This window comes from Podarcis cretensis (assembly GCF_951804945.1).
Source record: "Podarcis cretensis genome assembly, chromosome: 5".
Classification (NCBI taxonomy): Eukaryota; Metazoa; Chordata; class Lepidosauria; order Squamata; family Lacertidae; genus Podarcis; species Podarcis cretensis.
In genome coordinates, this window is record NC_137174.1 from 57,552,576 (window position 1) to 57,619,484 (window position 66,909).

The following is a 66,909-nucleotide window of genomic DNA, read 5'->3' on the forward strand; positions in this document are numbered from 1 at the left end:
CAAATTAAGGCTGTGTCCACCCTGTACCTTTACAGCACACTGAAAAACACATTATTTCCCTAAAAGATTCTCACAATTTCCAGCAACCCTTAACAGTGCTTATAATTATTTGATAACTACAATAAATGTACTATAATTCTTTGCGGGAAAGAATATGCTTTGAATGTGCTATAACGGTATAGTGTGTACACAACCTAAAGTTTAATGTCCAGTTCTTAAACTTAACAACTAAGCAAGGTACTACCTACGTGCACATTAGTACTGGGTGTAGAACTTGCAGCTTTATCAGTGCACAAGTCTCTCATTTGGCATTGTTGCTACTTGACTGTGTACAAATTAGCTCAGTTTCAGAGGCACTTGTGCAAGCTTTTGGGGAGGGGGTTTTATATAATGGTTTTCTGCCTCAGGTACCAAGAAGTACCTGCCAGCCTTTATTTTAAATGCAAATGTTTCCAACACCTGCCCCCGCTTTGTCTACTAGTTCTTAGGATGTATCTGCTATCAGATATTTTTGATTAGCCCCATCTACATAACATAAATGTGAGTAATTATGTAAACATCTGCATTTTTATTAAGAAAGCAGTCAGTATGCTTAAGGCTTAAGCATTCTGCTTTGAGATACAGTATAGTTAACAATTATATAATTTAATACTTTTGACTACTTGCTATTTTATTCAAAAAGCTCTACATACTAACCATAAACTTTTATACTACTGTGTTCTCCTGTAACATTGGCATAACGTATTTTCCATGCCAGGATAATGTCGTTTTTTTCCATGATGATGTACACTTAGACATTGCCAACTGAGAAATTATCAGAATTGGGCAAATCACATTTTTCACATCTAAAGAGTTTCAATACTTCTGAGTTGTAAAGTCTGAAGTGACACAAAAGCACAGAACTAGATTAAAAGCAGACATTGGCTAGGATCCAAAGGGAGCACCCACACATGATGATCATAGTTCCTGAGAATCTGCCAACTGATAGTAAAGAAGCCTACGAGAACCACAATAGCAGCTCCTGCTTGAGTATAAGAAGCTGCAGGTACAACCCTTTGCAACTGCATAATTATTCACTCCACAGTAGATTGGTCTTCTGTGCACAAAAATTTATGGACCTCTATTCCGCATACAGTATTGCTTGCTTTAGCCTGTGGGGTATTGTCCAGATGCTGTTGGACTCCAACTCCCATCAGCCCTAGTCAGTTAGAGAATTGCCAGTGACAAAGGGAGTTGTAGTCTAACATCTTCTGGAGGGCACCAACCCTGCCATCCCCCATGTTAATCCCATCAGTAATTTAACAGACACTTTGATGGGCAGAGGAATAAGACTCTGATGCTTAAGTGCTAAGGAGTTTAGTGGAGGCACTGATGGTCTGTTTTAAAAAGCATGGACTGGAGCTGCTAACCATAATACAAAGGACATGTCCATCTGGCTGGTTCTCTGATGAAAAATGTTGAACTAGAAGAGTTAATTACCATTCTGCTCTTGGTAGCGCATGATATAGGGGTGGCACTGCAATATTAGGGGTAGGGAGGTGCTTAATCATTCCCAAGTTGTTTACCTTTAAAATAGTTCCCCTCCTCACCATGTTTCGCAGCTGCGTGTGCACACGGACACACCAACGGATAACAGATAATAGTCTTCCTATATTTTTTCTCCACAGGGTGAAAAATAAGTTTGAAGGATGACACAGAAATATTGACCATGAAGAAAGGTTAAATACTCTCTTCTTCCTGTCCAGATTGCAAGCACCAGCAGCTGCTTTTCATTAAAAACTAACTCAGTTTGTCACTAGAAGCACAGCAATTTATAAAAGCCTTGTGGATTATTTTTTTTAAGGCACATTCTTTTCAAATGCAAGCCACCTTTGCAGCAGAAGCGAAACAGGGATTATTGCAACATGAAAGGGCCTTGACAATAGAGGAAGTGGGCAGTGATTGATCCCCTTTAGCAACGGCATTAGGAAGCTGGAATATTTACAAGTAGAGCAAGATACGACATGAGAGTTGGCAGCAGTGTCAATGCCCTTTGTCAAAAATCATCCAGCATTTCATTTTTACATCATACTATGTACTTTTTTTGCTGGTTTTCTGAACAGAACTTGCTTGAGCTAATGGCAAAGACTGTAACCTTAGCTCTATTTACCTGGAAGTAAGCACCTGTGAATTCTGAGTAGACATGGTTAGAATTACAGCCAAAGTTTCAACACGTGAATGCAGCAGTTGCTATGTTTGCTTTTCTATAGCACTCCCACACAAAAACCTCCATTATTACTTGGACTATTATATTACAGATCACAGAAAGAAATACACTTTTGCTCTGAGAGTTACACATCAAGGCACATTTTCCCAACCGTGGAATTAACATAGCATATTAAATTCCACATTATGGATTTCTACCTCCTTCCACAGTCTACGCTAAGATTCAGATGGCTTGAACAGCAGCCTTCCTTTCTCTCTCTCCCCCCCCCCCCCTTCATTTTTTAAAGCAACCAGCTTGGTAAAGAATTCAGAACACAAAAGCTTTGCACATTATTTTGTGACATTTTAGTTGGCCTAATCAAGGTGTTGCCCTAAAATGTATTTTGGAATTTGGATGGATCCCCTAATCCCTGAACGGTTGCATCTCTGTGACAAGGTCCTGGATCCCTATTTACTGGTTCTGCAAACCATCCCATGGTGACTGGACAAAGGCAGGAAAGGGCAGATATCATCTTCAGCTGCTACCTCAGCTAGTGCTATTCCCCTTCCTGACAAAGTAGGACCTTGTCACCATAGTTACCAACAGGTTAGACTACTGCAGTGTGCTCTCTATGGAGGCTTACAGCCCTTGAAAAGCATCTGAACAATTCAAATTGTTATGTATTGAAGTTCTCACCCTGGCCACCAGGGGGGAATTGTTTATATAGTTTTCACACAGGTCCAGTAAGTTAATTTAGGCGGAAAACCCAGGGCTGTTGTTGTTACAATGTTGCCAGCCGGCTGCCTATAAAAGCAGGCCAGCTGAGCTGTTTGCTGTTCAGTTCAGCTCCAGCTTACTTATAAAGAACTACAGTGGTACCTCAGGTTACATACGCTTCAGGTTACATACTCCGCTAACCCAGAAATATTACCTTGGGTTAAGAACTTTGCTTCAGGATGAGAACAGAAATCGCACGGCGGCGGCACAGCAGCAGCCGGGAGGCTCCATTAGCTAAAGTGGTGCTTCAGGTTAAGAACAGGTTCAGGTTAAGAATGGACATCCGGAGCGAATTAAGTACTGTATGTAATCAGAAGTACCACTGTACTTGGAGAAATCTCTGTGTCGTCTGCTATGTCCACCCACTACTTAATAGAAATGGTGCAAAGATGCTGCCGCCAAATTGCTGGCTGAGGTCAGTTGTTTAGGACATAATACATCCAACTTGCACTGGTTACCTGTTAGTTTCTAGGCTCAAGATAAGGCACTAATTCAAACCTTTAAGGATGTAAACAGTGGTAACTGGTTACCTTAGGGTCTGCTGTTTTCCATATGTACCTTTCTGTATGCTTCATTTAACATCTTGAGGGCTTGCTCCTGGTACTACTCTTAAATGAGATGGGAGGCAGCCAGGAGAAACAAGGCCTTTTCAGCTGCAGCACCCAAGAGAGGTTTGTCAGGCCCTGGCACTATTCTCTTAGGTATTTGGATCAAAACCTGGTTGGTCCAGAGGTTTTTTAAAAAATATTTAGTTATTGTTCTTTTGACTTTGATCTTTTAGTGCTATTATTTCTATGATATATGTTGTTTTGCTGGTTTTTAATTTTGTTGCCATTTTACATATTGAACGTATGCTGTTTTATTATGTGAGCTGCCCTGAATTCACATAATGAAAAAGCAGGATATAACTTATTAAATAAACATAAATTATTCTTCCTCTTTATCTTACCAGTTTGGATACTTCCAGTCAACAAATAAGTGATTTTTTTTCCTACTAAGGCTATACTAGCACCAACTCTATTCAGTGCCAGCAATTAAGCACCATTTAGCTGCTGTGCAATGGACAGCTGCCTTTTGCTACTGCTCTGGGAATTTCAAACTTTCAGCACCTTTGTTTAAAAGTTCCAATAAGGGAGAAGTTCTATCTTGTTTCCCACCCTCTTACAGTTGTGGTGATTTTTCTTTAAATTTCTAACATATTCGTAGTGTCAGATTGTCAAGTGTGGATAGGCAAATCAGTATAAAGGTTCTCATGGCTTCTGTGCCTTTAAATAGAAGCCTTCTGTGTCTCTTCTGCTACTAACGGTTTCCTGTTGAGTAGAGTAGCAGCATTGGTGAGTCGTAGTTCTTCTTAGTTGCCCCTTTATGTTAGTCCCTGGGTTTTTTTTGGGGGGGGTATGGTATGTGTTTTAATTATAATTTAATTTATCGTATACAGTAATATTGTGATTGTTGTTGTTTAGTCGTTTAGTCGTGTCCGACTCTTTGTGACCCCATGGACCAGAGCACGCCAAGCACTCCTGTCTTCCACTGCCTCCCGCAGTTTGGTCAGACTCATGTTGGTAGCTTCGAGAATATTGTGATAGAAAAGCATAAAAGAGCTCAATGGGGAATTCAAAGTTGGGTGCAGGCACTTTCCTATGTCTCTAAGTGTTTTGCCAGGCTCCATTAATTTACCGGTACTCTTTAACAACCAGCTAAATACTTTTTACTTAGAAAGTGCTTCTAGGAGGCCCAAATTCAGCCTTATTTTTAAATGTGCCTTTTAATACTGGTTCTTGTTTATGAGCTTTATTTAAATAGATAAATCACCTTATATGTGGTTTTTTGGGCATTTTATAAAGAAACAATTAACATTATTTATAAATAAAATGAAGTTAAGTTTGTACAGTTATCAAGAACTGTTGCCACTCAGTGCTCTTCTTTAAGGGAGAGTATAATTACAGAATGCGGTTGCTAAGTAGCCTTATACTACTCTCTAGTGGCCAAACTAGGAGGTTACAGATGTGTAAGCAAAGAGCAACCTTATGAAGAGTATGTACAGTATTTAAATAATTCTTACCAGCCTCTCAAGGCTCACTACCCTCATGTGACTGCTTCCAAAACATGTTGACCCATAAAACCTCTCAACTACCAAGTTCCATTAACTTTAAATTTCTGGCACAATTCTTTTAGTCATTTTGGCTAAAACACCACTGTTTTTTATTGTTATTTTTGGCTTCATTATTTATATGCTGTTATCTCTGTGATATATTATTATTATTATTGTTATTATTTATTATCAATTTTTTATACCCCATCCATCTGGCTGGATTTCCCTAGCCACTCTGGGCAGCTCCCAACAGATTAAAAACAGAATAAAACATCAAACATTAAAAACGTCCTTAAACAGGGCTGCCTTCAGATGTCTTCTAAAAGTCAGATAGTTGTTTATTTCCTTGACATCTGAAGGGTGGGCATTCTGCAGGGTGGGTGCCACCACTGAGAAGGCCCTCTGCCTGGTTCCCTGTAATCTCACATCTTACAGTGAGGGAACTGCCAGAGGGCTCTCAGAGCTGGACCTCAGTGTCTGGGCTGAACAATGGGGTGGAGATGCTCCTTCAGGTATAATGGGCCGAGGTTGTTTAGGGCTTTAAAGGTCAGCACCAACACTTTGAATTGTGCTTGGAAATGTACTGGGAGCCAATGTAGGCTTTCAGGACTGGTGTTATATGGTCTTGGCGGCCACCCCCAGTCACCAGTCTAGCTGCTGCATTCTGGATTAGTTGTAGTTTCTGGATTACCTTAAAGGTAGTTCCATGTAGAGTGCATTACAGTAGTCCAAGTAGTCTGTATATGTTGTTTGGTTGGTAATATTTGGTTTAATTTTTTATATTGAATGCAATTTTATTTTATGTTGATGTTTTATAATGTGAGCAGCTGCTCTGAATTTACGTCAGACAGACAGTCAGGTGGTGTAGCCACAGGAGTCAGGTGGTGTAGCCACAGCAGTTACAAGAGTGGGAATGACTGCTGGGAGAAACACAGAGAGAAGATATACCATAGTGCACCTGTAGCACTGGATGCCTTCATCTGCCCTGCCTGCAATAAAACATTTCTCTTCTGTATTGGTCTCTATAGTCACAGCAGGTGCTGTAACTCTCCGAAGAGGCACACTTCCATTTTCTCCCAAGACACTGATGCCAACAGCAATTGCTGGTGCTTGCACAGAGCCCTTGTGGCACTTTGAAGTGGGGCTTCAAAATGCCATGCAGTGTGCTTGTGCCCAAATGAGTTAATTTCACTGTGCAGGCGAAAACAGATTACCCCACACCACACTGACACAGTGTTCAAAACTCCCATTGTTCTAGGTGCATTTTGTGACAAGGAATTTCATTAGCATGAGCTGTTTTTGAGCTCAGCGCAGTATTGCACCTAAGATTTCAGATTAAAACTGCAGAATGGAAGGAAAGGAGGACCTTTTTCTGCCTCCCCACTTCCAGCTATTTTCTAAAGACTGGAGAAGAGACCCACTTAAGAATATTAGGGGGTGGGCAGGGGAAGGGCTAGACCATGTGAAAAATGAACAGTTCATTTTCAGCTTTGTATTCATGTTATAAAACGTGTGCCTAAGCATTCCATTGTTGTGCCCATAACCCAGGTTTAAGGTGCCATTTAGCTCCTAACTTTCATATGTTTCTAACATTGCACTGACATCAGATGATTTTCATATGGGTAGCCTTGTCTGCCTGTCAAACTTGGCCTTCAGGGGATGGGGAAGAGAAGGATTCAGCCCACAGGCCAGAACCTGTTCAACAGCACTGGTGTAAGGTTTTATGTGTTAACATAAGCACCCTGAATTTGGCATCATAGCATGTTGACAGTCAGTGCAACGCCTTTGGAACTGGCGTAATATGTTTACTTTTTTGGCTGCACAGGCCAGATCCTCATCTGGGTTGGCCAGTTTGACAGGTAGGCAGGACCACTCAACTTTCAGTTGACTGACATGACAAAGATGCCAGGTGATTTGGTAGTCTAGTTGGGACTTCAAAGCACCTCACAGGCAGCAGGGTACAGTACTGTTAAAATGGAAGAAAAAGACTGAGCAGGGGTTTCAATGCAACCCCCTTCCTGATAAGGAGCAGGTTTGTAATGAATCCTGCTCATCAGCTGATGATTTGGTATGTTTATATCTTAAGTAGCTTTTATTATATTGAATTGTTATGCACCACATTAGTAGTAATATTTATTCAGCTTATATCCCACCCTTCCTTTCAAAAGAGCACAGAGCGGCAAAGGTATAAAAACCTCTGAATCTGAATCGACATTCATTTTAAGTAATTACTTTAAGCAGAAAGTGAGAGTGCGGTGAGATGGATGCTGTGTGACCTACTCCTGCAGCTCCTTCCTTAGGTCAGTCAGCTGCCTGCCTGCTTGGGCAAGTGGAGGACGGAGATTCATTTGCTCTTCTTGAGAGAAACAGCTAAGAGGATTGGGCTCAGAGTGAGGGGGCAGCAGCTGCTGTTCTTTATTTCCACTTTCCCCGTTCACTGTCGCCTCACGGCTCTTGGGCAGTTGAGCATGGAGTGGAACCTGGCCAGAACTCCACACAAAAGAAAACATGGCAATCCTGCGTGTCTGATTTGAGTTGATGGACTACACAAGCGCAGAGCCCGGCGTTCAGACCGTATCGTTTTACTCGTCTTAGTCTTATTACACCAGAAACTGGCTGCCCGCCCCGCGTTGCTTCCACCCGCGCGCAACAGCATCCTCTCCTCAACTGAGCTTCGGGGTTCATGCCGACGGAACGCGAGAACAAGCGGTCCGCGCGCGCGCCCTCTCGCTGGCCTATCACAGGCGCCGCGCGCCGGAGGCGCCAACGGCAACGCTCCCCCCCCCCATTCCCGCGGGAAGGAGCCAGAAGCAAATTGCATAATGGGATGGGGAAAGCAGTGGCTCGTTTTTGAACGCCGTCCGTCCCGGCAGCCAACCCGAGGTAGCTCCTGGCTTTCCATCCCGCCCAGTTCTGCCACGGCAGCTTGGCAGCCTATGGAGGGGAGGGCCCTTCCCTGAGCTCCGCCAATCCCAGCGCCGCCTCGAGAATTCCCCGCCCGGCCTTGCCTCCTGACCGGTAGTGCCGTGCTATGGAGTACGGAGCGCTCGGAGAGCAACGTCGGTGCCTGACAGAACCCACAAATCGAGGCGGGCTGCGGCGCCCGGCGGGGACATGACCCAGAACCTCAGTAGCGGCTCCCCCGCGGGCACCCCCAAGAGCCACAGTAAAGCGGCGGGCCGGGGAGACGGCGCCGGGGGTGGCAGGTACGGCAGGGCGACGGCGGCGGTCACAACAACAACTCCCACCAGGCAGCGTGTCGGACGCGAGGGCGAAGGTCCCTGGGTGCCGCGCAGCGGCCTGTCCCACGCATGTGCCCGACGTGGGTTGGGGGTGGGTAGTTATGAGGCGGGAAAAGGGGCTTCAAAGCTCCCCGGCGGGGGTAGCTGGGGGGGTCTCGCTTGCGAACTCTGCTCTTTGTAAAGAAAATAGCCAGCAAATAAAAATTGCCATTAAGTGGAAGACTGGCTGGGCTAGAACCTTCACACCCTGAGGCGCTAGATTTTTACTTGCAAGGACTTTTCTTTTTGAGGGGCAGCAGGGTGGAGCCATGTTATTTTGGCGAGGGGGCCCTTCACAGTACGTCATTCAGTGGTGGTGGTGGTGGGATGTTGCACTTTCCTGGCCCGGAGAGAACAGAAGCAGGACGGCGCCTTGCTAGAGCTCCTCACTTGCCCTCCTCCTCTTGGGGAAGCGACAGTCAGGATTCCCAATTGTTTTGTGTCGTCTCCTACTTGCTTGGGTTCTTGCTGAGGGGGGCTGCCTTAACTTGATTAATTAATCCTCCCTATCACTCCCCCACCATTCTGCTTTGGGAAGGGCAAGAAAGTGAGCTGAGGCTGCTCTTTGCAGTCACCTCCTCAGGTGCCAGGACAGAAAGCATCATAGTCCAGCCACAGTCGGCTTATTCTGTGTGAGCGATAGAGCGATTAAGATTCCTCTTGGTGTCATAAACTCAGATATATAAGCTAATCGCCAAATGGCACCTTAAACCTAGGTTATGACTGCCACAACAGAATGTCTAGGTGCCAATCTTTTTTAAACAATGAGCCTTATTCATAGCTGTCAACTTTTCCCTTTTCTTGCGAGGAATCCTATTCGGAATAAGGGAATTTCCCTGAAAAAAAAGGGAAACGTTGATAGCTATGGCCTTATTGTTGTAATTATTTTTCATTTCATTTCTATACCACTTGATATATTAAAGAAAAACATCAAAGTGGTTTACAACACATTAAAACATCAATTGAAACAACCCAGAATAAAACAAATTTAAGTTTCAAAGAAAACATTTCAGATCCCTCTCTAAGTGACATTTTGCTTTCCCCAGAATTATTTGCCTACTTAATTTATATAGCTGCCCCATAGTAGAAGTACTCTAGGAAGTCAGTGTACTGTAGTGGTGTCAGACCAGGACCTGGGAGATCAGGGCTCAAATCCCCACTCATTTGTGAAGCTCACTGGATGATCTTGGGCCAGTCACAACCTCTTAACCTACCTCACATGGTCGTTGTAGAGATTAACTGAGATGGGGAGGTGAACCATATACTCCTTGGAGAAAAACGTGGGTTATAAATGCAGTAAATAAGGTCATCTGCTTACCTGCTTAAGAAAGCAGGAGGGGCCAGACAGATGGAGATGTCAGTCACCAACCTGGCAATCTAGAGATCTCCACAGGGTTGCAATTGGACCTGCGCCAGTCATAAAACACACCTGGCTAATTTCGGACACTGTTTCTCATTGCTAGGTTGCCAAAAGAGAGAAGGCAGGTAGGCAAGTGCCTTGCCATTGTCAATTAGCCACATGATTTTCGGGGTGGGGACAGCCACTTCTACTTTGCTGCCTACTCACTCTAGGTTCTGGGTCTGATTCCCACTCCTCTCTGCCCAGAGGGAGAGGGCAGACTAAGGAATGGAGGGAGCTGCTCTTTTGAACTGCTGTTTGTTTACCTGGGCTGGGGAGGAGGAGCAGGTGCTGCTGTCACCACAGGCAAAGCTCCAGGGGACCTTTCTTTCTGGTAGCTGATTGGAGAATGGCGCAGATAGGCCATCCCAAGATGCTGAGGCTTTGGCATCTGCTGTATAGTACTACCCCACTCCCCGTGGGAAAGCATTAAAAACAACATTTCCTATCTGTAATCTGAAGAGGTGCAACTCATCTACCGCCTCAGGATCCCTCTTCCCAGCTCATACTGAATGTGCACACAGATCCACAGCTATCCTTTGGGATCAGAGTCATTCTTAAATTCTACAGCTCCTGTCACTTAAGTCACAGCATTTTTAGGATGAGTACTGTATAGTGACAGATAGAAACAAACCAGGTGGAACTTAGTGAAATATTCTAAGGCAAATTGTATGTTAACAAGGGGCCAGCCAGATATTTTTGTGCACTTGCAAGCATGGCACTATAAGGGTGACTGCTTTACTGTGTGTTCTTAAGCCCTTGTACTCTTTATTAGAAGTGTGTTACTAACTTTTGTTGCTTAGTAGCTGTTGACTGCAATACTTAATAGAATTCCATGCATCTTTTAGAAAGCCATCCAAGATAGGCAGTTCTTAGAGAAAAAGATTTCATAATTATGCATTGTGTAAAGTACACTCTTTCCTGATCTGTTTTAAGATGGACAAATCACCTTCACTGATTCGGTACTGTCCTAATGTGGATTTTGGATTTTTTGTTATGTCTTGCACAGCTACGGTTTGTGCACTTTCACTGTGTGATCCTGAGCGCTATTATATGAGAGAGAGAGTGCACAAACAATTAATCTTCTAACAGTCCACAAGATAATTTCTCTTCAAAACCTATGAAATTGTTTGATAATTATGGAAATCAAGCACATTATTTTGCATGGGCTTTTTTCAAAAAGCTGAAGAATGTTTATAGAATTAAGTATGGTCTGAAGAAAGAGGGATAGAGGGAAGTTTCTCTCACATAATACTGGACTCTCGCATAATACCAATGCAGCTGAATGGACAGATAAAAGAAAGTACATTTCATACAGTACAGGCCGGTCAAGAAGAGGTTACTGGTATATGAGGAGGCCCATAGCCTTCTGAGGGCCCAGATGTTTTAACCTGGGCTGCTAACGTTGCTGTGGTTATTATGTGATAACCACAACAAATATTCTTGGAATACACTGCTTGCCCCCCCTTTTAACAGTTTTTAATCTTGAATTTATTCAAGCATGGACATATGAACTTTGTTTGCTATACCGTGGTACCTCGGGTTACAGACGCTTCAGGTTACAGATTCTACTAACACAAATAGTACCTTGGGTTAAGACCTTTGCTTCAGGATGAGAACAGAAATTGCACGGCGGCGGCGTGGCGGCAGCAGCAGCGGGAGGCCCCATTAGTTAAAGTGGTACCTCAGGTTAAGAACAGTTTCAGGTTAAGAACGGACCTCCGGAATGAATTAAGTTCTTAACCCGAGGTACCACTGTAAATCTAAAATAGGTTTTGACTTCCCCTCTTCCATCTGAAATACCACACCTGGTTTTGTACTGAATGTACTGTAGCATTGCTAGCCTAAGATTAATTAACAATGACATAAATAATTTATACCTTATGTGCCTTTCCAGCTGTGTGACAGGCAGATGTTTGTCTCTTGGTGCTGTGCTGCCCCGCATTGCAGCCACGCCAGGCTGACAGATGGAGATGTTAGGTGTCAAACCTGGTTTCTAGACATCTCTGCTGCCTCACAAACAGCCGTTGCCTGTTGTGAAATGTGACTGGTACCTGACTAATTTTGAACGCTGCTTGAAAGAGGAAAAACAATGTAGACAATGTGATTTTTATTACTGGGAAACTCTAGTTAAGAGTGTAGATTTTGAGTTTCCCAGAGCAGCTGGCTGGCTGCATCAGGAAGGAGGGAGTTCCTTATCAAATGAGGTAAAGGCTATTGAGGAGGAGTGGTCTTCTTTACATAGGCATAACACTCCCTTCCTGGAAAGTGAAACTAATCTTGCACTTAGAGGTTGACTGCTGCAAAGAGTCCCAAAGAAAGCTGAATCTAAAACTATGAATTCTTAACCATCAGATTATCATAGGCAGTCAGAATGAAGTTGGTGAGTTTCTTTTGAGTTTCTTGACACTCATAAGACATGGGAATTCTGCCAGAATTAATATTGGTTAGAATTTTTTTTTTAGAAGTATGATTTAAAGGTTCCATTCTTACTATTGATAAAGCTGGATTAAATTAGCAATATTATTATTATTATGCTGCCTGTTATTATGCTGCCTGTTATTATGTTTTTATTTTTGATGCTCTGTAAAATGTGTTTGTAATGCTGTACACTGCCCTGGGATCTTTTGATAAAGGACGGTATATAAATTTAACAATCAATCAATCAATCAATCAATAACACTTTATACACTTGCAGGATATGGAAGCAAATACAGATTTAGTTCATAGTTTTCACTGTTTGCACTAAATATATGCTAAATTAGATCACTCTCCCAGACATCAGGAAATTTTCTAGTGCAAACTTAAAAATCGCTAATTTTGCTAGGATTCAACCCACATAACTTGCTTTAATCTGAGTGCTGAGCCCCCAAAAAGTGCCACAAGGCAAAAGCAGATTCAAAATTCTAATAATTACTAGCAAGTCATGCTTAGTTCTGAATGCTTAGGGCACTGGAAAGAAAGAAAGAAGGAGCTCGGGTTCTTAGCTGCAATGACAATCTGTAGGTCTTAAGTGAAGATGTGGTGTTCGAAAACAAATGTAACTTCTGGAGCTAAGTAAAAGTACAGTGTGTGTGCAATAACTGATTTGACTTTATCTTGAAAGCGTTGAGACAATTCCCAAAGAGTATGCCAAACAGAATTGCAACTGTACCACAAGAAAAAGTAAAGACAATTAATCGGACTTTGGGCTCAAAGTATCTGCCTATGGATTAGGCTTCCATTTGCCTGATTCACTGTTCAGGCCTTCTTGCTGGGCTGGGTAATTATGCCACATCTCTGTATTGTGTGTGTTTGGCTCAGTCAATTCCTGACATTCAGACAAAGCTGCAGATTACATGGCTCTGGAATGAGGCTGCTAGAAAGTAACCAAGGTCAGAGCATGGAGGAGGCTGACAGGAAGGAACCAAGGCCAGGAGAGTGAACTATGCAAAAACACAGAGCAGCCTCCTATAAATGTAAGCTAATTCTGCATTGATGCACACTCTAGGCTTGCCTCCTACACACACACACACACACACACGCACACACACACAGCATGCAATGTACTTATCTTACTCTTACAAACCTCTTACAAATTATTCTTACTCTTACAAACCTCTTACAAGTTATTACTTGTGCATTGTTTTTCAGGTGTAATAGTAAAGTGTACCTCCATTACTGGAAGTCTGAGAAATACTAGGCTAGACTCTGCAGGTGTGGATGCAGAGGCCCTGTTCTGTATCCACATCACTATGCATTGAAGGTGGGATGCACCTTGTGTGGGGGGGTATCTGATCCCATTGTGGACGTTCAGTTTGTGACATGAGTAGGAGTGGTTCTGTGAATGTGAACAGAAGCTGTGGTTTCAATAGTCTGATTGTGGTTCCACTATCTCATATATTCCACAAGTTATGACACATTTGCCAAAAAGGCTTGCCACTGCATGACACCAGATTGTCAATACAAAATGCTATCTGCCCAAACATATTTAGAATCTATCCTTTTGACTTGACCTCTCATTTGATATACAAGTTAAGCAGTATGTTTGTATAGGTAGTATTTGTGGAGTTTGGAACAGACAGGGTTAAAACTCCGTGGTGCCCTGCATCTGGGAGGGGACGGAAGCAGGGCCGTATGTCACAGGCTTTGTCTGTGAGAGTTACTTTCAGTTCTACTGAGAGATGCTGAGAGACACAGCTAAACAGACAGGCTGTGTCTGTGTGCTTTTGGAAAGCACGGAGGAATGTCTTTGGAGAATGGCGGAGGTCTCCGATGGAGAGACTGATTTATGGCTTGTAAATAAACGCTTCTAGAGATAAGAACCGATCTGTCTTCTGGACTTGATTTATCCCTTTCTCACATGGACTCAGGACCGCTGCATTATTCTGCTAGGCCAGCTCAGAGCTTCCAGGGATACGGAGCTGAACTGGGAAGCTTGCTGGACCCAATATTCCGGACGGGGAATTTATTTCCATTCGCAAAGTATTTTCATGAACTTGTTTTTTCTCTTACAGGAACTGCTCTATTCTTGACTACTTCAAACCATCTCTAAATCAAGGTAAGCAAATCTTTCTGTTTATAAAATGTCTAGTACAGTATTGAGCTGTGGAGCTCATCACACATTACTCTTTACTGTGAAAAGCATGAATTCCTGTATAGGTGAAAATTGCACAGTTCTGATTTATTGCATGTCTGGAAGCAACTGCTCATGCATCACATTCTGCCAGGCTCCCTTTTTACCAGGCAGAGGAAGGGGCAAATTTCATAGCTGGTGACAAGTCTCCCACAGTACTGGGAATGAGATCATGCCATGCATTCTCTTGATTTGGATACCTTGGTTAATCCCTGGCAGTAGTTTCACAGCCTTGTGTTGATGGGCAGCAGGCTTCTAAGCACTGGGCATGTCTATAATCTTGTTCACATCAGGAAGTGTAACCAATGTGAAGCTTACTAAACATGAAAATGAACTACCAGACATTTGAATTGCATTTAAAGTGTCTTTACTTTTCAAAAATCCAACAGATTTTTGGAGTGAATTGATTGTTTAGGTCAAGATTACTATGAGAGCCACTGCAGTATTTGGATGAGGATGATTATGGTGTTACTAATCATGATTGCTATTTATTAATGTTTATTTAACAATTTGTTTTTAATGGTTGGAAACTTGAGTTTTATTTTTAAAAGTTTGACCTAAACCAGTCATCCCCATTGTGGTTTCTTCCAGATGTTTTTGGACCACAGTTCCCTTCATCCTTGATCATTTGCCATGCTGGCTGGGGCTGATGGGAACTGGAGTCTAAAACATTTGGAGGGTTCTAGGGTGGAGAAGTTGATCTATGCTGTCTGGTAGGATCTCTTCAGGTTTATTCTTTGCTTCTCAATGACATAATGTGTGTGGGGGGGTCAAGCTAGCCACAAGCCTTGGTTTGGACATAATGTGAAGCCAGCTCTAGTTTGTTTTCTTCCCAGCGTGGCAACTGGCAACAGCAGGAGCGACTTTGGAACTTTTGAGCAGCATGCAATAGCACTGTGCTCATAGTTTAAAATAAACCATGGTTTAATGCAGGGTTCTTCAAACTCGGCCCTCCAGATGTTTTTTGGCCTACAACTCCCATGATCCCTAGCTAGCAGGACCAGTGGTCAGGGATGATGGGAATTGTAGTCTCAAAAAACATCTGGAGGGCTGAGTTTGAGGAAGCCTGGTTTAATGTGTTGTGTGAAGCAGTTTTGAGATTCTGGTATTTTTTTATTAGAGTCAAACCTTGATTCCTGAACAGCTCCGTTTTGGAACGTTTCGGCTCCTGAACGCCGAAAACCTGGAAGTAAATGCTCCGGTTTTCAAATGTTTTCCAGAAGCCGAACGTCCGACATGCCTTCCGCTTGAGTGTAGGAAGCTTTTGCAGCCAATTGGAAGCCACGCCTCAGTTGTTGAACATTTCGGAAACTGAATGGGCTTCTGAAATAGATTACGTTCAACAACTGAGGTTTGACTGTACTAACTTTCTGCTTTGTTTGTTCAGCATTTGTTGATGAAAAACATTTGTTAATGTTTTTCAGAAAAAAGAAATGGGAAAGCTGGGCTTTCAGTCTCACATACGGAGTATCTTAGAAAAAGCATATTATCTCCAAAACAGAAGAGAAGGAAGAAGTTGCCAATTCCACCACCCAATCGGAGTCCTATAATTGAGGCCTTTCTCAGAGGTGCTAAATCTGAGAAAAAGGACTGTCCAGATAATGGAGTTTTTATGACATCAAAGGTTTTGCATCCCAAAGCTGTTGCTCGGCAACTCTTCACAACAGATGGATCCTCAGACTGTTCTTTCATATTAAAAGATAATATATGCACAAAAAACCTTGAAAAGAATGAAATATCTCCTATTCGAACAAGGACACCATTAGTAGAAAATAGTAGAGAATGTAATATGGATTACATGGAACTAGACACAGCTGGTTCAGGCTTGACTAAATGGGCTTCAACAGCAGAAAATGACAGTTTGAAAAAGGATAATCACACATACTATCAAAAAATGGGTTGTTTGAAGATACCACAGTTTAGCCCAATTAGTTCTTCATCCCAGTTGTTGTCGGAAGTTGTTTGCAGGGAGAGACAAGTGAAGGAGAAAAAGATCCTATCTAAGCAACAACCTTTTGACTCCGTAAAGAAATCCTTGGAAGTTAGCTTTTCTAACCAGGTATGTTAAAGGGGGTAATAAATACCAAAGCAATGAAGTTTTTTTTAATGATGTAGCATTCACAGTATTATCCAGTTATGAAATAGTAAGTATACCTTGCTGCTCTGGTCACTTAATATTTAAGTTACTGTTTGAGGATTTTTAAATAATATGAACTTTGGGGCTCCTTTAAGCTATTTGCAGTCTTAAGATGTGGAAAGTAATAGGCCTTGATGTGGCATTGCCTTTATTTTAACAAGGGTGCTGCCTCTTTTATTTCAGTTTCATGCTAGTTTAAGTATGACCAGCCTCTCTATTTTCAAGGCTACTGTACTCTCCAGAAAGTTGTCAGGAAGTATGTATTGCCACACAAACTGATTTCACACATAGACAGTTAAAGTCTGTTATGGCTATTAACTGTGGACAGACCAGGAATCCCTTTTAAAAAGAATCTTACATGTTTGCTTAGGTATGCCTGAGGCTGTACTTGGTAGTTGCTTTTGGAACTATTCTGGAATGACTTAGCACTTACACAACTGCCAGTCTGGGGTGGGGGGTTGGAGAGACTCTAGCTGCTACCAACTCATTCATCATTTACATCCAAGTGAGTGTCAGTTCTGAGTATCCATAAATAATCAAGAATCTACTGACACAAGCATACTTTACTATATATTGGTGGCTTTCCAACCCAGTACTTGCCTTTTACATTACATCAAGCATAATGTCCAGAATTTAGGAAGGCTTTGTGGATTGGTCAGAAAACTAGACAGGGCAAACAAAACATTAATGATCTACTCAGCAAAACTAACTTCAGATATTATTAAACACGCCCCCCCAAATAAAATTGCATTTCTGCCTACTACTATTTATTTGCCATAGAAATTATGGAGATTAGGAAGCAATAGTGTACAAAGAATCTAGTTACCTTGGCTACCTTACTGTTTGGAAGGTTGTAACTATCTTGGTTCATATCATTTGCATTTGAAAATGTGCATAAGTTTACATTTTTCCTTAAACGCAACATGAGCTGTCAGAAACTTAAGGGTCAATCATCACAGCAAACTTGGCCGGTTATGCTAAAATGACCTGTGGATGCTTCCACATGATAGTTTATTGTAAACACAGTGTTGTTCGTGCTAGGAAGCTTTTTGTGGTGTACACATGATGTCATAAAAAAAAGTTGGATTTTCCCTTTCAGAAAGTCCATGAGTTACGTAAAATGAATGGCCTGCATTTGAAGTCAGTGCTGGTGTGAAAGCACCCTAGCGCTTTTTTTGGGGTGGGCAATTTTTCATGAGTGTGGTGATATCACTCTGCCATTTTGTTTCTGGCAGCCCAAATAAAGCAGTTCACTGATTGCCCCATTCTGAAGGCACATGCATAGTACCTACATCAGCCTCTCTTTAATTTTTAATATGGAAGATTTAAATATGTCTGCTCCTGCACAAAATCTGTGTGTGTGTGTGTGTGCGCGTGCGTGCGCACGTGTGTGCCCCCCAAGAGGACATAAACAGGGTCAAAAGTTGGCAATGGTTGCTAAGCAGTGTGAGGAAGGAGATGGAGTAGGATGACAGGATGTGGCTCGCAGAGACCTTACTGGGCAGCTGAAAGAATGATGGTGGCTGTAGCCAGGTTGGGGTGGTGGCAGCCTGTTTGGGAGGTGCCCTGCAAGGAGGCCCCTTAACCAGCTGGTTTTAGTGTTCAAAATGTTTCTGGGTTGGATGATCTATAGGAAATTAAAAGCAGTAGAATGCATGAAACAGAGTATGGTGGAAATGAATATATTTGTGCTACAGTATCAAGCCCCCTCTTGCGAGCAAAGAACTCCCCCACCAATACTTCCAATTTTGTCTACTGTGACACATGCTGGTACAGTAACATTTGCTCTTGGGTTTTCCCTGGGGGATTTTTAAAAGGGAAAATGTGTGTGTACATGTACACTTTGTATGTCAGTGGCACACACAGGAAAAAATTGATCTAAATACCCTGTTTGTGAGAACACCCTCCCGTGGAAGGACCCTGAATATGCAATTTCCCTTTCCTGTGTCAACATCCAGGTTGAAGTCTGTATCAATGAATCCATTATTAATGATAAGTTAAAATATTTGAGAGAGTTCCTCGTGACTTGGAAAATTCACTTTACACTTCATGTGTGTGCTTTGTTCATAGAAATCTTAGCCAAGCTGGACAAAACAGCTTTTTCTTCTGAGGTTTTAGAGCTAAGATATCTATATAAAAGTTATAAAGAAAACGGTTGTGTTTATATGCAGCCATAATCATGAAGCATTTGCTATATCTCTGCCATTTAAGTGGTTAGCCACATCCTTCCTGCTCTGGGGATGAAGAGATGTATGAACCCCATAGTATTGTCTTGCATTAAACAAGCCAGTTCTATGAGGATCATATGTGTGCCTACATCCTATTTACTGGAATCATATAGGCATATGAGAGAGCCCTGGCCACATGAGAGGGAAACAAAGAGCATGGTGTATGATTACTGCCAGGTAGTTATTTGCAGGGCCACATATCAGCATTCATTTTTAGCACAAAGGCAAAAGAAATCTATTTAAGTTTAGGCTTTTCATTTTAAAAAATGTGGCCATTTTTTCGTATTTGAGTCTTCTGCTGTTCAGCAGTCTTGCACATTTCCTTCAGGTCCATGTGTGGAATCAAGCTCAATACCTTCTCACAACTATCACTAGAAGCATATATCGGGCTTTTTTGATTCCACAATACAAGCAGTAGTTTGAGGAGTATGAAATAATGGAGTGAGCTCTGAAACCGATCCTCAGTTATCAGTGTGCTTGCTTGGGCTGCCTAAAAGTAAGAGCATGCAAAGGCAAGCAATAGTAGTTATAGCTGAAAAGTAAGTACTAGAGATCCATCTATAGCTCCTGCCTTCATCAGATGTGAGGAACCATTGGCCCGCCAGCTGTTGCTAAACTACAGCTCCCATCATCCTTGGCCTTGTAGTTCAGCAATATAAAAGGCCATGTAAGTTTTCAGGTGACCTATGCGTGTCATTTTTGGCTTCATTTACGCGTTCTAAAAGAAAAATATGTGGAATATATTTTAGGGTCCCATGACTGCAAATGAAAATTTTCACTGTCCCAAATAAATAGTCGTGGTGGCTCTTAAGAGTTGAGTTGTTTGCTGTGCCCATAAAGCAGTAATACCGTTTAAGGCATTGTCAAATCTTTTTTGTCTCTGCTTATTTGTAGGATACCAGAGGTCTCTTAACAAAAAGATCAGACTCTACTTTGCGGGAATCCTCCTCAGGTATGAACATAGCAGCTAATGATGTAGAAGAATTGGAACAAGTAGCTTACTGCACTGCAGTATCTCCCCTATTGATGGCTCCAGTTGTAACTAATTTACATACAGTAATCCAGTGCATATTTACATGAAAGTAAGTTCCATTATGTTCAGTGGAGCTTGCTGTTAGGTAAGTGTGCATAGGACTACAGCTTGAAGAGCTCTTTATTTTCTTAAGATGTTCTAAATCAAGGGTAGACAATGTGGGGATGCCCTCCAGATGTTGTTGGACAAGGCCAACAAACAATTCTGGTCAACAGTACTCACCGACATCATGGGCCTAGTTGGCAGTCTAGATTAATACTCATACCTTTGATCCTGAAGGGCCTTGTGAATCTATAAAGTTTTGGTTCCTGAACGCCACAAACCTGGAAGTGAGTGTTCAGTTTGTGAATGTTCTGTGGAACCCGAACGTCCTTTTTGGCGTTTCTGAACGCTTTGGAAGTTGAACGGACTTCCAGAATGGATTCCATTCAACTTCCGAGGTACCACTGTCATCCCTTGGAACATTCTGTTACATTGACATTCTAATCAAACAGAACTTTTTCCATGATGTACCACTATTTTAGAGGCCTTGCATTATATAATAATTTCAGTTCATTTTCATTTCACAGCTGAATCCTCTTCAATGCAAGCTTCAGAAGCAGAATTTCCTTCAGGATGGGACTCTGATGAAATGATTAACATGAGAAAAAGCCAGACCTGCCCATCAGTACACCCTGACTCAATACCTTTGTTGGGAATATCAAAACATAAAGAATATTCCAGAAAACGAAAAAGGAAATCTTTAGAAACAGATTTGAAAAAATCAAAGAAGTCCAATATACATAGGTCTGAAAAACACAATTTTAGTAGTTCACTGGAAAAACATAATTCTGACTGCTCAAAAAACAGAATGTCTCCTCATGTTGACTTGCAGGTAGAGGTTATGACTCCACCTGACAGTAATTTGCCTCTTTCAATAGAATATATTGATACTGAAGAAAATGGATATAACAGTATGGATACAACAAATAAAGATTGCCAAATCCAAATTACAGATGCCAAAGACAGTCAGTTACAGACATTCCCAAAATTTTATTTAGAAAAGGTGCTTCCTTTGTTTAAAAAAATAGACTATAAATCCATTAAATGTCAAGAAAAAATATTTTCCAAACAGTCAACAGAATCTGAACCACACATTCGGCATAATAGTTCAAGTGAAGCACTGAAAATGACAGTTCATCCGCCTCTCACTTCTACTTTACCTTCAGAAAATAATTCTGAGCAACCTGTATTATTGGAAGATAATGTTCTGTCATCAGAAGATTTGGATCTTGGCACCATCTCTAGCTCTTCATCTGATTTAAATGAAGGTTCCAACCCAAGGGCATGTATTTTGAACAGAAAACCAAGTCACTTTTGTGATAGTGATGTTGAGAACTCTGACAGCAATATGGACAGCAGTGATGAAGATATTCTCTTGCCACTTGACCAAATACTGGCCCAGAGTGCCAGACCATCTGCAGAAAACCCAGAACAGAGAAATGATGAAAGTGGTAAAACAGACACCATGAGTCCATCACAGAAGATTCCTGTAAGTGGTTAAAAAGCTCATCTTAGTTTAGGAAATCATTTGAATGGTTCAGATGTAATTATCTGAGGCTAATAAGCCATGCTGTATCATGTGCTTCTGTTCTTACTCCACATTTCTCCTTGTGCACTGGGCTTCAGCACTTTTATTCTTGTTTTTTAAAAAAACAAAAACAAAAAACCCTCAAATTCCTGTTGCTTCCAGCTGGGGAAACTGATCTAAACTCTTATAAACCAGGCTATGAAACCCAAGAGGAGAGGCAAGAAGTGAGCCTGCAGGCACAAGTCTTGTTCTCAGGTTGGAGAACCATCCACCATTCTCTCTTCCATGTCATTGTAGTAGAGATCCTATTGACTGTCCTGACCTTTAAAACCTAGACAGACAGCCTAAATTTGCTGTTTCCTATAGGAGGCATAGTAATCCATGGAGAGCCCGGTGGCCTGGCTACTCCCACAGGAGCGTTATCTGGGCGAAAATAATCAGCTCTCACAGCTTGTTCACACTGTAACCCGACCTTCAGAAGTTCCTGCCTGCTATAAATCTTTCTTGCCCGGCCAAACATACTCAGAACAAGTAAAAATAATGAAAACAAAACACTGAAAACAAAACAAAACGCTGAAAACAAAAGGAGAGCACTGAGCCGCAGCGTCTCTGCGCGCCGCCAGAAAATCTATATTACTTGAGAGAGTTTGTATTGCCCATGTGAAGATGGCACCTATCTGTTTTATTGCACCTATACATTTTGGGAACCTGTGGTGGTTTCCTAGCTAAAAAGAAGCAGTGTGGTCTTTGCAATAGAGGATGTACAACTTACATACTTTTTGTATTTTTCCTAGTTTTCAAAATTTTCCTTAATCTAAATGGTGATTGAGAACATGCAAAGTAGTGGTAGCTAATGGAACAAAAATACTTGTATTTTTAATTTTCACTCTTTGTTTCAGCTTTTCACACCTTCTGTTAAAAATGTCCATTACATGAATCACCTGGAGGATATCTTGAAGGAGAAGGAAGCATTCAGAAGGTATGTATGCCTGTGTGTCTCCTATCCCTAGTAATGCAATTTAGGATCACCCTCTATAAACATTATGTTGAAGAATGATACGACACCCTTGTTGGTCTTGCCTGCAATGAATATACTCACCTTTCACTTAGTAGCAGGCTATTTCCCCCCATATATGGCATGAGAAAAGAGTTGAAGTTAAATAAAATCAGCATTGTTTAGTTTTGCACTATGAAAATCATCTTCTAATCCATCAGATACTAATGGATAAGTATCTTCCTGTCTGCAAGGGTCCCCATTTCTACCTTAAGTTATAGTCTTTTTTTGTAGTTGTCTTCATTTTGAACTTGTTGAATTTAAATATGAGATGGTTTTCAATGCATCAATACATAATTTGATGAAAGCCATGAAAACACTTGTTCTAGAAGCCTGCTTAATGTTACAGGGTTTCTAGTGGTTACTAGGCTTCTTCAAATCTTATCAGCCTTAAAAAGCGGGAATATTTGAAGTTAGTTCCTCACATGCCATCTATTATTTCCATCCACCATTCTCTCTTCCATGTCATTGTAGTAGAGATCCTATTGACTGTCCTGACCTTTAAAACCTAGACAGACAGCCTAAATTTGCTGTTTCCTATAGGAAACACTGGCTTACTGCAGAGTTTGTACAAAGAATACATATGAATCTATTGATTCCTTATGAAATAACATTTTAATAGAAAAAGGACATGTCAATGAATTTTAGCAATCTGCTCTATGTTGCTTTTTCTAACTCCAGTAACAAACAGAAATACCAGGTGCCTGTTTATAAGAGAGGAAACATGCCAATATTTAAACTTGCTTTAAGATGTGCTGTTATAATCAGAGGCCAAGGTTCTTTTTAAACACCCTTCTCTGCATTACAGGATAGATGAACTAGAGAAGCAGTTACAGCAAGTCAAATGGGAAGTTCCAATAAATTGTCAACATGAAGAAGACTCTGATGATGGTGAACTGTCTGCAGAACACAGGTCTTCTAATTAATCCTTTTCTTGTGATTATACTCAATGAAATACTGTTTGTCTCATTGACCACTGTAATCTACCCTTCTACTGGCTTTCCAAAATTTTTCTTTAATTTCTCTCTAGGGTCCACTCTTATTCATCATTTATATCCTCTATACATGATTGCCAGTTGTAGTGTTAGGCCATGGCCTGGTGAAGGAGTGAGGACCAGGGGTCCACCTTGGTCCACTTTGGAGAGCCAGGCTGGAGCCATTTTATAAGCTGAAAGCCATCTTAGAGAGCAAACTAAAAGCTAAAAAGACATTTCTCTCTCTCCCCTGCTTGCCCCTGCTTGCAAAAACAATATTTTTGCAACACAGCGAGTTTGCAAGAGGATGCGGTCAGGGGATTTTGCTAGTAGTTGAGCTGTTTCTGAGAAGCTGTCTGTTTGCCCAGGATGTCTGCCCACCGCAGGATTCGAAATGCAGACCTAGGCCTGAAGTTGTTAAAACCACAGACCCCCTTTCCTGATAAACAGGGGGCCAGAGCATTTCCTGGAAACAGCAATTAGGTCAAATAGTTTTTAAGCTCGCAGCGCCACCTAGTGTATAATGCAGCTTGGAACCGAACGAGGCAAAAACCAATTTTCTAATTGGTAGAGCTTTAATGATTATGCATAAAGGGGAATGTTTAAGGGGTGGGTCAAGGGGCTGAAATTTTGCTTTGCCTAAGGGTATAAAAACTGTCTGCCCCTGGTGTTCGTGGGCATTCTCTCATTTCTTCCTGAATGCACCCCTTTTTGATTTTGTCTGACAAAATTCAAACTGAATAAAAGACTTTTTTAAAGAAATATTGCTGCCTGGATTTTTCCATTCTGGTCTATATTCTGAAGTCCCCAACACTGGTTCAGATGATTTACTGTCATAAATCATGTTTCAGGATGGTTATCAGGAACCATCAGAGCAAATCTCTGGCTCTTGTGCTCCCCCCCTCCTCCTTTGTGTTTGAGATGATGAGTGAAAACTTTCACTTTAGTTCAAACCATAGTTCTGCATTTGATAAAGACTTTAAGAGATAGTGGTTTGTGGAAGAAATTTAAGATTTATTTAAAAAAGCATTGTAATTTGGTTGAATGTTAAGATGGAGGCTAGATCATAAATAATTGACCACCACTAAATTAGATGCAATTAGGATGATAAGTGAGATTGAGGGAAAATCTCAAACCTTTGGGAGAACTATTAGATTATATTCTAAATGAATGGGACATAAGAATGTAAATAAGATGATAAATTGCGGGCAAGAATTGACAAAGATGCAAGTGGGAGCGGAAGACGTGAGGGAGTCCAAAGAAGTTAAGAAATTATATTATGATATATGTTACATTGTTTATTATATTTGCATTTATGTTTAAAAATCTTAATAAAAATTGATTTTTAAAAAATAAGAGATAGTGGTTTGTTTAAAACAAATCAAATCTCATATCATATCCTGGTTTATCTAACTTTGGTTAGAACAAATCCCAGTTCAATGAGTTCAGAAGTAACCTAGAACTGTGGATTGTTCTAAAGTAAAAATGGACTTTGCACTCTCCTGCGCAGTGGAGAAGAGGGGAGTGGGATCATGTCCAGGACTTTCCATGTCCCACCCGCCAATCACTTAACCATGACTTAGGTCAAGGATAGGGGGCCTGTGTATTGCAAATCCCATCATGTCTGACCATTGGCTATGCTGGCTGGCTCTGATGGGAGTTGGAATCTAACAGCATCTTTAGGACATGATGTTGGCTGCTCTTGCTCTATGTGGATAAATGTGTGGGATAACTGTTTATTAAACAGACTTTAAGGATTATACATTACAGATGTAATTTTGTGTTACAGAGAATTTTTAGAAAGATTTGCATTAATCAGTGATGCTATTCCTGACCAGCACCCAGGAGAAAATATATTTCATGTAGAACATACTGGGAAAATCTTCAGTCATCTTAACCTTGATTTGAGGAATTCTGGGTTTCATCCTCAAAATCCCATTGAAAAATATATTCTCGGGTAAGGATGGTTTTTAGCAATGTCCATTTTCTTAAAGTAGCATACTAGCAAAATATCATTTGTATGGATAGCTATGCATGCTAGTTGGTAGTCTGCCAAAATCAAAGAGTCTTCTGTCCCTAATGTATGCTTGCTACCCTTATTAATCTCTGCAAATTAGACAATTTCGGAATTAGAGGTTGTGTTTATTGAAATGTGTCAGTCAACCTTGTAGTGCCTGTTTTAAGTGATCAGTTTGTAATTTACTTAAAAGACCACTGTAAACAGTTAAAATCTTTGGCAGGGATGTAAAGACACTTGTACTGTAATGTGGAATTGTTTTAATGGTAAATATGTTTATATAATAGATAAGAGTAAAGATGCAGTAAATCTAATTTTTAAAATGGAACCTATGGAGGGAGGGAAGGAGGTCTAAGCGTTTGTAAAAACCCTGTATTTTAATGTTTGAAATTGTTATGTTTTATATGTATATATATTTTCTTTCATATATATATATATATGTGTGTGTGTGTGTGTGTGTGTGTGTGTGTTTACCTTTTAGTCATGAAAAATATTGTGTACCACTTTTCAACAAGCCTAGTTATTCTTGCATCTGATTTGGCTTAAGCATCACCTGCATCATATGTCAATCTGTTAGCAAAGGCCATCATATGCTTGTGCAATAATTTCCTATGAGTCTCTCAATTGAGGCTGCAATTCTCCTGTTAAAGCCTCTGTTATTGGGTAGAATTCAACGTTGTCCTCTTGTGGTTCAGTCTGTGCAAGCATTTCAGTTTGCCAGATGGAACAATCCTTTTCTCCCCCAAATGCTGTTGGGGGTGGGTTTCTCCTGACCCCTCTGAACCAATTTGTGGGGAAGGAGGGAGAAGCACCACTGAACAAGCAGAAATCCTTGTGCAGGGCTGCCACTGTAGGGGCTGATTAGGTGAATCCCACCCTCAGTTTCAGGTGTGGTTCTTTAAATCTGAGATTTAATACACAGGTTAACTTTGAAAACATGAAAGTGATTCTTGGTGGTTCTTTCTGCAGATCTGGAATAACACAGCAGCTTTTTGTAATCTCTGAAGGCTTGCTTCTGTCAGCTTACTACAGTTCTCCATGTCCTGTTCCCATTTTAAAATGGATGTTTCGGGTAAGATGCATCTTATTTAATGTTGCATTGGATATCATGAATCCGGAAGCCTTATTAGACTGAACTTCAGTTAGTTTATACCTTACAGTTTAGCTTTCTAGATTACTCATGTTCTGCATGCACACACTCCCTGGTTCCTGGAGCACGAGCTGTTGGTAAATCCTGAGAATTAAAGAGCTGGCATATAAAATAATTTTTCAGTTACAATTCATTCTGTATTCTCCTATCTAATTTAAGAAGTATGAGCACACTTTTAAACTAGCCACTTAATGTCAGAAATGTGAAATGCCTTGCATTTCATGTTGATCACTTGCTTACCTCTTCTCTCTGCACTGCCAGCAACCTCCAGGCTATTATTTCTCTCCATACTGGCACTGTTTCATGAGTTGTCAAACCTAATCTGTTCCGGAAGCCCATTCGGCTTCAGAAATGTTTGACAGCTGAGGTGCGGCTTCCAATTGGTTGGAGGAGCTTCCTGCACTCAAGCAGAAGCTGCGACAGATGTTCAGCTTCCGAGAAACGTTCAAAAACTGGAGCATTTACTTCCGGGTTTTTGGCGTTCGGGAGCCGAAATGTTCCAAAATAGAGGCATTTGGGAGCCAAGGTTTGACTCTGTACACCAAAGCTGTATTCTCCTCAGGAAAGGGGATCAGATTTGAAAGACTATTGTATCTTTACTGACATACCAAAATAATTTACACAAGGGAAGACATGGGATGAAATAGACTATTACAGTGGTACCTCAGGTTACATACGCTTCAGGTTACATACGCTTCAGGTTACAGACTCTGCTAACCCAGAAATAGTACCTCAGGTTAAGAATTTTGCTTCAGGATGAGAACAGAAATCATGCTCCAGCGGCGCGGTGGCAGCAGGAGGCCCCATTAGCTAAAGTGGTTCTTCAGGTTAAGAACAGTTTCAGGTTAAGAACAGACCTCCGGAACGAATGAAGTACTTAACCCGAGGTACCACTGTATATGATTGACTTCAGACATCCCTAAAAGAGCCAAACCTTAACTCTTTTTGCAAAAGAAAGTTTTGCAATTTGAACTTCCTGAGCCTTCACAGAAGATAGATTGGAGGTAAATAGGAAGGAGGGCTCTCTTAACACTTGCTGATCTGGCAGAATTGCAGTTTTGTTTAAAGATTTATGCCCCACATTTTTATTATAAGCCAATTTGTAGCAGAATCCAGAGCATCCTTTCCTTTCCTTTTGTAATCCCAGAGAAACGGGTGGCTGGAACAGAGTTCTATTTGGCTGGGAAAGTAAAGCAAGCTCCCGTTAGCTGCTCATTCTGTGGCCAGGCTGGTCTTCCCATTGCTATCATACCCTTCCTGTGCAAGAGGAGATGCAGCCTCCCAATGATCTCCTAGCCAGTGACAGACACTAGAGCACCATTACCTTTCAGTTCTTGTATTGTATAGAAGTTCTTCTTAGAAGTGTTTGATTTTGTAATATGCTATCAAATGCACCTTTAGCTAATGTATATCTGAAAATTGTCAAATGATTCCATTTAGCTTTACTCTGTGACCAAGAATTTTCTGCCATCCATTCCTTTTAAAGAAGTTAGCCTATTATTCTCTCCCACTCTCTTGTCTTTTTCTCAAGCTTACACTTAACTTCTTAAGTTCATTATGTATAAACTTTATGGGCCTGAATACTTGTCCCCAGGAAATACCCAGGATATCTTTCAGTTTGGAAGTCAAGGATTTAAGAGCGCTGCCTTCACTTTCCCCCTTGTATAGCAAACTGGAAGAATATTTAAAAGACCAAAACTAGAGCAGCAATGGTTAATCTTATTTGCATTGATCAACACTATTCTTAGCTAGTAAGACTGATTCACATTTCTGGCACATCAGATCGCATTTGTACTGTATTTCAATAATTCTTCATCACAATGCAAGAATACTGAATATGCAAAAGTTCTAATTGTCTTAGATGACCTTCAGTTTTGTTTCAATTAAACAGATGATGTCAATTCATCCAGACAGTTCATTGTCAAGAAAGATTTTGGATACGTTGATGTCATTAACAATTAAAACTGGTGAGTATTTGAAACTAAACTTCAGGAAGAACTTGTAGTTTTTACACATTGGGAAAAACTTGTAATTTTTACCCATTGGGAAGAACTTGTAGTTTTTACACATTGACACAAAGTCCTGCAACAGTCTTCTCACTTTTCACATAATTCATTCAAATGTAATTTGGTTGTTTTACCATCTAATAGAATTATTTTTAGTTTAATGTGGCTCACAAGGTTCCTTGTTAGGCACAACAATCTGGTGATGAAGATTCAGCCACTTCCTAAGCCTTTCTGGCTCACTGTAATCAGGGAATGGTGGGAAGGCCTGCTTTTCTTAATTTTTCTTCTGCCATTTTTCTTCCAGTTGTGGTAGATGGGAAATAATTAACTTGCCAGCTCTAGGGCTTGGATAGCTTTTGGGAGAGTATTGGGATTGAGGGGTCTTAGGATTCTGCAAATCCTCAGCTGTCCTTGGAATGCCCTGTTTTAGGCTGCATTTTCTACAGGCATGCTGGGGAGCCTTCCTCTTCACCAATTAAGCAGTATCTAAACTGCCACATAAGGCCTCTTCAGCCACCAAATGTCAGTTGTAGGATCTCACCCTAAGCCTTGTTCACATACCCTTCGTCTGGTACAAAATATTTACCACTGAAGTAGCAGTAGAGCTATAGTTCATGTGGGGATGAGGATGTGCATTTACAAGGAAATCACATCTTGTTTGTCTTGATAAGTTGAGATAAAAAAACTACCGTATTTTTCTATGTATAAGACACCCCCTATTTTGGGAGACTCCAAATTAGGAGAACACCCCTCAGCACTACCCGTGTATAAGACGAGCCCCAATTTTAAACCTAATTTTTTGGTTAAAAAATCTAGTCTTATACACAGAAAAATATGGTATATTATGAGACCATGACCGGTACAGACTATATAAATATTTCTGTATCTTTTCTGTGTTGATATATTTTCTGCCATCTTTCCCAGGTTAATCACACTGACAGCTTATTTGCTGCTTTGAAGAGGATTGTGCTTTTGTAGCACAGATGTATAAGAGTTGTGGGAAAATATTAAAATAGTACCCTTTGCCTTAGAAAACACAACTACAGTGTTCCAAAGAACATACCATGCTCAAGTTGCATTCTGCTGTTTACTTAATGCTATTGAGTCTCCTCCGCTATCTTAATAAACTACTTAAAGCAGAGCTCATGTCTGAGGGAACTCCATACATTAGCACTGGTATGCTCATTGTGCTTTCTGTCCCTCTGGTTTGCGAATAAATAGCCAAGTGTTATCTCTCTGCAGCTTCAGCTAGCAACGACCAGCCAAGGCCGTGGATTCCATCAATATTTGATATAGCAACTGTGCTACTGAATATGGGTGTTCCTTTCAGTGCACTGTTTCCTCTGCAAGATTTTCAACCTAACTTTTCTGAGGATGATATAATGTAAGTGTTTAGCATCATATCAGTTTTTTCAATGGATTCATTAGGGAACCATAGAAATATTTGCCACTTCTGTAGGGTTCCGATTAGTATGTTTCTGTGGTTTGCATTTAAGTAGGGATTTCATGCTGTGCTTTTATTATCTTTTTTTGTCTCCTGATACATACTTTCCTCTGCCCTGAGACCTCAAGATGTAGACTCAAACAACATTCTAAGTTTTATGTTCTATAATGTCCTACAAATGTGCCAAGGCAGAGCTTTTTATAGTAGTTCATTTTGCCAAAGTGTAACAAATTTAATGGGGGAAATCCTTTTTTGTTAGATCTGAAATGCGTGAGACTATACAGAAAAAACCAAGCGGAGACATCTTTGGAAACTCGGTTCCTATCTTTTATCTAATAGACACCAACCTTTGCAATATGTCCAAGGTGAGAGGGACCCCCCCACTCCTTTTCCTGTTTTTGAAAGTTCTCTTGTATAAGAGAAGCATATGTGGTGATTGCTGGTGATAGTCATGATTCACTTGTGCAAGTAGTTTGAGCTGTGAAGCAAAACATTTGTGTAGTGATAAAATATAGTTATGGGCAATATATCCTTCTAAGGTACTTAAAATAGGAAGTACAATCTACTTAAGTTAAGCATTTCTTGCTTAAGGATGAGAAATTTAGCCATCCACTTAATTCTGTTGAAATCAGTGGGGCTGAAAAGTACTAAGTTTAGCTGTCCAAAGTGTTTTCTCTTTGTAATATGGTGCTAGATGTGTGTGTGTGTGTGTGTGTGTGTGTGAGAGAGAGAGAGAGAGAGAGAGAACTGAAGATGACACGGATGATACCCTCTGACCAGCAGTTGTCAATCTAGCTGTAAACAGAATTTTACAGCTGGATTGACAGCTGCTGGTCAGAGGGTATCATCCGTGTCATCTTCAGTTTGTTCGTTCTCTCTCTCTCTCTCTCTCTCTCTCTCTCTCTCTCTCACACACACACACACACACACACACACACACAAAACATCTGGCACCATATTACAAAGAGTAAACACTTTGGACAGCTAAACTTAGTAGCTAGATCTTGACTGTTAAAGCTTTTAAAAAAGAATGTTCTTTCAATGAGCTGTCTGTTTCTTATTGGTAGTTAGCAGAAATTGACCCCTGATAGGTTCAAGGACAGACAAACCTAGCAAGTTTCACATCAAATGAATAAACACTGTCTGCACTTGTAATATGCAACTGAGATTAGATTCAATATTGCTAAAACTTCTTCTAAGTCATTATCATCTCATTTCTCCCCTTAAGTTTCTGCGACTCTGTATAAGCATGTACCCAGAAGGTTACACGGACAAAGATATATTTATATTGCTGTTGCTGCTGCTTAAACTGAGTTTGGCAAAAGAGCTGAAACAATTTCCCTTAGTGGACTTGGAGTGCCTTGTTATAAAACTACTGGAAAATATCAGAGAGTGGGATACCAAGGTAACTGCATCAATAAGTGTTTAGTGTAATCTGTGTAAAATTGAGCATAATTTTGCCAAAACCTCCTGAATTTGTGTGTTTAGCCATGCCTTGAGGGAATTGCTGCTTTGGTTGAGCTCCAAAAGAAATATAATACTTTAAAATTCCAGTCATTTGCTGATAAATACTACTTGTACTGGAGACACTGATTGGAAATATTCTTTTTTGTCTAAGAAGTAGTAGATGTAGTAGTGGAAGTAGTAGCTACAGCGGCAGTGAAGATAACATGGTAACCAATTTTTATCTCAAAAGTAAGCATAGATATTACAAGAACGCATTATTGTATCCTATAACATGTTGTTGTTGTTTAGTCGTGTCCGACTCTTCATGACCCCATGGACCAGAGCACGCCAGGCACTCCTGTCTTCCACTGCCTCCCGCAGTTTGGTCAAACTCATGCTGGTAGCTTCAAGAGCACTGTCCAACCATCTTGTCCTCTGTCGTCCCCTTCTCCTTGTGCCCTCCATCTTTCCCAACATCAGGGACTTTTCCAGGGAGTCTTCTCATGAGGTGGCCAAAGTATTGGAGCCTCAGCTTCACGATCTGTCCTTCCAGTGAGCACTCAGGGCTGATTTCCTTAAGAATGGAGAGGTTTGATCTTCTAGCAGTCCATGGGACTCTCAAGAGTCTCCTACGGCACCATAATTTAAAAGCATCAATTCTTTGGTGATCAGCCTTCTTTATGGTCCAGCTCTCACTTCCATACATCACTACTGGGAAAACCATAGCTTTAACTATACGGACCTTTGTTGGCAAGGTGATGTCTCTGCTTTATAAGATGCTCTCTAGGTTTGTTATTGCCTTTCTCCCAAGAAGCAGGCGTCTTTTAATTTCGTGACTGCTGTCATCATCTGCAGTGATCATGGAGCCCAAGAAAGTAAAATCTCTCACTGCCTCCATTTCTTCCCCTTCTATTTGCCAGGAGGTGATGGGCCCAGTGGCCATGATCTTCATTTTTTTGATGTTGAGCTTCAGACCATATTTTGCACTCTCCTCTTTCACCCTCATTAATAGGTTCTTTAATTCCTCCTCACTTTCTGCCATCAAGGTTGTGTCATCTGCATATCTGAGGTTGTTGATATTTCTTCCGGCAATCTTAATTCCAGTTAGGGATTCATCCAGCCCAGCCTTTCGCATGATGAATTCTGCATATAAGTTAAATAAGCAGGGAGACAATATACAGCCTTGTCGTACTCCTTTCCCAATTTTGAACCAATCAGTTGTTCCATATCCAGTTCTAACTGTAGCTTCTTGTCCCACATAGAGATTTCTCAGGAGACAGATGAGGTGACCAGGCACTCCCATTTCTTTATGAACTTGCCATAGTTTTCTGTGGTTGACACAGTCAAAGGCTTTTGCATAGTCAATGAAGCAGAAGTAGATGTCTTTCTGGAACTTTCTAGCTTTCTCCATAATCCAGCGCATGTTTGCAATTTGGTCTCTGGTTTCTCTGCCCCTTCGAAATCCAGCTTGCACTTCTGGGAGTTCTCGGTCCACATACTGCTTAAGCCTGCCTTGTAGAATTTTAAGCATAAGAAATGAGTGCAATTGTGCGGTAGTTGGAGCATTCTTTGGCACTGCCCTTCTTTGGGATTGGGATGTAGACTGATCTCCAATCCTCTGGCCACTGCTGAGTTTTCCAAACTTGCTTGCATATTGAGTATAGCACCTTAACAGCATCATCTTTTAAAATTTTAAATAGTTCAGCTGGAATATCATCATTTTCACTGGCTTTGTTATTAGCCCATTTGACTTCACTCTCCAGGATGTCTGGCTCAAGGTCAGCGACCACACTACCTGGGGTGTACGAGCCATCCATATCTTTCTGGTATAATTCCTCTGTGTATTCTTGCCACCTCTTCTTGCTGTCTTCTGCTTCTGTTAGGTCCTTACCACTTTTGTCCTTTATTATGGTAATCTTTGTACGAAATGTCCCTTTCATATCTCCAATTTTCTTGAACAGATCTCTGGTTTTTCCCATTCTAGTGTTTTCCTCTCTTTCTTTGCATTGCTCGTTTAAGAAGGCCTTTTTGTCTCTCCTTGCTATTTTTGGGAAATCTGCATTCAATTTCCTGTAACTTTCACTATCTCCCTCGCATTTTGCTTGCCTTCTCTCCCCCGATATTTGTAAGGCCTCGTTGGACAGCCACTTTGCTTTATTGCAATTCCTTTTCATTGGGATGGTTTTTGTTGCTGCCTCCTGTATAATGTTACAAACCTCCATCCATAGTTCTTCAGGCGCTCTGTCCACCAAATCTAAATCCTTAAACCTGTTCCTCACTTCCACTGTGTATTCGTAAGGGATTTGATTTAGATTATACCTTACCGGCCCAGTGGTTTTTCATACTTTCTTCAGTTTAAGCTTGAATTTTGCTATAAGAAGCTGATGATCTGAGCCACAGTCAGCTCCAGATCTTGTTTTTGCTGACTGCATAGAGCTTCTCCATCTTTGGCTGCTGAGAATATAATCAATCTGATTTCGATGCTGCCCATCTGGTGGTGTCCATGTGTAGAGTCATCTCTTGTGTTGTTGGAAAAGAGTGTTTGTGATGACCAGCTTGTTCTCTTGACAGAACTCTATTAACCTTTGACCTGCTTCGTTTTGAACTCCAAGGCCAAACTTGCCAGTTGTTTCTTTTATCTCTTGATTCCCTACTTAGCATTCCAATCCCCTATAATGAGAAGAACATCCTTCCTTGGTGTCATTTCTAGAAGGTGTTATAAGTCTTCATAGAACTGGTCAATTTCAGTTTCTTCACCACCAGTAGTTGGTGCATAAACTTGGATTATTGTGATGTTAAAAGGTCTGCCTTGGATTCGTATCAAGATCATTCTGTCATTATTGAGATCGCATCCCAGTACAGCTTTCGCCACTCCTTTGTTGACTATGAGGGCCACTGCATTTCTTTTACGGGATTCTTGCCCACAATAGTAGATACGATGGTCCTCCAAACTGAATTCGCCCATTCCCGTCCATTTTAGTTCACTGATGCCCAGGATGTCAGTATTTATTCTTGCCATCTCATTTTTGACCACATCTAACTTACCAAGGTTCATGGTTCTTACATTCCAGGTTCCTATGCAATATTTTTCTTTACAGCATTGGACTTCCCTTTCACTTCCAGGCATATCCGCAACTGAGCGTCCTTTCGGCTTTGGCCCAGCCGCTTCATCAGCTCTGAATCTACTTGTACTTGTCCTCCACTCTTCCTCAGTAGCCTGTTGGATGCCTTCTGACCTGAGGGGCTCATCTTCCAGCGTCATAACTTTTATATGCCTGTTGTCTTTGTCCATGGAGTTTTCTTGGCAGGGATACTGGAGTGGCTTGCCAGTTCCTGCTCCAGGTGGATCACGTTTGGTCAAAACTCTCCCCTATGACCTGTCCATCTTGGGTGGCCCTGCACGGCATAGCTCATAGCTTCTCTGAGTTATTCAAGCCCCTTCACCAATACCATTATTAAAGGATAGCCATTGACTCTTGTGTGCATTGCACTGAAACTTTTAGATTTTTTGCAGTTGCTCTTAATTGCTACTAATGACTGTTTCTCTTGTCTTGCTTGTAAGATGCCTGAGTTATGCCGTGCAATAAGTTACCTGTCCAGCCACCATCATGATCTCTTAGGGCTGGTTCAGTTTGTCCCAAACTGGATGACACGAGGAAGGTAAGCCTCACTGCAATACAGTTCACTTTGCATGTCACTTCAAAACACACAGAGAAACCACTACATTGTAGAAAATAATCTTTATTTAAATGTTATTGTTTCAGACAAATAAGAAGGCATCTTAGCTTGGTAGTAATCTTGAAGCTTCTTAAAACCCATGTGAAAATACCCAGCAGCCATGACCAGCAGGTACTGTACAAACTTACTTTATTAATATATTGAGTTCTTAAGAGTTACCTTTATTCCTCTAATCCATGATCGACATTGATGATCATAAGCAGCTTGCATGACTTTCCTTGGGAGGGCATAAAATCCCAGAAGAACTCTTCTTTCTTTCAACCCCTTTTTCCTTTTGTATTCCTTTTTGTGAACAAGGGAAACCTAGTTTTTGCTATTTACATAGAGATAACTAGGCTTCCCTCATTCAGGGACAGAGTATTTTTGCTCTTACCAATCCTAGGGCTTCCTTAAGTCACAAACTAAAAGAGGTGTTTATTCCAAATTGTGTCCAGCTCCTTCTGCTTTTTAGAGGCTGACTTCAGCATCCTTCAGTTCTAAGGGAAATCCTCTCTACTCTATTTTGAACATGCTGCTTCTGTTCCTCTGCAAGCTTTTGAGTTGCTTCAGTGCTGTCTTGGTATATTTATTCTATTTTTAAAATGTATGTTGTCACTTTTCTTGATAAAATAAACTCAAATTATGTGCACCCATCTTGTTTGGATTACTACCCAGAGCTGCTGCTCATCAGTACAACTTTACTCTGCTTGCTGTTACCGTCCCTCCTGCTCTCTTTCTCATTCTCGATGACTCCCAATAAGATGTTTGTCTTGATTCATGTAACTTCAAAGTAAACTAGAACCCAAGAATTCTCAGGATCTATGAGCATGAATAAAAATTTGGGAGAGCTCACATACATTAATTATCCTCCAAACTTTTGTATTTAAAAATGATTTAGGCTTTCTCTTCTTAATGGTGCCAAAAGCCAGGAAGTATTAGTAAGCTGTGCTCCTCTCTAATCTGTCCCCCCCCCCCTTCTTCCTGGGATTACATAGATGTCACTTCTGTGTAAAGAACTAGTGAATATGAAACCTTCAAATCTGTTAAAGAGAATATCTGAGACAGTGGGACACCATGATGGTCTTAAAGAAGAGTCTTTTCTTCGTCAATATGAACCGGAGGTAATCTCAGACACCATTCCTGGAAAGCAGGGTCCCAGGGTCAAACTTAAGGCAGGCTGGGAACCAGATGGGCATTGAGTTGTTGGTTATTTGTGTTTAGGAGATGCTCATATCTCAGAAGGCAAGCATTGGCAAGGTGGGATGAAGTGAATGGATGAGAAAAGAGAAAGGGCTAAGTTTTGTATGTGTGTGCAGGGGAGTTACTACTTTTTTATTGTATTGATTACCCATTCGGGCAGAATAATATAATATGCTCGAAGTTCTTTGCTCTGACCACAGCAGATTAACAAAGCTCCTGAGCAGATCAGCAGAGAACATACTGCTTATCTTAGCCAATCTCATTTTAGAAATTATTAGGACAGAGTTTGTCCATGTTTTAGACTACCTAAAAACGTGTCTCTATCAAGATCAAACTGATTCACACTTAGAGCCAAAAGTGAACTCCAGATAACAACAAATGTATCAGTCACTCTTCCCAACAGTGTCTTCTCCTACTAAAATGAGTGCCCAGATATCAAGACTGACATAGGTGCTGATTCCTCTGCAGCTTGTGGAACAGTCCAGGATGAGAGCTCCCCTATGTTGCACTATACAATATTGCCTTGTAAGCCTTCTTTTGGGCTGTGACCTATCAAGAGGTATAGACTGGGCTGTGTTAATAACCTTTCTTGTATTACAGCAAGCCCCTAAAGCCACAATAAAGAAAAGGCTTATTATTGCCTACTCATTTTGTTTACTCACCAAAGTCACATTAAACACCACTGTATGCTGGAAATTGTCCTTAATACTACCAAGGGCTGGTTCACATGTGACCACCATGTAGGTGGTACACTGGATGCCAGTTTGTGTGTTGTCGGGGGGAGGAATTGGCAGTATGTGTGATACAACTTTTTGTTATAATAGACTCTTCTGCTTAAGTTTTGTTGTAAATGTGTTCTATACAACTTATGGCTTCAGCAAACACTAATTGCTCTCATTCCAGGAATACATGCCTTTCACACTACACATAGACTCTTTATTACAAGCTGGCAATAAAGCTGGCAAGCTGGCATAGGTATGCAAATACCTATGTAAATGTCCCATATTTGTGCAGTTTGTTTGCTCAAAAAATGGTGAATAAACTGATTTACTTGTCTGGGCATATTTGCACCTAACTCCTGGTTTATCTTAAAAGTTTTTTTGATTTTTGTTCCTTCACCTGCTGCTTAAGAACCAGTTCTTAATCAATTTATATTGATGTGTGGGTAGTTGAAAGGGGTAAGACACAAGTATTTGACTACTAAGAGCAGAATGTGTAAATCTGCTGCAATTTTGCATTGTTGGTATACTTTGGTAATTTTTGAATCTCAGTGCTATTTTTAAAGCAGTGGTAAACAGTATAGGCTGTTCAGTTTTCACTGAGCATCTGCAAAAGTTGAACTGCCTTCTTTGTGAAAACTGATTGGTTTTCCCCTCAAAGAAGTTGGCAGCATCCTTACTACTAAGACCTAGGCTGAATACTTTCTGTTCATTTTCTAGGCATACTATCTGGCCTATGTTCTTCTTCACTTGGTCAGGGAAGCTAGCAATTCTGAGGTTACAAATTCTAACCACAGGGTAAGTAATTTTTTGTAATACAATCAGGTGATATTTAAATGTTGTGAAATAAATTAAAGTTAGTATGTATGTGCTTATACTACAAATTCATGGAAATGGTGGTCTCCTGGTTTTGGCTGGGGTTACATTCCTCATCAAGGTAAAAGGTTTGTTTTTAGATTTAACTGTGCTCATGAACCATTTTAGCTGCATGGGTTCCTAGTTTCTTTCTAGGTGCAATAATGCCCTATATAGTGTAGGATACCCTTCCCCAATACACAGCCTATTTTGGGGGTGTTTATTGTTCAAATTGTTAGTTTCCTGGTCACCTTACAGATTTTTATAATTGGAAAGACAGGATGTAACTATAACTCTCTAAGTAACACCTAATACTTTTAAAATCATACTATTACTGAAAATGTAGATAATAACTTAAGTTTTAGGGAAGATGTCACTTTGAAATGCTTTTCCCATTATTTACACATTTGGTCAGGAGAAAATTAACTCTTTTAATCTCACATTTAGGAATGGCTGGTGAAACTCTGCACTACTTTGGAAAAACACGTAAAATGTGATATTAGAGAAGATGTTAGACTGTTCTATAAAACTAAGGTGAGTAGTCTTGTACTTTTTTAATCCCCAGAAGGTAAGAGTTATTGTGAGGACTCTCTCTGCTCCCCCTTCCTTATATGCAGTCAAATATGAGTAACCTTGCACGTTTGAGGAGTTTGCTTCCATTACTCCAACATCCTATCTTGGCCAGGGCATGGGTTTTCTTTTGTGGACTCCTGAATGCTGATTTCAGGGCTGCTTCTCACACTTTTATTAAATTGCAAGAGTGCACTTCAGTCCTGCATTTTTAGGTCTGATGAGAATAAGGTTGAAGCAGATGATGATGTAAGCCCTAGGTATCTGATTCATCTATGTACTCAGAAGTAAGCCCCACTGTGTTTAATGATGCCTACTCCGAGGTAAGAGTATGTAGGATTGCACCCTTAAGCATCCTTTCCCCCAGTTGGTTTCAATCAGTTTGTTTTCTCTTTCTAGGTAAAAGACTTAGTTGCTAGAACATACAGCAAATGGCAACAAATGATTCACAGTTCTCGGCTTACTCAGGTACTATGCAGTTAAAACAGCTTTTCACATTGCTGTGTGATTTACAGAAATATTGTAAGTCTTCAATGTAATGGTAATGACAGACTTCTGCAAGGGTGTCTTTGTGGCATATTATAATGAATAAGTTTGCTTTTCTAAGAGGTGAGCAGCTCTACAGATTTGCTAATAGAAGTTTGGATGTCAAAATAATGCTTGAGGGGTATGTAGCATGCATTATATATATATTAAAAACCATTCTGTAACAGCCTGGAATTATTCAATAATGAAGTGTAATTCATTGGCTACAGAAACAAATTAGTGCAAATGTGCCTGGAAAGATGAATGCATCACTCACGCATGCCCTGAAGTATCAGACTAGAAGCATAGAAATATTAACACTGTGCAAGCTGAAAATGTAAACGTGCAAAGGGACAGAAATTGCCTTACTGAAAAGAAATATAATACTTAGTTAGATTACAATGCTTAGTTAGTTAAGCCTTTAAACTGGAAGCTGTGTTGCTCTGTATGTCAAAGAGGACATAAATTCCAACAAGCTAGAACTCCAAAACTAGTTTAGAACTGGGGACATACTATCATTCCCCTGGCCAAAATGCTCAGGCTGATCTTGTGATGTAGAAGGAAATCAATGAGGCATGCAAAGGAAAAAGTGCTGCACTAATGTGTGGCTTCAGTTATCCTCACATAGACTGAGTGCGTGTGTATTTCAGTCGTGACAAGGAGGTATCCTAAATGACTGTGTCCTAGGACATGTAACCAGCCAGAAAGGTGACAACCCTGGACTTATTCCTAAAGTGGCACCCAGGATCTGCTGTGAGATATGTGTTTTTGAACCAATTGGTAACTGTGGCCATAGTGCTACCAAATTCAACACATATGTAAGTGGACAATTGCCAAGGAAGTCCAATATGGTCACATTTTACTTCAAAAGCAGAAACTTGCCTCAAATGAGAAGTTTGGTAAAAACCACATTTAATAGAAGCTCAACTACAATGAATACCACAGACCAAGAAAGGTGCCACTAGGGATAATTAGGAAAGGAACTGAAAAGTTCCAGTGTCATAATACCATTATACAAATCTGGAATACTGTGTAAAGTTCTGGTTGCTTCACCTCAGAAAGGATACAGTAAAGTTGGGGAAAGTGCAGAAAAGGGCAACAAAAATGAGCAAGGGGTTCATGCATCTCCCCTCAGAGCCATCTAATGAAATTTATTTGCATTAGGTTTAGGACAAGCAAAATGAAGTATTTCTATGGTATGAATTAAAGTGTGGTACTGGTCATTGGTAGTGGTCATTAAAAGAGGATTTGACTGATTCAAGGAGAAGAATGATGGCTATGTGAAACCTCTAGATTCAGAGGTAGCATGCCACACTCAGAGTATAAACAGAAGAGGACTATTGTATTGTTTTCATGACCTCATCATGGGCTTTCTAGAGGCATCTGATTGGCCACTGTGTGGAAACAGGTGCTGGAATATATAGATACAGCTGACTCTCAACTTATACTGGAGATACGTTCTGGGGATAGTATGTAGAGCCAAAATCATGTATAATCAGAACATTGAGTTCAGTGGAAAGTGGGAGTGCCAACGTTTTTTTCCTGGACGCCCCCCCCCCTTTCCACCTCCGTTTTATTGATTTTTAGTATTTTTGCAAGCACATAAAGCTGGATGTACATAAATTGCAAGTTATCTGTACATACATGTCTTTGGTCTTATATAGGGCTGCTATTGAATTAAGTAAAGTTTTGTTTTTTGGTCTAAACCAATTTTGAAGTTCAATTTATTTTTATCGTAGGGGCAGATTCATGATTTTTGGGTCCCAGATGCTTCAAATGGATAGATTGAAGAGAATTTCAAAATGGACAGTATGGCCAATAAAATAAAAGGATGAAGACTATAGCGTGGCCTAAGAAGAACAATGGCAGTAATCTGGATATCACTTCCACATATTTTATATGATTCTTACTTTGTCCTTCCCTAATAACTGAACAATGTTTGTAATTAAGAATCTTTTAACATGTCTTATCCTGTTTAGATTGATTTGATAAAGAGTTAATATTTTAAAAGTAAGGGTAGTTTTTATTTTTTGTCATGCTTGTTACTATAAAATAGAACTATTCTAATATATCTGTTGCATTTTGCCAAAGGACAGGACTGTATATTTCCTACTGTGAAGCAAAGTTTAGAAACCGCTGTATTTGTTTTGGAATTGACAGGAAGTGCTAAAGTGACCCTTGTGTTTAGAAAGTGATGGGGGAAACACTTGAGCTACAGTCCTCTATGCACTTGGAAGCAAATCTCATTGCTTCCTTTGGAGCTTATTTCAAAGTAAGTGTACCAAGTGTTGCAGCCTTTCACCTGTAGACACATTCAGCTGCCTGAGCAATTGGGTGTCTTTAAATGCCACCTAGTGAGCCCAGTTTTAAGTTTTCAAGGAAGCTAAAAAGATTAATGGCAGTTCATACTTGGTTTTAGACTATGCATCAAAATTACATGCTAATACAAAAGATCTGTTAGTCAATAGTTAGGGGAATTAATTTGTTTGGAAATGTAAATGAATTCAGAGAAGAGTTTCTTCTCCTGGTCATGCCACTATAGATACTATAGTTGAGTTGTGTGTAGCTGTGAATATTTCACGGGCATCTCAGTCTTAATGCCAATAAATTATAAGGAGAGAGGGAGATTTTCTGAATGCTTTCTGAATGCACTGCCATAAATGTGAATAAACAAATTGTTGGAGATCATAACAGAAATTAAAATGTAAATATAAAGAAGTAGAGGTAATATAAGTCTAAGATAATTGATTTTTACGAGGAGACACTTTTGGCATTGTGTTTAATCCTATTTATGCATTTTAAGCAGAAGTATGCAAAATAGATTGATAAAGCAAGATGGACTGCTAGTCAAGGAGCAGTTCAGCGCTGTTAAATCCATGGGAGTTTTGTCATTGATTTTAATGGGAGAAAGTTTGTACTCAATTTATATCAAAACATTTCACACTTTCAGTGCTGTTCAGAATTTGTTGGACCCCAACATCCCACAGGTTGGGTGGGAAATGCTACCTCAAAGGGGACTAGTTTCTTTTATTTCTTTTTTGTAATGGGGAGTATTTTACAGACCCTGCATTCCACAGCCAGTGTCCAGAGAGCCCTGTGAGCAAGGAGATTGCAGTTCTGCTCAGGTGGGGGCGTCACTGACGTTTTTTCTTTGACCTGCAGCACCTTGTGCTGCATCAAGAACTACTGTGGAAGGTAGGTCCTCTGACCTAAAGGAGCGGCTTTTCCAGCCAGGGGCTACAGTGAGAAGAGAAATGGGGAAAGCCCTAATGTGCCTGCACACTGTGCATACTTCTCTGGATCCTGGCCTATAGTTAAAAGCCTCCTTTGTTGTTTATTTGTACTTTTGAATATACTCATATATAACTTTTTATAAACATTTCACATTGACTTTATAAAGTACAAATATGCCTGCTCTCTCTTTGCCACTTTACTGTATCTGTGTATTATATGAAGAGATACTATTTGTATTACTTTTCAAACACACTTGGAATTATCCAGGTCAGTTTAACCACTTTTTTTAATGAGATAAAAGAGTAAGAATAAAGTATAAAATAATCATGTGTGTCTCTAAAATTTATATGTGAATATGAATTTCAGCATTATTCCTTACACTCAGGCAAAAGAGATTCTGAGCACCATACCTTTCCTGTACTGCAGCACGCATCTCATCTTAAATGATTAAATCCAGAAATGCTACCTTGTCATCTTGCAGTAGTTTCCCCTTGTACATGTACCTAGCTTAATAATTTCATTTTCCCCCAGACAATACAGCTTGCAATATAGGCATGCTACTGCTGGGCTACCAATGCTCTCTTGAATTTGTTATGACTTGCTGATCCTGGAGACTGTTTATGTACCAAGCAGATATTTGGAGTTGGTGTCGTGGTTTTTTCCCTACAGTGAAGGTTGATATCCTCAGTTGGGTTGCTTTTCACACTTGCTCCAGAAGGTAGGGAAATGCAAAATAGGCTTATTTATGTCCTATGTGGGGGACAGCAACCTTCCCCAGTTTATTGTCCAGCCTGCTCCATGAAGGTAGCTTCAAGCACATCTCCACTTCAGTTCTCTCTTTCTGTCTCTTGTTCATGTATGTGATAGATTGACACAGTCCTTTTGGGGGGTAGGACAGTGGAGGTGACTGACCTTACTAGGATGGTGCAAGTGACCACACATGGGAGCCACTGGGGTTGGGGAGCTTGTTTGATCTAGGCTAATGCAAGTGGTCTGTGCAGGAGGCCAGTTGTTCCATCTGCTGGCTGGAGCTGACTTACGGTACTCCAAGACCACAGCTTAGCTTGGGTCAACAACATGACTCTGAAGGTATGTGTAAACCGCCAAGGGGAAGAAGCTGCCAGACCCTGTTGAAGGAAGTTCATATACTATTCAGCTGGGCAGAGGAGAATCTTGCACACGTATCATCTGAGCAGGACAGCAAACAGAAGGGCAGATTGGCTTAGCTGGAGCATCTGGCTCAGGCAGAACAGGAGCTGAATTCAGAGGTGTTCCATCAAGTGATAAGGGTGTTCAGGCCCTCGGTGGGCAATCTGTTTGCTTCTTTAAATGCATAGGTTCCCAAGTTCTTTTCCAAGTTCCACTCCATGGTGATGAGTTCCAAGTTCCACCTCCAGTGCTGATTGCCAGGGAGCTATGGAAGGACCTCTTAACTTACACTAGCAACCCATATGTTACCAGGCTAAGATGATGGGAGTTGGAGGGTACTACATTGGCTATCCCAGACATAGACCAATTGTTACATTGTCTTTTGTGTAAAAGGTGGTGTTTGATATATTAAGTTCTCTGTTAACATTGCCTATCTTGGGAATTTCTGTTCTCACAGAAAACCAAAGAAGTTGGGGAGAAAAAAGCCAATTAACAAGGTATCCTCTGCTACAAAGTAACAACAAATATGAAGCTGGTCAGAAGGAGTTTGGAAAAATGCTCAGATAAGCTTGAAAAAGACACACTAGTTTTCCCACTCAATTTTTTCACAGGGCTTCCTGTCACATTTCTAGCTGTATCTGTGATTTTACCTCTCTTCCATAGTGAGGCCCTTCTGCTTCTTGGTGTGCAGCCTTTACTGTTTCCTTATTTGGGTTTTCAGTGTATATAAATATAGCAGCTTCTATTTACAAAACCAGTTAATTTTCAATTTAATGCTGCTGGACATTTGGTCTCTGCTCCTGATTGCTTGTGTTTATGTGCACACAGTCTAAAATCTTCTCTTTCAACAAGAGCATCAGCAGTTGGTGGAAAGGACTGTTGGTGGAATTCTGGAATATGTGTAAAATTGCACCAGTTTGTGTCTCAAGTTGCCCTTCCCCCATGTCCGATTTCTGTTCAGGGTTAGGATGCCAGCTGCAGTGGGCCTTTTGAAACAGCTCCAGGCCGCAGGCCTCTGGCATGACTCAAGGTGTACTGTAGGGAATGGCGTTGGTGTTGGAACCAAACTTGGACCTCTCTATATTTGGATATGCTGGTAGCTTCGAGAACACTGTCCTTTTTTTGAAAACATAATTTTTATTAACAGGCCAATCCAATCACATTATTTCCAAATCATACTACTTCCAAATTATACAGCCAGATTTTTAAATTTTGTTGGGGGTATCCTTACATCAAGCTCCGAACGAGAATCAAAACATCACTTCTGTTACTGCTTTTATCAAACGATTCTATCCAGCTCTGTCCAGATAGTCTCTTTATTACTTCTTAATCTTCTTGTTGTTATCATGTATTCCTTTCTTTGCAATCTCTGATAATCTTTGCAAGCAGGTTAGGAACAAACAACATCTGCGTGGATTTTGCACACTCCAAAAGTCATATCTCATAAGGACAGCCGCCATTACTCCCCGTCTTCAAAAATTTATCCTCGGTCCATCCTATTAATTTTCCCAAGCTTGCCACATATATCACAAAGGGGCTCTGCCAGGTTATCACATTCAATCCATCATTTACATTCCAATGACCCTGGTCCTCCTCCCCTCATCTTTCTTCGACAAGCCTGTCTTAGCAAGACGCCATTAACAACTGCGTCATAGAACTTTCCTTCCGCACTCCATATTTACCAGTCCTCTCTTCAATCAATAATTCACTCCACACAGCTCTTAAATTCTTGCTTGTGATTAGTAAAAGGCGACGATTTGTCTCTCTTGGGGTGGAGGTTTATAGATACTCACATGAGGCAAAGAAAATTTTAAAAAAATCCTCCACCACCCCCCTCTTTTTTCGCTCCGCACATACCAGTCTCGTAATGGTGGTTCATCGCTTGATTTATTTGTCTCCTCCCGTCGCTCCAAACACAGAGATGCATCAATCAGCAGCCTTATCTTTCGAACTTTGCTTGATGTAAGTGCTTCAGCTTCATTCCAATTATATATTTCCAATTATAATTCCGAGCTGAAGCTAACCAGTGCGCGCTGATTGGAATCGGCGTCAGGAAGAGCTTACTTCATCGAGGGCTCGTGCCAAGTGACCGGCACCCCCGACGCTCGGATCCGGGAGTGCATTGTGGACACTGCTGGCAAAGCAGCCCCCCCATCTCCTGGGGGGGGGTAGGAAGACTGCATACTTCCCATAGCAGCCTCTTAATTACCTCGTATGGGTCAGAGAGATGTTATTGTCGGCCATCTTCCAATGCGCCACCTGGTGGCCCCTCGAGAACACTGTCCAACCATCTCGTCCTCTGTTGTCCCCTTCTCCTTGTGCCCTCATTCTTTCCCAGCATCAGGGACTTTTCCAGGGAGTCTTTTCTTCTCATGAGGTGGCCAAAGTATTGGAGCCTCAGCCTCAGGATCTGTCCTTCCAGTAAGCACTTAGGGCTGATTTCCTTAAGAATGGATACGTTTGATCTTCTTGCAGTCCATGGGACTCTCAAGAGTCTCCTCCAGCACCATAATTCAAAAGCATCAATTCTTCGACGATCAGCCTTCTTTATGGTCCAGCTCTCACTTCCATACATCACTACTGGGAAAATCATGGCTTTAACTATACGGACCTTTGTTGGTAAGGTGATGTCTCTGCTTTTTAAGATGCTGTCTAGGTTTGCCATCGCCTTTCTCCCAAGGAGCAGGCGTCTTTTAATTTCGTGACTGCTGTCACCATCTGCAGTGATCATGGAGCCCAAGAAAGTAAAATCTCTCACTGCCTCTATTTCTTCCCCTTCTATTTGCCAGGAGGTGATGGGCCCCTTCATGGATCACTGCCTTGCCGTGGCGAAGGGGCTTGAATAACTCAGAGAAGCTATGAGCTATGCCGTGCAGGGCCACCCAAGATGGACAGGTCATAGTGGAGAGTTTTGACCAAACGTGATCCACCTGGAGCAGGAACCGACAAGCCACTCCAGTATCCCTGCCAAGAAAACTCCATGGACAAAGGCAACAGGATGGGTGTTAGGGCAACATTAATCAAACCCTTTGCCCCAAGTATGTTAACATCTAGATTTAGACAGGTGAGACCTTGGTGGAGGCAGGAGTCAACAGCTACTAGCTACGAAGGCCATTTCCCACATCTTCTGTCAGAGGCAGTATGCCTCTGAATACCAGTTGCCGGGAATCTCAAGTGGGCAGAGTGCTGTTGGACTCGTGTCCTGCTTGTGTGCTTCCCATAGGCTTCTGACTGGCCACTGTGAGAACAGGATGCTGGACTAGACGGGTCTTTGGCCTGAGCCAGCAGGCTCTTTGCAAAGGCAAAAGTGAACAGATACAGTTAAGCTTTGTTTAGGCAAGGCTGAAGACTTCACGGAAAAGGGACTTTGCAGAGAAATTGTCTGTTGCCTCCAGTATCAGAGGTGGTACGCCTCTGAATATTTACTGGCGGCAGAAGTGGGGAGTGTGCTGTTGCACTCTTGCAGACTTCCCATAGGCATCTGCTTAGCTGCTGTGAACAAGATGCTAGAACAGGTGTTCTTATGAAGGAAAGAGTTTGTTCAGTGAGGAAATGGCAGGCACAGGGAGGATGGGTCTAAGACAGGTGCCGCAGATCTTTGAGTAGACGAGCGGCCAAGTGGGCTCATTCTCGGAGCGGGTCCATTCAGCCTTCACAAAGCTTCAAGGAAAACATGGACAAATGTTTCACGAAATAATCTGTAGTTATTGGTGTCTGGCACAGAGCGAAGGGTAGTTGTGCACACTTTAGCTGCAGTGGAATAGTGGTGGACTCCTCATGTTGTAAATGTTGCACAACTCAGATTTTTAAATAAATTCCATGAAAAGTGAGTGCCTTTTACTTCTTTGCAGTCTTTTGTCAGAGTTCCAACACCGTATGTCCTATATACCAGACATTATGGCCTATTACCTATAAAATATTGCCAAATCACTGGAGCAGGACTTCCTTGGAGAGGGAGGTTCACACTCAGAAGTCTCCTGGCTGTTTGTAGAAGGTGCTGCTGGTATTGCCCCTCTACCACTGGTGCTCTAATGGAGAGGGCAAAAGTAGGGAGGCTGTGGATCTGCTAGATCCAAAACTCCCTGCCCCAGTATGGCCCTGAGGAAGGGAGTCAGTGCAAGACCAGTGAGATATGATGGTTCTGCTGGCAGACTGTCTCCCACCCCTGCTTGATCTGGCTCTTCATTTGTATGGTTCTTGGGTATCTACCAAGATTTTATACAGTGAAAGAGGTCCATGCACAAGAAACTCCAGTTGACCTTGTTCTACAAAGCACAGAAGTGGCATTAGTTGGCTTCTCAGCCACACTCCCCCCCCCCAAATTAGTCTTTGCTTGAAGAACATGTTAATCAACATTGTATTTTCCTGCCCCCCACTTCCCTGCTGGATTTGAAGATGAAATGTGATAATTATTAGGGTTCCAGCAGCTCAGCAAAGATTCCTGCTATTCAGAATTGCAGAGGCAGTTAAGCTTCATCAAGGCAATTAGTGATGCCAGACAGAGAATGATTAATGGGATTAAAAGTAGTATCAGATTTTCTATAAATAACTCTCCTTTCCATTATCCTGTATGCTGATGAGTCGCTCCATTGTTTAAACTTGGTGGCAGAGCTTTCTCTAATTGTGAGAGATTACTCTAGCAAAGAAATGATGCCAAGAGATTGTATTTGTAAAGGTGACAAGCTTGCAAGGGCGAAACCTCACTGAGCAGATCTAACTCTGGTTGATGGCAATCCTAGGAAAGGAATATGATGGCCAAATACTGATTTGCTAAGCTTTGCACAGACCTCTTTCTGGCTTTGGTGTGAAAGTCCAGAGAGCGCATTGCCATACACATGATACATATGTGGGGAATGTGAAGACAAATGGCTTCATCTAATGCTGAAGGCAAAATGGTTATCAGACCCCTTTGGAGAAGCAACAACTCAGTTCTAGAGTTCAAGCAGTTTTGGGCACCATACTTTGTGGGTGCTGACTCTCAAGACCTGTCACCCTTGAAAAGTATTTCCTATGTGCCTTGTAACTTGTCTTTTATGAAGCAGTAATCTTCATGAAGCAGCAGGTGATGCTGTTGCTCATGATCTCAAATTTGCTTCCCTCCTATAAGGAAGAATCAAGGTTGAATTGAAAACTACTTCGTTTTCTTTCATTTTATGTGGAAGAAAGAGCATTTAGGCAGGGTAAGGATGTTTGTCTTATCTCTATCCCAGGTGTGCTCAGTATTTGAAACAAGGCATCTTGTTATCTGAAACGAGAGCCCATTGTGGTTGTAAATGGGAACAAACTGGAGGATGCTGTCCAGAGTATGTTCCTGCTAGTAATACTTAGCTACACAGAAGTTACGGATAATATGGTATAGATGAAAGGCAGGGCAGGCAGTGCATTATTTGCTTCATCCAGTTTATATACTGCTTGATTGTAAACACAAAAAACAAAGTGGTTTACAAAAAATGAAACAATGACATCACCAATAAAAACAGTTTAATTTTTTTAAAAAAATAATGAGTATCGACAATAAGTTGAAGACTTCATTAAAATGCATATCAGAATTCTACATATCTGAGTAGGCTTGCTTAAAAATGATGTTAGCAAGTGCTGAAAAGAGTATAGGGAATACGCCTGTCTGACAGAATGCAGTTGGAAGGCCCATAATGAGGGAACGGGTGGCGTTGCCAGTGCAAAGGGTGGAGCAGGCACCAGGTCAGTGATAGAGCATGTGCTCTGCATGGAAAAGGTTCCAGGAGGTTCGGTCCTTGGCATTGCCAATTGAAAGGATCAGTTAGCCAGTAACGGGGAAAGGCCTTTGCCTGTGACTGCTGCAAGTTGCAACAGACAATTCTACCCTAAATGGGCAAATAGTCTAACCTGGTACAGATCAGCTTCCTATGATGATGGGGCCCTATATTTTAACAGCTGTGAAACATGCTGATTTTCAGCAGAACTGGGGAAATGAGCACCTGCTATCATTCCCTCTTTGATTATGATGATGATGATTTGTATACGGCCCTATACCCACAGGAATATCTCATGGTCGTCTTATTACTGGGTGAGTAGGAAAACAAAGACCAAAATACTGCCTGTGTACCACCACCCTGACTTCCCAATCACTTCCATTTCCTGTGTTGTCTATATATGTGAGCTTTTTGTTTACATGTGATATTTATAGACACATACATGCACACCTGCAATAGGCAACAGGCAGTGAGATATTAAATGTAATAAATCTAAACTGTATCACCGCATCATATACTCGTGCAATGCTGAACACATTTTAGATCTGTTTCATTAATCCAAACCCTCTGAACATCCATTAATCTGAACCTTCATCACCAGAGGAAGCATATCCCTTGGCAATCTCTTGGTAGCTGATACTTCTTGTGTGTTTTGCTTTCCGAAGTGCCTTCTCCTAACCTTTATTGGAGGTTTGCAAAACCTGCTCAGATCCTACACCTCTGCTTTTATAAATAATTTGCTTTTTAACAGCATTGAGCAGCATATTTAAATGGCTTTCTGTGAAGAAGGAAGCTATTGTCTCCCCATGTCAGCCAGCCGGTGCTCTTCGAAATTAAGTGTATAAAAAAAAGAAGTACCCAATAGCTGAGTGAGGTTCTGACTCCACTCTGCATAGCTGCTAATTATCTCATTACAGGGTGAGTAGATAATGCAGCTGGAGCCAAGAGCAATTTGGCCTCTCAAGCAGCAAGAAGGGCTCGCTGTAGTAGACCAAGGCTGCTTTTACACAGGAGGCTAACGCTGGCCGGACTTCTGATTCCTGCTGTGAATGTATAACACATGAGCTGGGCCATTCCTTTTTCATTCAGAATTCTCTCCTGCCTTCTCTATGTATTGACCACCCTTCACCAAAAGGCCACAGGGCAATTTACAATGTGATAAACAATGTAAATAAACACAGAGCACAAGAACTTGAACACCAGTTATGGGCAGCAACCTACAGGCCTCTCAGCTGACATCATATGTGATGATGGGCCTAGGCAGGTAAAGATGCTGCTGCAAAGGAACAGTCAGGAGATTAAAGGGCACTCATAAAGCATCAGTACCTTCAAAAGGTTGTGGATGAAGAGTTTACTATTTAAAGCTCAAGTGTTGGTAGAAGGAACTGGGAATCTCATAATCTTGCTCTATTTAATAAGTTGCCAGCATTTGAGCTTCCCTTCCATTGTGGTAGTAACATGAACAGAATCCTATTTTCTTGAACCTATTAATGTGTTTTGATCCACTCCTTGGTGAATGAATCCCATCCCAGCTAAATCAGAAAGTGCTGTCCTGCGAAAAAGAACCCGGCTAGCCTTTCCATTGGCTTGGATTGGAAAAGAGCTGATTTATCCCAAAGAAAACATGAGTATGCCTGATTAAGAGCTTTTCCCTGCACGTTCTCTGAAATGGATTGTTTTTGAGCAGATTGTAAGAAAACTTTGATAAGCCAGTTGAGCTGAAATGTGTTGGGCTCATTTATTAACAAACAATTATATTTTCCAGCGTATTTGAGATGCATCTCTTTCTTTTGTTTACTGCTTCATTTGAAAACAAGGGCTGTGGCTCTGTCATCTCACTTTACATTCAGGTGCAGAGGATGTTTTTGTTAAAAGGACTCCTTTGTATGCTCTTTTTTATCAATTTTCTTTATTCAGTATTTTTCATGTGACCATCTGGCAAATTATTAACAATAATCAACAAAATTGCTCCCAGAAAAAAATAGCTTCAGATCATAATGTTCTGCAAGAAAATATAGCTTAGCATAAAACTACAGAACTCCTCTAAACCCCACAATCCCACACTGCTGCAAAACCAACTTCGCTTTGCTTTCAATCGGACTCTTTCAATACTTTCCTATATCGTGGCCACCAGGAAATAAATCACAATGGGGTCAGCGTGGAGCCTGTTCCCAAGTAAGTGGGTATAGGTTGGCAGTCCTAGGCACTATATAGGAGGGACAAAAAGGAAAGGCAGTCCAGGTGGTTGAGTGCTGTCTTTGCTTGGGAGAAAGAAGCCTTATCACTCTGACCTTATTACAGTCCGGTATGCCCAACTTCTGCATTGTTACTCCACAAAACTGGAAGCAAGCACCTACATTTTGCCTTCAACACAAGGACAGGATGAACCAAAGTGTCTGAATGCTTTGACTGAAAAAGATTTAAAGGATTGCTGTATTGGTAGTAGGTTTAAACTAAATAATAATAATAATAATAATAATAATAATAATAATAATAAATTTATTGTTTACACCCCGCCCATCTGGCTGGGCTTCCCCAGCCACTTTGGGCGGCTTCCAACAAAATATTAAAATACAGTAATGCATCAAACATTAAAAGCTTCCCTAAACAGGGCTGCCTTCAGATGTCTTCTAAAAGTCTGGTAGTTGTTGTTCTCTTTGACATCTGGTGGGAGGGCATTCTACAGGGCATATATATATATATGCCTTTCATTTCCTTCACATTCCTTCACATTTCTACCCTGGGGTTTGCTTTCTGGATCAAGCTCCTAGACCAGGGGTCAGCAACCTTTTTCAGCCATGGGCTGGTCCACCGTCCCTCACTTGATCTTAGCCAAAAGGCCGAGAAGCGACCGTCCCTCAGACCATGTGATGGGCCAGACTATATATTTTTTTGGGGGGAATGAACGAATTCCTATGCCCCACAAATAACCCAGAGATGCATTTTAAATAAAAGGACACATTCTACTCATGTAAAAACACACTGATTCCCGGACTGTCCACGGGCTGGATTTAGAAGGCTATTGGGCTGCATCTGGCCCACGGGCCTTAGGTTGCTTACCCCTGTCCTAGATAAAAGTTCATGAGCGGGATGTGATGTCTCCAGCAGAGCTCTCCTTGGCTTCCTTCCCTTCACACCTGTGTTAGATATAGCAGTACAAGTGCCTGCAGTGAAATGAACACATGCAGCTCCTGCACATTGGGGGGAAAATGTCGTGGTATTTTTGCAAAAGCATATATTTAATAAGCAAGCCGCACTAAGCAATGGTGCCGATTCCCGCGATAATACTTTTTGAGTTATTCTTAAAAAGGATTAAGTTAACGGAGGGCAGGTTACCTTTTCTAACATGGAGATGTTATTGACTGGAAAACTTTTGAACCAAATTCCCCTTCTCCTTTCCCCAGATACTGCCCAGAGAACTATTTTAACAATCCTTATCTTGTTGGGGTGGAGACATCTGTAGAACAGTTGATCCTCAGCCAGGTATTAAACAGAGAGACACACAAACATCAAGCAGGAAGCAACCTCAACAGGGAGAAGGCCAGTTTACATTCACTTTCATAGAAGCCACCTGCCTTAAACAATCCGAAGCCAAAATCCGCCCCATCCAGATTTCTATGTTAATGATGCCTCCCTAAAACAGTTAGCATCAAAATTAGTGCTGGCTGAGTAAGTCTGAATTCTCCAGCTCTACAATTTTATGATTCTTGTACCTTGTAAAGAAACCTTTGGCTCTGCTATATCTATGAGAATTCTTGCACACCTGGAAACAATCCTTTTGGGGGAAATCCAGCTTTGTCTGCTGAGCAGAAGTTACGGTATGCTGAGAACCCCCCTATTGTCTCCAAACTGTACCCAGCAACTGTTGCCTAGTGATAAATGTTCATGGCCCTTAGACTACCAGTGCGGAGTGGACCAGAGTGCAGACTCAGTTTGGTTCAGTTAAAATTTCAATATGAAATCAGCAAATTTGCGCTTCCCCAAACAAGATGTGATGCAGCCAGCCTTCAAAATGCACACTGCTCTGAGTTTTGCAGTGCTGTTCTTCAACCAGAAAATGTATACAGAAATGTGTACTAGAGGAAGCAAGTATAAACATGCATTTATTTGCAGAAAGAATAACAAATGCATTATATGAGGGGGAACTGATTGCAAAAAATGCATTGTTATGAGTTTGTGTGGGAGGGGGGTCCCTTCCCATTCTTGGGATCCTGAAGCTGGTGAAACATGTTCCTTTTTTGAAGAGAATGGCTTTGGCAAGTTAGTTAAGTACCATGATTTAGTATCTCCAAAGAAGTCGCTCTGTGCAATAGAACAAATGGGTAGACTGTTTCCCCACCCCAGTCTTCAGGAGAACAATAGTGACAGTTGTTGGGTGTATGAACTGAAAGCTGGATGCTGGAAGCTGCAGACAGATACATGTGTTGCTCTATGCAACTGAAAACCTGAAGGGGAGATAAGGTCTCTGGGAGTGTAAATGCTGTGAGCCCCCACATCCTATGCTCAGGTTGTATCTATGCATAAATAAAACCATATATCTGAAAGGCACCACAGTCTCTGCTGACTTTCATTCTGAAGAAGCTGGACATCAGTTGCAAACTGATATAGAAATGTGGCAAACAATTTAATATAGAAAATTAAACTAAAATTGGCAGATGGCTCCATCCCTAGACCAGAGCCAGTGTTTCCACTGTGTGGTTGTTAAGTCCTTTAACACAGCCTTGAAAGTAGAGATCTGCTTAATCCCTGTTATGGTTGTTTCTCTATGTAGATGGTTCCTTCATGCAACCTGTCACGGGCAAATGAAATTTGGTTTCAACTGAAGTTACAATTTAAGTTTCTACCCTCCCCCTGCTCCCCCAGTCCTTTCCATGTGTCTAATATAACTTTCCCAATATCTCTTTTTCACTTTTAAGGAGCTGTGGAAGGCTGCTGACTGGACTGAAACAAATGCATTGGGTTAGGGCCTTAATCCTCCTCCCTGCTCTGTTTTCACTGATCAAAATTGCCCAATGACACATCTAGCTTGGACCCAGAGAACACGAAGCATTTGTAGAGTTTGAAGGTGGACTGATAAAGCAAGAGAGTGGGGAGGATTTTTCGGTATATATTATTGCATAAATCTCTGTCCTAGTTTGGGGGGGGGTGAGACTCACCCTTGCTATGTTGGATTGTTACCAGCTGGGAGAAAATCAAATGCTTTCAGTCTCCAGCTCTCACACAAGCAGGTGAGAACATCTGGAGGAGTGATCCTAACAGTGTATATATTTTACATAATAAAATAAGTAAAATCTCAGTCTGGACATGTCTAGCTCTTCTTCTGCAACAACATTTGCAACCCCCAAAGAGCAATCCATCTCTTTATTAGAAAAAGAAAGGAAGGAGTTAGGGCGATCTGAGTCAACAAGAGAAAGAAGAGCAGGTGTTAATCGCAACAGGTTATGCTTGAGGTGTCTTTTTCTTTCTGCTAAAATAATTAACACCTATATATAGTTCTGAGTATGTCTTCTCATTTGTGATCTTGAAATGCAGAGAATAGCTACTTTTCAACCTGTAAGATGGGGAGGCTTTGCCCCCTGAAAGCCACCTTTGTGGGTGGGTCAGGGAATGGTCAAGGCTTTCCTACATGTGGTAGGCAGGACCAAGTTTTGTAGAGGGCAGATAAACCTCCATGCATTACACACCACATTCACATGGTTTGACACCCTTAACAGTAACCCTACACACAAAACCCTTGCTTTGTTCCCCCAGCCCTCTGCCAATTCCGGGCAGGTCAGCTGAGAGGATAGTTCCACCCCTATAGGACTAGTTTCAGCATTCTCAAGAGCACAGATTTTTAACCTCAGCAAGGCTGTAACCCCTTCTACATTCTCAGCCTCCATCAGTTACTACCCAAAGGCCTTCTCAAACTTTCACATGCTTTAGATCTCTGCTGGGGTTCTCTCACCAAAGAGTACTTGCCCCAAACTTGGATCTTGGCATCCTGGAATTCTCCTTTTTATATACCTGTTTTTTCCTTGAACCAACCTTTTTTACCAAGGTATTGCCTAAAACACAGGGCTTGCTCCAGGTTTGAATGTACTCTTAGGGCACTCAGGCACCTGGTCTGGGAACTGGGTGTCATTTGAATTTCCCAGAATGCTTCAGAATAACACCACATTGGCTGCAGCAGAGGGAGGAAGAGATGCTGGACCATCACCTGCTCAGCTGAGAAGCCAGGCTCCTTCCTCCATCAATTGTCACTAGGCAGCAGTCATTCCTTCAGGATATAACAGCTGGGAAGAGAAGGGATGCAAGGCCCTCCCACTTGCACAGTGGAGAAACCAGCAGCATTTGGCACCTTCATTCGTTCAACTGTTTCCATCCCAGCTGGTCATTAGAAGAGCTTTCAACTAGGAGCTGGCATGGTGACAACAGGCCTACTTGGAAATGTCCAATTTAACTCAGCAGGATTTAGTTCTGAGTAAAAATGAATGGAATCATGCGGCATGTCTTATTTTCCAATGATTTAAATTGAGAATAAGGTATGCTACTAAAAGGGAAGCATACTGTAGTTTGTGTTCTTTTATATAAAAACAATATTAGGAATAGTAGACACAGGAAATAGATGTACAGTAAATAAAGCACCATCTTTTGATGGCTGCATTTGGAACTGCTCCTTGCTCTGTGCACCAAGACCTGTAATTAGGGCCTACATTATTACTGAATTGGGAAGCAATGGTGCTGTCAGGGCTAATCTTTGAGCCAGGAGTCCAGGCACCTATGCAGCAGAACAACACAGAGTATGTAATCTGCAGCCAGGATCACTGCTGTTCTAGCATGGAGAAACCCCCTAATGCTGGGAACAAATATGGCACTTTCCAAATATGGAAAATTCTGACTTTTGCACATACACCAAACCATCAAGTCTTACCTAAGGGCATTTGTAGGAACACAGGAAGCTGTTGTAAACAGGTACACACCCAGCCTTACTTTGAGATGCTGGTGATTGAAACTTGGACCTTCTGCATACAAAGCAGATGTCCTACCATTGAGCTATGGCCCTTCCTTATGATGATTTGTACTCCTGTTGTGGTCATATGCAATCCGTTTTCAATAATTTGTGCCTGCAGAGGTTTTGAGGCCACCATGCTGCTTCATTTCCAATCAGTGTATATCCTGTAGCTTCCTGTTGAAATCCTGTAACTTTTCACGCCACATATGTTCTGGTTTCTTTTTTCTCTTCTCTTCTCTTCTCTTCTCTTCTCTTCTCTTCTCTTCTCTTCTCTTCTCTTCTCTTCTCTTCTCTTCTCTTCTCTTCTTTATGCCCTGCCTTTGTTATACTAGAGCCACTCTAGACAGCAGTAATGTGGCAGATGGAGGAAGCATCGCAGAGCAACTAATAAAGCAGAATAAATTCACAACTTGTTGTTGTTGTTTAGTCATTTAGTTGTGTCCGACTCTTCGTGACTCCATGGACCAGAGCACGCCAGGCACTCCTATCTTCCACTGCCTCCCGCAGTTTGGTCAGACTCATGCTGGTAGCTTCGAGAACGCTGTCCAATCATCTCATCCTCTGTCGGCCCCTTCTTCTTGTGCCCTCCATCTTTCCCAACATCAGGGTCTTTTCCAGGGAGTCTTCTCATGAGGTGGCCAAAGTATTGGAGCCTCAGCTTCACTATCTGTCCTTCCAGTAAGCACTCAGGGCTGATTTCCTTAAGAATGGATACGTTTGATCTTCTTGCAGTCCATGGGACTCTCAAGAGTCTCCTCCAGCACCATAATTCAAAAGCATAAATTCTTCGGTGATCAGCCTTCTTTATGGTCCAGCTCTCACTTCCATACAGCACTACTGGGAAAACCATGGCTTTAACTATACGGACCTTTGTTGGTAAGGTGATGTCTCTGCTTTTTAAGATGCTGTCTAGGTTTGCCATCGCCATTCTCCCAAGGAGCAGGCGTCTTTTAATTTCGTGACTGCTGTCACCATCTGCAGTGATCATGGAGCCCAAGAAAGTAAAATCTCTCACTGCCTCCATTTCTTCCCCTTCTATTTGCCAGGAGGTGATGGGCCCAGGGGCCATGATCTTCGTTTTTTTGATGTTGAGCTTCAGACCATATTTTGCGCTCTCCTCTTTCACCCTCATTAATAGGTTCTTTAATTCCTCCTCACTTTCTGCCATCAAGGTTGTGTCATCTGCATATCTGAGGTTGTTGATATTTCTTCCAGCGATCTTAATTCCGGCTTGGGATTCATCCAGTCCAGCCTTTCGCATGATGAATTCTACATCTATATCTATATCTATATCTATATCTATATCTATATCTATATCTATATCTATATCTATATCTATATATAAAATAATATTTATTAAAGTTTCAACAATTACAGAAAGAAAAAATAAACATACCACATTAAACAAAAACAAAACAACACACCACACCACAATATAAAAAAGAGGAAAAAAAGAAGAAGAAAAAAACAGAGAAATAAAACCCATTAAACAAAAACAAAAACGCAAAAAAGAAAATGCATCAGATCTCCTCATTACCATTCTTTCATTAGCTTATTTCCTTGACCTCCTCACACCTCCATTTTTTGTATTCTAGGTCTATTATCTATTTCAGCAAATCCTTTCCCTCTTTTAAAATTTTTGTCCTGTAAATTGTCTTAATATAATGTAGCTTTACTTTTCCTCCTTTCACCAATTAACAGTCAGTTATTCCCAAATCCTTTATATACTTCCTGCTAAAATCATATAATATTGTTCCAACATCCTTCTAACAGATATTAATTTTACAGTGTTTCTGTAAATAGTCTTTAAATTTCCTCCAATCTTCCTCCACCGACTCTTCTCCCTGGTCTCGGATTCTGCCAGTCATTTCCGCCAGTTCCATATAGTCCATCACCTTCATCTGCCATTCTTCCCGGGTGGGTAAATCTTGTGTCTTCCAATACTTTGCAATAAGTATTCTTGCTGCTGTTGTAGCATACATAAAGAAAGTTCTGTCCTTCTTTGGCACCAATTGGCTGACCATGCCCAGGAGAAAGGCCTCTGGTTTCTTCAGAAAGGTATATTTAAATACCTTTTTCATTTCATTATAGATCATCTCCCAGAAGGTCTTAATCCTTGGGCACGTCCACCAAAGGTGAAAGAATGTACCTTCGGTCTCTTTACATTTCCAATATTTATTATCGGGCAGATGATAGATTTTTGCAAGCTTGACTGGTGTCATGTACCACCTGTATATCATTTTCATTATATTCTTTCTTAAGGCATTACATGCCATGAATTTCATACCTGTGGTCCATAACTGTTCCCAGTCAGCCATCATAATATTATGTCCAACGTCTTGTGCCCATTTAATCATAACAGATTTCATTGTTTCATCCTGAGTATTCCATTTCAACAGCAAGTTGTACATTCTTGATAAGTTCTTAATTTTAGGATCTAGCAGTTCTATGAATTCTACATATAAGTTAAATAAGCAGGGAGACAATATACAGCCTTGCCGTACTCCTTTCCCAATTTTGAACCAATCAGTTGTTCCATATCCAGTTCTAACTGTAGCTTCTTGTCCCACATAGAGATTTCTCAGGAGACAGATGAGGTGATCAGGCACTCCCCTTTCTTTAAGAACTTGCCATAGTTTTCTGTGGTCGACACAGTCAAAGGCTTTTGCATAGTCAATGAAGCAGAAGTAGATGTCTTTCTGGAACTCTCTAGCTTTCTCCATAATCCAGCACATGTTTGCAATTTGGTCTCTGGTTCCTCTGCCCCTTCGAAATCCAGCTTGCACTTCTGGGAGTTCTTGGTCCACATACTGCTTAAGCCTGCCTTGTAGAATTTTAAGCATAACCTTGCTAGCATGTGAAATGAGTGCAGTAGTTGGAGCATTCTTTGGCACTGCCCTTCTTTGGGATTGGGATGTAGACTGATCTTCTCCAATCCTCTGGCCACTGCTGAGTTTTCCAAACTTGCTGGCATATTGAGTATAGCAGCATCATCTTTTAAAATTTTAAATAATTCAGCTGGAATATCATCATTTCCACTGGCCTTGTTATTAGCAGTGCTTTCTAAGGCCCATTTGACTTCACTCTCCAGGATGTCTGGCTCAAGGTCAGCAACCACACTACCTGGGGTGTACGACACATCCATATCTTTCTGGTATAATTCCTCTTGCCACCTCTTCTTGATGTCTTCTGCTTCTGTTAGGTCCTTACCACTTTTGTCATTTATTATGGTAATCTTTGTACGAAATGTTCCTTTCATATCTCCAATTTTCTTGAACAGATCTCTGGTTTTTCCCATTCTTGTGTTTTCCTCTATTTCTTTGCATTGCTTGTTTAAGAAGGCCTTTTTGTCTCTCCTTGCTATTTTTTGGAAATCTGCATTCAGTTTCCTGTATCTTTCACTATCTCCCTCACATTTTGCTTGCCTTCTCTCCCCCGATATTTGTAAGGCCTCGTTGGACAGCCACTTTGCTTTATTGCAATTCCTTTTCATTGGGATGGTTTTTGTTGCTGCCTCCTGTATAATGTTACAAACCTCCATCCATAGTTCTTCAGGCGCTCTCTCCACCAAATCTAAATCCTTAAACCTGTTCCTCACTTCCACTGTGTATTCGTAAGAGATTTGATTTAGATTGTATCTTACCGGCCCAGTGGTTTTCCCTACTTTCTTCAGTTTAAGCTTGAATTTTGCTATAAGAAGCTGATGATCTGAGCCACAGTCAGCTCCAGGTCTTGTTTTTGCTGACTGTATAGAGCTTCTCCATTTTTGGCTGCTGAGAATATAATCAATCTGATTCCGATGCTGCCCATCTGGTGATGTCCATGTGTAGAGTCGTCTCTTGTGTTGTTGGAAAAGAGTGTTTGTGATGACCAGCTTGTTCTCTTGGCAGAACTCTATTAGCCTTTGCCCTGCTTCATTTTGAATTCCAAGGCCAAACTTGCCAGTTGTTCCTTTTATCGCTTGACTCCCTACTTTAGCATTCCAATCCCCTATAATGAGAATAACATCCTTCTTTGGTGTCATTTCTATGAGGTGTTGTAAGTCTTCATAGAATTGGTCCATTTCAGCTTCTTCAGCACCAGTGGTTGGTGCATAAACTTGGATTACTGTGATGTTAAAAGGTCTGCCTTGGATTCCTATTGAGATCATTCTATCATTTTTGTTTTGTTTTTTTAAAAATAATATTTATTACTTTTTTAAAAGGAAAAAGAGAGAAAAGAGAAAAGAAAAAAGAAAAAAGAACAATAGCAAGAAAAAATAAAACAATACAATACTATATATAAACCATACAAAACACAACCTCAACACATCACCCAACACAATAAACTAGACAAAAAAAAACAAAAACAATTTAAAAACATACATCATACTTTTTCCATATTCTAACTTTCATTTCCTTATATCACCGACCTCCTCTCACCTCCCTCTTTGTATTCCACTTCCATTAATTGTTTTAGCAATTCCTTTTCATCTTTCTCCATTATCTATCATATAAATGTCTTAACATATTTTTAATCTTATTTCCATTAAAATTAGTATACTTATTAACTCCTTATAGCATTTCTACTAAGGCCATAAAAATTCATTCCAACATTTTCCTGTCACTCATTAATTTTACAATATTTCTATTTATAGACTTTAAATCTTCCAATCTTCTTCCACTGTCTCCTCTCCCCGGTCTCGGGCTCTGACAGACACTTCCATCCACTCCATACAGTCCATCAACCTGGAGATCTTACGTCTGAGGCTCTTAACTCTTTTCCACATCCCTTCTGCAGTTCTTCTTCATATTCTTTGATGCTAAAGAGCAGATCTCGAGGAAACTCCAATCCAACGACACCTCCACTCCCTCTCGACAGGTCAGCCAAATTTCCACAATTAAAGCTAGGATCCATAAAGTATTTCAGGGCATATTTCAAAATTCCTCCAACTCCAAAGGCCCCCCGAGCTCCAATCTCCTCCTGACCCAAGCCCATATTCCAAAAGTCAGTTAATCCCTGTATAGAGGGATCTTTCCAACTTTCCTTTTCCAGTCCAGGCCAGGCTCCGATCTTCAGAGTCTGACTTTTTCTAGTTTCAATCATAAAGGGCCTCAACTTATAGTCTTCAATTTGCCTCTGTAAGACTAAGGCTCCCCCTTGCATTGCTTTAGGTTAGACGACAGCAACTTTCTCCTTCTCCTTTTCAGCAATTTGTCCTGCTAAAATAGATTCCTGTGTCAAATCCTGAATAATTTCTGTATTGGTGCTCACTTTTGGTCCCAAAATGTCAGTTTTAGTAATCATAACATCCAATTTTTTATGAAGCTGTTCCAACAAATAGTTTATCTTGCAAAATGCAGTTACTAAGGCTTCTCCTGTCGACATTCTCGAATGTCCAAGGTCAATCTCTAGTTCCCACACTTCTTATCAAGCAGCTGGAGATTTCCCAGCTCCACTCTTGTAACAGTTTCAAAAGCTCCCTCTAGAGGGAAACAGTCTCCACTTGTATCAATCCTTTCAAAGAAAGTTCAAAAAGTAAAGTTGGTTTCAATTTTCAGTTACTTTTCCTCCCTTTTAAACGCAGAAGCGGACAATGGAAACAATATATTTCTCTTATTCAACCGACTGTCAACGTCCGTTCTCTTCACTGTCAATGAACTCTCCCAAAACGTCAATCACTGTCAGTCCGTTCCCAGGTTCAGAGCAGTGGCAATTTAATTCTAATCACTCTCTCCTTCAGGATACATAGTCCAAAATTTCCCCCCTCTTCTCTTGCTTCCAAGGGGGGTCTAATAATTTCAATCGATGGAAGTTTAATCCTTTACATAAGGCTTTCCAAGACCTTAACTTGTAAGCTCTTTGCTTCAGTCTATTTACAAAAGGGGAAGGCGGACTTCCTGTTTTGAACCTTCCCCGTTCGATGTCAAATTAAGGTATTTAAAGATCCAATTTTCCGTACTACTCACGAGTTGTTGTTTAAAGTCCAATTGTCCACAGGAAAAAGTCAGCGCTCTCCGGCAGCAGCAATGCGGCTTCACTCCGTGAAAGAAGCAGTTGATTCAAAGCACCGCGCCACTCACCCCACGTCGCTCCAGATCCCCAAAACAGGGTTTCCCCGTGAGTAGGGGAGGCGCAAAGGGTGCCAGCCGAATCCCAAGTTCACAGGCTTCTTCCGCCTGTGATTTCAGTGGGTCTCCGCCTTCGCCGTGGCGGTTCAGACCCTACTTTTCACAGAGCAAGTTCCTCCCGTTTGGAGGAGCTCCGCCATTGCCGGAGGCGCTAACCCGGAAGTCCCCATTCTATCATTTTTGAAATTGCATCCCAGTACAGCTTTTTCCACTCTTTTGTTGCCCACAGTAGTAGATGTGATGGTCATCCGAACTGAATTCACCCATTCCCATCCATTTTAGTTCACTGATGCTCAGGATGTCAATATTTATTCTTGCCATCTCATTTTTGACCACATCCAACTTACCAAAGTTCATGGGTAAGTCTTCATAGAATTGCTCAATTTCAGTTTCTTCAGCACCAGTGGTTGGTGCATAAACTTGGATTAAAGGTAAAGGTAAAGGTACCCCTGCCCATTCGGGCCAGTCTTGCCAGACTCTAGGGTTGTGCGCTCATCTCACTCTATAGGCCGGTAGCCAGTGCTGTCCGCAGACACTTCCGGGTCACGTGGCCAGCGTGACAAGCTGCATCTGGCGAGCCAGCGCAGCAGACGGAACGCCGTTTACCTTCCCGCTGGTAAGCGGTCCCTATTTATCTACTTGCACCCGGAAGTGCTTTCGAACTGCTAGGTTGGCAGGCGCTGGGACCGAACGACGGGAGCGCACCCTGCCGCGGGGATTCGAACCGCCGACCATGCGATCGGCAAGTCCTAGGCGCTGAGGTTTTACCCACAGCGCCACCCACGTACCTTCTGCCAAGAGAACAAACTTGGATTACTGTGATGTTAAAAGGTCTGCCTTGGATTCGTATCGAGATCATTCTATCATTTTTGAGATTGCATCCCAGTACAGCTTTCGCCACTCTTTTGTTGACTATGAGGGCCACTCCATTTCTTTTACAGGTTTCTTGCCCACAGTAGTAGATATGATGGTCGTCTGAACTGAATTCGCCCATTCCCGTCCATTTTAGTTCACTGATGCCCAGGATGTTAATATTTATTCTTGCCATCTCATTTTTGACCACCTCCAACTTACCCATGTTCATGGTTCTTACATTCCAGGTTCCTATGCAATATTTTTCTTTACAGCATTGGACTTTCTTTTCGCTTCCAGGCATATCCGCAACTGAGCGTCCTTTCGGCTTTGGCCCAGCCGCTTCATCAGCTCTGAATCTACTTGTACTTGTCCTCCACTCTTCCTCAGTAGCATGTTGGACGCCTTCCAACCTGAGGGGCTCATCTTCCAGCGTCATAACTTTTATATGCCTGTTGTCTTTGTCCATGGAGTTTTCTTGGCAGGGATACTGCAGTGGCTTGCCGGTTCCTGCTCCAGGTGGATCACGTTTGGTCAAAACTCTCCCCTATGACCTGTCCATCTTGGGTGGCCCTGCACGGCATAGCCCATAGCTTCTCTGAGTTATTCAAGCCCCTTCGCCACGGCAAGGCAGTGATCCATGAAGGGGAAACTCACAACTAATGCACTATTATTATGTCAAGAGCACATTGCAGAATACACCTGTCTGGATGGTCCTGTGTTCGCATGATGGAAAGGTTCAGCTATACATTCAAATGCTCTAGTCTCCAAATCCTGTGACATTTCAGCAAATACTGTATATGGCATGTAAGTAAGGATCACTAGCAGATTTCAGTGAGGTGCTAGGTGGTGTAGGCTCCTGTTTTATTTGCTGTTGGACATAAGGCTTGTTAAAACGTTGGAAATGCTGAGCTGCTGAGTCTCTCATTACAGCACTTCTTCTGTCGCAATTGCCTTGCCACCATGGAGCAAGGGTAAAAACTGCTGTGTGCAAAACTGCAATACCTGCCTGCTCCCTGCACCCAGAATCCGTTCCACCACTGAAATTATACTGCTGATCTGATTGCAAAACTTATTCCTTGAACACTTGCTTACCCAGCATAGGGCCGTTTTTGTTTCAAACACGGCGCCTGCCCTGCCAAGGCAGCTGATGTTTGGAACGTACGTATTTTCTTTTGCCTCAAGCATATCATGTGGTCACCGGGTCATTTCAAAATCTCTCTAGCTAGGCTAAGGTTGCAGGGGGAGTTTGCTGCTGCAGTAATTGCTAAGAGGGAGCCTTCCTCCTCATTAAATTAATAAGCTTGGTTGGGAAGCAGGCGAAAGCTCCCCCAACGCTGCAGGATGTGGAACGCTTTGGCGACTGAAGCAAAATGCACACCTTACTGAGGAGTGGAAGTGCAGAAGTGTGGGCTACATCAGAGGGAAACACATTCCCTGCCTCCCCCGGGGCTTTTGCAGTGTGGAAGGTCTTGGACAGCAAAACAGGCTGTTCCCAATTACCATCCAGACCTCTAATGAGGCCAGGAGCATCTGAGCCAAACACAAGCCTGCTGCAGTGCAGGAGGAAATGGACCAAAATACCCACGTGGCTGGCGTGAGCAAAGCTGTGTCAGGCAGTTTTGCACAGTGGAGTTTGACCCAGAGACGGAGCCAGAATGCTGAATCCAGAGGGAACAGCAAGAGAAGCTTCCAAGGCAATTGACTCAGAGATCCTATTGTCCAAAGGTTTGTCGATTCAGAAGTGCTCTCCCGTATTCAAGACTCCTCTTGGCCTTGGTTTCACTGTGATTTATAAGCCCACATTTATCTACTAATCGCTGAAATGCAGCCACCTCTGAGATGGCGAAAGAGCTCCCTTTGCTTTGAGCAGCTTACGGAAACGGCATTAGTATTGCATTTCGGTTCTTTGCTGACTGAGTACAATCTCTTTTTGTGTCAAGCTCCAATCACATGTCACGGACAGGCAGGCCTAGGAGAGAGCAGCAGAAATGCACCTTAAACATTAAAGGAATTCATTCAGCCTGAAAAGACGGCACCACATGGATTTCCTATTTCATGATGACATTTACTATGGCTGTGTCCACTCCAGGGCACTAATGGATATGTGGATCGCTGTTTCCACGTGTGTGTTTGAGTAGCTTTGCCTGTGAGCATTTTCAATTTTAGGCCTCTCAAATCTGTCTTGGTGAACACATAGGCAATTTGGGGAGATGGTACACAGTGTGGGAAACATCAGGCAAACACCCCTCAAATTTGTAACCATATACTAATGCCCCTTAGGGGGGTAAGCACAACCCAAATGTTGGTGGCACTCAGTAGCATCACTTGTATTTTGATTGTACTCAAAGCAGCTTGAGATTGGTTTGCCCTCTTGCGTGGAGTAAGCTTGCAATCCAGCCAAATAAAAAAAGACTGATTATTTGAGTTGGAGGTACTTATCCTTGTGTTGTGCCATAGGCCCTCTTTGGCTGGAGGTGGATCTTACTCACAGTCCTCCATTGTCTGCTGAGACAGATGGATGCCAACCAGCCCATTCTTGCCTCAGGTCTGGGAGCAGCCTAACAAGCAGAAGGCCTTTTAGCTGAGATCAAGTATGAGAAGGTAAGAAATGGAGCCAACTTTAGGTCTCGGAGGCAGTGACACCAGAGTCTGTGGGAATATAAGGGGTTCTGTTTTGTTCTGGATATGCCAGTTGTAGTGCCCATCTCACCACAAATGTCCTGTGAGGGAGACTAGTCATGCCAACATTGTCCATTAGTCTGCCACACCACCTTCCTTCTTCCACTGATTCTGGCCTAGAAAGGAGGCCAGAGCTATGAGCCAGTTCTCTACCTGGGTGAGGTGGCCTGCTATTAACACACTCCTGCCTCCACAGGACCAGAGAAAATTGCATTCTTTGTGCTTCTCCTTAGGCACAAGTCCATATGGAGCCAGTGAGCTGAGGCACACATTTTCTTGTTACCAATACAGTCTCAGCCTCAAAGCCAAATTAAATATAGATTTTATTAAGAATGAGACTAGGAGAGAAGAGAAGAGCGGGACAATACTTTAAAATAAATGAGACATTAAAGAACTGGCTAACCTATAAAGACTATTGGTTGTAGTCCCAACTGCACAGATTGGATCCTCTGCTGGAGATTTAGCAAACAGCATCCTTGGATAAACAAAGGAATATGGACATAATATTTCATCTTTATGGGTCTGCACCCAGGTGGCCCTGGCTGACAGGCTGCTTGGCCCAGCCAATGGGCTGAGTTGCTTATAACAAATAAAGCACTCTTCACGCCATTTGGGAGCCAGAACAATGGGTGGCCGAGGTGTTACGGTAAATAACAAGGAGACTGACTGATCTCCTCCTGATAGATTATATCAAAGGATTGCTCAGGTTGTACACACAGAAGTGGTGAGAGTTATGTGACTTGGGCTGTGTACACATTACCAGCAAGGTCATTCTTTTTCTCAATGTGGACTGGAGCTCGCCTTTGGAAAAACACATCGAAACAGGGTTTCCTAAGAAATGACAGAATATATATAGTGAAGATATGGATTGTGGCTAATGCCATGTGTACACTGCTTGCCAAACCAGCTGTGGGAGCACACTGGATGTGGAATAAGTGGGAGTGGGTTCACAGCCTTGGTTGCTTAGAAGGACTAGAGAGAATGAGACTTACCATGAACAAGTTGCACTTCTTTTTGTTTGAGCATTGGCTTTGCTAAGGAAAATGGTGGCTTTTTCTAATCTCTGGCACTGCATGGCACAGCTGGTGCTTTTATGGCTACCATTTTTTTTTAATCTGTTCACTCTGATCTTGGCTAAATGCTGTGTGGCTCTGTGTTTGAT

At 41.5% G+C, this 66,909-nt stretch overlaps 1 protein-coding gene across 3 annotated transcripts; it reads left to right on the forward strand.

The window, feature by feature from the left end:
- The first annotated feature begins 4,259 nt into the window (after window positions 1-4,259).
- Window positions 4,260-42,553, forward strand: SLF2 (SMC5-SMC6 complex localization factor 2). Of its 3 annotated transcripts, none has more exons than XM_079977421.1 (20): window positions 4,260-4,296; window positions 14,231-14,274; window positions 15,774-16,408; window positions 19,609-19,666; window positions 20,317-21,278; window positions 22,217-22,296; window positions 23,180-23,284; window positions 25,135-25,302; window positions 26,332-26,434; window positions 28,404-28,479; window positions 29,761-29,902; window positions 30,222-30,327; window positions 31,191-31,367; window positions 34,971-35,068; window positions 35,173-35,257; window positions 36,121-36,246; window positions 37,765-37,842; window positions 38,347-38,433; window positions 38,869-38,937; window positions 40,734-42,553. In XM_079977421.1, the coding sequence occupies exons 3-20, from the start codon at window positions 15,962-15,964 to the stop codon at window positions 40,776-40,778; spliced, it is 3,012 nt and encodes a 1,003-aa protein (XP_079833547.1). In that variant the 5' UTR covers window positions 4,260-4,296; window positions 14,231-14,274; window positions 15,774-15,961; the 3' UTR covers window positions 40,779-42,553. The 3 variants fall into 3 exon arrangements, with proteins under 3 accessions (XP_079833547.1, XP_079833546.1, XP_079833545.1); XM_079977420.1 differs by lacking the exon at window positions 4,260-4,296 and adding an exon at window positions 7,838-7,937; XM_079977419.1 differs by lacking the exon at window positions 4,260-4,296 and adding an exon at window positions 8,044-8,260.
- The last annotated feature ends 24,356 nt before the right edge of the window (window positions 42,554-66,909 follow it).

What these genes read in the sequence shown, in the direction of transcription:
- SLF2 (XM_079977419.1), top strand. Translation starts at nt 8,169, where the DNA reads ATGACCCAGAACCTCAGTAGCGGCTCCCCCGCGGGCACCCCCAAGAGC. An exon ending in TTACAAATTCTAACCACAGG is followed by an intron (nt 37,843 to 38,346) that starts GTAAGTAATTTT and finishes TCTCACATTTAG; the next exon opens with GAATGGCTGGTGAAACTCTG. An exon ending in ACAGTTCTCGGCTTACTCAG is followed by an intron (nt 38,938 to 40,733) that starts GTACTATGCAGT and finishes TTTTTATCGTAG; the next exon opens with GGGCAGATTCATGATTTTTG.